General features: G+C 30.5%; 5 protein-coding genes across 7 annotated transcripts; 2 read left to right on the forward strand and 3 right to left on the reverse strand.

The window, feature by feature from the left end:
- Positions 1–4996: 4996 nt before the first annotated feature.
- On the reverse strand, positions 4997–6544 carry LOC110613011 (probable BOI-related E3 ubiquitin-protein ligase 2). The gene is made up of 2 exons (XM_021753912.2): positions 5922–6544; positions 4997–5832 (listed from the first exon to the last, which is right to left on the reverse strand). The coding sequence occupies exons 1-2, from the start codon at positions 6231–6233 to the stop codon at positions 5251–5253; spliced, it is 894 nt and encodes a 297-aa protein (XP_021609604.1). The 5' UTR covers positions 6234–6544; the 3' UTR covers positions 4997–5250.
- Positions 6545–18972: 12428 nt separating this feature from the next.
- LOC110614166 (heavy metal-associated isoprenylated plant protein 26) lies at positions 18973–20707 on the forward strand. The gene is made up of 2 exons (XM_021755654.2): positions 18973–19276; positions 20140–20707. The coding sequence occupies exons 1-2, from the start codon at positions 19196–19198 to the stop codon at positions 20521–20523; spliced, it is 465 nt and encodes a 154-aa protein (XP_021611346.1). The 5' UTR covers positions 18973–19195; the 3' UTR covers positions 20524–20707.
- A 10598-nt stretch (positions 20708–31305) lies between these two features.
- Positions 31306–38085, forward strand: LOC110612930 (WD-40 repeat-containing protein MSI2). The gene is made up of 6 exons (XM_021753791.2): positions 31306–31818; positions 34140–34463; positions 34560–34703; positions 35531–35655; positions 36261–36356; positions 37680–38085. Exons 1-6 carry the CDS (start codon positions 31495–31497, stop codon positions 37897–37899), a joined length of 1233 nt encoding a protein of 410 aa, XP_021609483.1. The 5' UTR covers positions 31306–31494; the 3' UTR covers positions 37900–38085.
- An 11994-nt stretch (positions 38086–50079) lies between these two features.
- On the reverse strand, positions 50080–54786 carry LOC110613545 (basic leucine zipper 19). Of its 2 annotated transcripts, XR_002487641.2 has the most exons (4): positions 54653–54786; positions 53290–54190; positions 50885–51002; positions 50080–50444 (listed from the first exon to the last, which is right to left on the reverse strand). XR_002487641.2 is itself a non-coding variant. In XM_021754735.2 (3 exons), the coding sequence occupies exons 2-3, from the start codon at positions 54077–54079 to the stop codon at positions 50974–50976; spliced, it is 819 nt and encodes a 272-aa protein (XP_021610427.1). In that variant the 5' UTR covers positions 54080–54190; positions 54653–54786; the 3' UTR covers positions 50080–50973. The 2 variants fall into 2 exon arrangements, 1 of the variants encoding a protein (XP_021610427.1); XM_021754735.2 differs by having other exon boundaries at positions 50080–51002.
- An 8943-nt stretch (positions 54787–63729) lies between these two features.
- Positions 63730–68068, reverse strand: LOC110608144 (proline-rich receptor-like protein kinase PERK9). 2 transcript variants are annotated; one of them, XM_021747352.2, is made up of 11 exons: positions 67558–68068; positions 66951–67258; positions 66798–66871; positions 66592–66710; positions 66387–66502; positions 65606–66139; positions 65250–65498; positions 65007–65170; positions 64693–64920; positions 64469–64618; positions 63730–64359 (listed from the first exon to the last, which is right to left on the reverse strand). In XM_021747352.2, the coding sequence occupies exons 2-11, from the start codon at positions 67105–67107 to the stop codon at positions 64102–64104; spliced, it is 2049 nt and encodes a 682-aa protein (XP_021603044.1). In that variant the 5' UTR covers positions 67108–67258; positions 67558–68068; the 3' UTR covers positions 63730–64101. The 2 variants fall into 2 exon arrangements, with proteins under 2 accessions (XP_021603044.1, XP_021603045.1); XM_021747353.2 differs by lacking the exon at positions 67558–68068 and adding an exon at positions 67379–67454.
- Between the last annotated feature and the right edge of the window lie 4021 nt (positions 68069–72089).

Genomic DNA, 72089 nt, shown 5'->3' on the forward strand with positions numbered 1-72089 from the left:
CCAGCACTGCCCTTAGCATCTACCTCATGGATGACAGCCCGCCTACTGCCCGAAACCCTAGCTGCAAGCTTTGTACAACCCTTTATAAAATCCCAACCAACTGCTTCTTCCTCACAGCCTCTCTCTTCTTCTTCCTTAACTTGTATTTTCTCCTTTTTCTGCTAAGTTTTCTTGCTTCTTGCCGCTTATATCTGTTTTAGTATGTTAACGTTTTAGTCCAAGTCCATTACATACTACGTTTCCTTTTCTACGTACATCTACTTCTGTCCTAAGTGAGTCATAGGATAATGACATTTTCTTTCTTCTTCTTCTTCTTTTCCGGGGTTCACAAAGTAAAAGGGGAAAACTCCAACTGGGTCTAATTTTCTCAAATCAGATTAAGCATGTATATGTTGCCATAAAATAATTGGATGAATCTTTTATAAAAGGTGATGATCGATCTGTGCAAAAAACTTCCATCCGCATGTGACTCAATGGTGGACATGGCGGCCATATTTTGCACATATTGAGTAGAAAGAAGTGTATAAATTATATGTACTTCTGCAGTTTCTAAAAAGGTTATGTGGTTTTTAATTTCATCAACCTATTTAGATTTGCATACACATTCTTTGACCCAAATGGTCTTTTCTCCCATTTTAATGATGTTTTGCTTAATTTTATGAAAATTTTGCCACTTATAGGCTATAATTTACTCCTAAAATAATGCTGTTTTTTCTATTTTTGTAAGATCTTAGCTGTGAGTTGCTTCAACTTTACAGAAATGGGATGCTTTTTCAGGATATTATTAGGAACATGGAAACAAAAGGGGGTGGAGAGTACCTGAAATGGCACATGTAGTGGACCTTTCTTGACAGAAAATTAATTTGGGAACAGTTGTTCCTGCCTACACTATCACCGTATTATTTTCTGCAAAGTCATTCCCATTTAATAACTTAACTAGATCGAAATAAGTAAGTTAATCATTTTTCACTGAGAAAAAAATCTTTTAACTTTCTGAGAAATAAAAAAGAAATACCAACCACACAAAAAAATTAGGATTATGAAGCAAGCAATACAAGAACACAAGCCATGGGACTTAAAAACAGCAACCTTTGGAATCAAATTACCTTGAAGGAAGTTAAAGTATACGAGACAAATTTTAAGTTTGGGAAGCAAAAAGATAAGAAGGATAGTGGTTCGTGACATTACTCAAAAAAGTAAATAGTGTATAGCACGACTGTGATGGATTTACACAAAGTCTTTTCGTAGTTTTAATTATAATATAATCTATTGTTTGAAAGAATGAGTTTTACAGAGAAACGGTAGAAATTATGAACTAAGTCACACAACCTGGTTTCACCCATGTTTTCCTCTTTTAGCCTATGTTTCATCACAATTTTGCAAGTTCTAGGTTTTTTATAATGCATAGATCAACTTTTATTTTAAAGGTCTATCGGCTCAAAAAATATCTAAACTTTATGAGTTTTCACATTCTAAATTTTAATTTTGAATAAAAAGTTTTAATTTTTAAATTTATTATAATTATAATAATTTTTTAAATTAATTTTGATTATTTTTAAATTAACTTACATAGCATATCATATGTCATCATTTTTACCATATAAATAATTTGATTAATTCAAACTAAATTTTAGTTAAAATCTCAAACTTCTAATTATCTAAAATTCTCAATTAAAATTTTTATTTAAGTATGAGAAAAATTAAGTATTTCAATTATATAATTTAGGAATTTCATATAATTAAAGGTTTAGAATTTTAATTAAGATTTAATTTCAGTTAATGAAGTTATTTATGTGATAAAAATATTGTACAAGTTAATTTAAATCTAATTAAAATTAATTTAAAAAATTGTTATAATTACAATAAATTTAAAAGTTGGAATGCAAAATTAAAAATTTATATTATAAATATGAAAACTTCTAAAATTTAAATTTTTTAAACTAATAGGTCTATTTTAAAACTCAAATACTATAAAACAAAGGCCCATATAGAAATTTTAAGATATTCCATGTCATAATAGAATTAGTATTAAGAGTTATTCGTATTCTAATAGGATTAGTTAGAATTTTTTTTATTTTTAATTAGTAAAATTATATTAAAATAATACAACTCTCACATGTTTAATCTGGTGGTAGGTGTATCTGAATAAATCTAATAGATCTCAGATTTTATTTCTCCAATTCCCAATTTTCATTTAAAAAAAATTACATATATTCTAGTAAGATTATGTTATTGAAATAGTTTGTATTTTATTATTTTTAATTAATTATATATTTAGAGATATAAGAAGAAAGGAAGAGAGTCGCAAAAATAGGACCAGAAAGATTCACTATGTATTTGAAAATAATGATGTAAATCCAACAAAATCCTAATGAAATAAGTGTTTCTTATATGGAATTAATATTTAACTAAAATTTATTTTCTGTAATTAGGAATATTACAAAATTGATAAAATTAAAAGAAAAAATCTATCACAGCAAAGTCCACAATTGATTGAATTAAATTGAATTGATAAATAAAACTAAATTTCTTAAAATCTAATTTGATCTGATTGTCGTAAATAAACTAAACTATACTGAATAGATTTGGTGGTTTAATTTTAAGAAGAAAAAATGTGATAGAGAGAGGCGTTTGAATTTAGTTTCATATGCTTTCAAGAATTTTTCTATAATAAAATTAATCAATTTGATCCTTAAATCAAAACCAGAAGTTTATATAAAAGCAAAATTAAATATATATATATATATATTGCAATAGAATTTTAAACAACAAAAATTACATAAAGGAACTATTAGTTAACATATTAAAGGGAGCAGAGACTACTAGAAAGGAAAATTATTAAAAATTGTAAATTTTGGTTGACTATGTTTACATGTCTAACAGTGTAGTTTTTGCAGTTTTTATCATATGTTTGTGCTATTTCTTAACCTGTGCTTTTTTTTATGGTTTATTAAATTCAAATTCGTCTTTTTATATATAATTCGTTACGAGCAATTATAACTTTCATTTTAATTTATTTTATCTCAATTTGAAAAATTCTAAATTTTACTAAGTGTATGAATGAAGTCAATTATATGCTCGCGTAATTCATTTAGATTTTTAGAATGATTTTTACTTGTATATTTTTTATTTTTGTATATAATTAGACATCTTATTACTTTAGAGTTGCTATTTTATAATTTTATTTGAAAATAACTTACATCGATTGTACACGATAATATTGTCACTTCAAATATTTTATAACTACTTTATAATTTTTATAAATAAAAATAATTTACATTATATATGAATATAATAAATATATTAAATATTTTGAATTGTATAAATATTTAGCTAACAAAAATTAATATTGAGCTTGTCATTTGAAACAAATGTAACTAATTTAAATAATAGCAAGATTGAAAGATGATATGTTATATTAATTGAATTTTTTTGATGCAATTACAAAAAGATATATATTTTTTATTTTCAATTTGTGAATGTATTACTGTCACAAAAATTTTAAAATACAATCGCAATTGAAGTTTTAGTAATCATTATAATATGCTTTTTTTGAAAAATAATTGCAATCGATCATTTTTTTCGTAAAATTTTTAACGGTAAAATTTATTGCAACGATATAAAATAAATATTTTTTATCGCTATTTAATTTTAATAACGAGAAGCTAACTTTCAGCCACGAGATTTTTCTTCGCTAATTAGTTCACATTTCACTCAATTATGTTAATGTGCACCTAATTAACATAAATTGTAGCCTTTACGTGGATGAGATGAAAAATTAAGTAGATTATAAGGGGCTAAAGCCCACATTGACTCTCCAAATACATGTCAATCTTCGAAATAGGCCTACTATCTAATGAATAATGTGTGTAATCTGTTCATGAATGAATATAAATTCCATATCGACTCATGCCAAGAGACGGAGATCAACCTGCTTCCCTTGTTTTGATGGTGGAATCGACTCAACTTCTTTCTTTGCCTCTCTCAGCCGTGTTGCTCTAACTCTTATCTCATCGGCGGCCTTTTAATCGGTGGGGTTTTTGCTATTTCAGGGCCTTGGACCTGGATCTCTTTTGAGCTGATTTATGGGAGGCTCTTAAGCTTTTTTAGTTGGGCTAGCTGTTGGGTTGCTGTAGATATTTTTTATTCAGTTATTTTTCTAAACCTCTCAATCATATGTAAAACAAACAGGCTTGATTGAGCTTTTCTTTTTAGATGAATCTATTTAATTTAGCTATTAATGTTGGGTACAATAGTTGACTAAAAAGGATAAAATTCTCTGAACAATTTCTAGCCGTTACGAAGAAACGCAACCATTCAAAAAGCAAACATATTTGCTGGGCTGTTCTTTATAATTTTCTCATGGTTTGAAATTCGATGGCACGCTATCACTATCAAGCGGTCAACACCAACTTCTCCCAAGATTCTTCGGTTTTTCAGTAGGGGATGGGATATGAATCTGAGTTTTATATGTTTTTGGGGAAAATTATTATATAATTTTTATTGTATAAAAAAAATTATTACCTAATGAAGCACACAAACAGAGGATGTGCGTCTAAAAGAGGCAAAAGAAGGCTTCTAGACCAGAGCATCATACAATCAAGATTGGCTTGTCTCAATCCTAGCTGTGTGCAAAGTTGTTCTGAACAAACTTTGATTTTCATTTCCTTTTCAGACTTGAATACCCAAATGTGGTCAGTAACATACACTGCCATAAGATCAAAACAATCAGCTGTCGACCTCTAGTCTGTAATATAATAACAGCCTTTAATTTTTTTTCTTTATTCTCATTATTAATTTATGTGGGGGAGTGTGAACAGAAACTGGTTAGTGAATCAGACATTGCTTTCAATCTCTCCTGTCACTCTTAAATTATAGAGCGCAGTGCCAAAAAGCCAAACAATTGGCAACAAATCTGATGTGAATAATCAAAATAAAATCTCCACAGCAGACAAAACTAATCTGAAAAACCAAAAAAGGAAAAAGATGCTGTAGCTAATTATTAATTTCCTTGTCCTGTAATTTTCTTCTTCAATGTTTTGATTGATTTCTTGCTGGTTATCAAGTACAATTTAATGCCTTTCTTTTTACAGAAGGATCCCTAGAAAAGAGCAGCAAAAAAAAAAACAAACCTAAAATAAAATCACCAACTTGCCAATGCAAATTGATTTGGGTTTCTGATTTTTTCCTTTTTTTTTTTGTATTTTCCTTTCACCTTTCCCGGAAAATTTTTTCTGGGTTCTTGAAAATCTAACTTATTAGTGCCTCAATGCTAGCCTTCTTGGGCGTTTGACACACAGGGCAAGTATCAAGAAAAGACTCACAAGCTTTGCATGCACAAAGATGCCTGCAGGGAAGAAACAAAATACACAGATTCCTAGAGTTGCAGCCTTTGCATACCATCATCGTCTTCCTCTTTTTTCTTGCTCTTTCTTCTTCTGTAACGTTACCACCGACAATTCTTCTCTTTTTCTGCTCTGTTTCCTCTGCTTCTTCTTCTTCTTCTTCCTCTGTTCTGTTCACATCACAGCACGATTCTGCATCCTCTGCTGCGTTTGCAAAGCAACAGGAAGCTTTTTCTCTCAGCTGTTCTATTGTGTTGTCTAGAGAAATAGCCATGGCTTCGTTTTCTTGTGCTACCCTTTGCCATACTTGGTTCTCCATTTCTAATCTCTTCATGAAATCTTCAAGCTCTGCTGTTCTTTTAGTTGCTCTTGCTATTTCTTCATCCTTTTGTGTCAATAAAACCAGTGCTTTTGATTCTATTTTCTTGATCAATGAAGCTAGCTGTTGCTTTGTTTGCTCTTGCAGTAACAATCTCAATCTCTCATTCTGCATTGAGAAACAACAAGAAAACTTCAATAAAACAAAAAATTGAATCCAAATTAAAGAAAACAATAACAGATGATTTGAGAATTAACCTGTAATCTGATATAACGATCAAGCTCTTGTCTTTGATTTTCTTCATAGGCAACGATACCTTGAGAATAAGCCATTGAAGGGTGAAGATTGGTGATTTTCATAGCAGAAGAACCAAGAAGAGTATTATCAAAGCAAAGATTTTGATTCTTCTGCAGTTGATTCTGAACCATCTGGATATTACATTGTTGCTGCTGCAGCTGCTGTTGTTCTTGTTGAAGATAAGAATAACAAAACTGATTAAGCCCAACTCCACAACCATTGTCAATCCAATCCTGTGAGCCACACAAAGGAAACTGTGCTTGTACAGCCATATTTTTTTAGAACCCAAAACACAATCCCACAAAAAGCAAATCAAAATCAAAATAAAACCCTTTTTCTCAACCCAATCTCTCTCTTTATCTTCTCTAGTGGTTGTATGATCTGTGCTGGTTTCTGGGTATATTGTCCGCTCAGAGATGCTATAATAATGAGAAACATATAAAAAACAAGAGGATGTGCATATGAGTATATATATACATATATAAAGAAACAAACAAACACAGAGAAAATAGAGGAGTGAGAGCCGAGAATTTTCCGGTTAATAATAGAGAATGGGATTAAAGTAACTGCAAGACTTGAAAAGGAAAAAGGTTGGGGAGACCAGAGAGCTTAGGATACTATTTTATTTTATTTTATTTTATTATTAAAAAGAAAAAAAAGAAAAAGAAATAGCGTATGGTGTTTGTGTTTTTGAAAGTAAGCATTATTAATGAAAGTGATTAAAAAAAGGTGATGCACACATGCAGATTTTGTGAATAAAACTATCGGGTCAGAGATTTCAGAGGCGTTTGTTTGGTTTTGGTTTTGAATATCAACAACCACAACATCACCCTTAATTAAATTAAATTAAATTAAATAGGAAATTCAATTCCAACTCGGTTTTGAGATAGAGACACAGAATATAAAAGATTTGTCAGTTTAGTCATTTGAAAAGCCTGAAGAATAGGATTTTGTTTATTGTCTAGATAAGTTGTTATTTTTTAAAAAATAAATTATGATTTTATGCTAAGTTAATTTTTCATAATGGGGTTATAATAATTTTTAAAATAATGGAAAAAAAAAGTTATATTAATAAAATAGGAAAGATAAAGATAGCTAAAGAGTGGGAAGTAGAATAATCAAATTGATGTCGTCAATTTCCAATGCATGAACTTTGAAGATTGTACTTTGTACGTGAATGAAGGCAACGTGTCAACTCCCATTACTGTCCATATCTCTTAATTTACGAAGGATTAATTTAGAATAAATAAAAATTTTATCATATAAAAATTGATTTTTTTTAATAAATGAATTATATTTATTGAATTAATGGGTTTTGAGAATGTTCAATGAATTTGTATAAGAAAAGGATTGGAAAAGTCAATTAAAGGGATGGAATTTTGAAACAATATTTTGGGAGTTTGAGAGTTATGATAAGGACAAAAATGATAAAGATGAACACATGGCTGGACTATCCAAAAACTTCCCTTTCTTCTCTTTATCACTTTGGCATCTTCAATTCCATTAATTCCTACATGCAAACCCTTCGTTAATCTTTTATTATTTTATTTATAAAAAAAATATATATTAGATATTTTTAAATATTTGATGCAGTTAAAAAATAATTAGTGAAAAATATTTTTTATAAAAAAAATTAAGTGATTTTTTTAAAAAATAACATTTTTAAAATAGAATATTATTTTTTAGATTTAAGGATTTTATTGACCACTAAAAAATTTTTATACATAAATTTAATAAATTCCTAAAAATATTTGTAGAATATTATTTCTATTATTTTAATTATATATATTATTTAATTTCTATTATATTAAATATTTATACTATTAATCTATCTAATTAAATTTAAAATATTTTAATTATATATATTACTTAATTTCTTTTCAAATAATATTTATTTTTTAATATATCAAAACTCTTAGTATCCATTCGATAATACTAGTAATTATTTTAATAATAAAAATATTCAGATAATAATTAATTAAATTTTAATAAAAAGTAATTTTTTTTATAATCAACTCATATTACTATTAAATAATAATATTTTAATTGAATCAAAATACTAAATATTAATTTGAAAGTTATTATCGAACAGTTTACCTATCACAAAAATTATAACCCTCGTTACTTTTAATTTTCATTAATTATGGAAATATCTTACCTTGTTGAATAATCATTGGTGTTCTTGATTTTATTTTGTTAAAATTAACAATATTCTATTTTTATTAAATCTTTTAAATAATGACATACTTTCAATAATTTAGGATTCATGATCTGAAATAAAGATAGGCTACAATTGGCGAATCTGCAATAAAGAGAAAGTAAGGTGATTGACACTTACGGCAGTCATTTCAACGCTCAAATTAATAATTTAAAGAAAATGGTAGATGTAAGGATAATTTAGAATTTAAGAATAGTTCGGTAAGAATGCTTATCTTGATTTCTACGATTATTAAATTTTATACTGTAAAAAGAAAAAGTTAATTATAATATTTCTTGATGATTTGGAATTCCGTGATTGCAAATTTATGTGAATATTCGACTTATTCAGAAGGAATGAGTCTTGATAGAGAACTGTATGCTACAATGTCTGATCTTTCTTTCTATGAATAGAACCGCTAAGCACCTTATTAAACCCATGCCACGTGGTCCTATCTTGTGGTGAAAACTCGTGACTTACTTTGACCCATTATTGTGTTACATCAGAGGTCATCCGCTAGTTTTCGATTATTCATATTTGAAGGTAACAGTTGTTTTAGACATGTGGCATATTTACATTGGCTTTCTACACTTGCATCTTCTGTCATAAATGATGATTGCCTTATGGTTATGAAATAAATAACTTGAAAATAATAAACTAAACTTAACATTTGGTCTACTTAAGGATTTTATTAATCAGAATTGATACCTGGTCACTCGCTTGGCAACTATCCACCTCGTAACGCTTTTTGGCAGAAATTTGCTTTTTGTCTTTTAGGACTAACACCCAAAAACTCCCTTAGCGTTTATTCGCCTCGTGACGCTTTTTAGTAGAAATTTACCTTTTGTCTTTTGGGACTTGTCTGACGATTAGGCACCTAACTAACACCCCAAGACTCGCCTAGCGATTACCTATCTTGTGGCGATTTTTGGTGGAAACTCGCCTTTTGTCTTTTGGAACTAATACCCGAAGACTCACTTAGCAATTACCCACTTTGTGATGCTTTTTGGCATAAAATTACCTCCGTTTTTTTAGGCTAACACCCAAAAATTTGCCTGACGGATACCCGTCTTGTGGCGATTTTTAATAGAAACTCGCCTTTTATCTTTTGGAACTAATACCTGAACACTTGTCTGGTGGATATCCATCTCGTAGCACTTTTTGATAAAAATTACCTTCTGTCTTTTGGGACTAACACCCAGATATTCGCCTGACAGATATCTATTTTGTGGCGTTTTTTGGCATAAATTTACTTTTGTCTTTTAAAACTAGCACCCTAAAACTTGTCTAGCAAATATTCACATTGTGATTTGAATATGAAATACCTTTAAAAAAATTTGTGAGACAGGACTAACGCCCAAATTATAATCTTGTGGTCTTGATATAATATAGTATTTTTACTGAAAATCTGAAATAAAAAAATTTGAGATAGATAAAATATGTAATCAAACATTCTAATGGAAACTTCGAATTGAATTCTTATGGCCTTCGTATAATATAGTATTTTTATTGAAATTTTAAAATAAAAATTTGAGATAGACAAAGCATATATTCAAACATCTCAACAAAAATTTTGAATTGAATGCTTATAGTCTTAGTATAATATAGTATTTTTATTGAAAATCTGAAATAAAAATTTGAGATGGATAAAATATGCATTCAAACATCCGCACGAAAATTTCGAATTGAATTCTATTTTAAGTATATTTTTATAAACTAAGAGATTAAAATAAAATTAAATATGGAGTTCTTATTCTATCAAAATTCTTATACAATTTTCAAAAGATTGAATTTTTAATAGTTACTGTGTTCTCTTAGTCCTGCGTTGCATGTTATTTTCATCTGTTATACTTATAATTTAATCAAAATATATTATAATATATTCATTTTTAAAATTAATAAAAATTAATTATTTATTATTATAATAAATTATTATTAATTATTTTTTAACAAAAATATCTTGTAATATCAAGAGGAGTAACAAAATATTAATAACAATCAAGTTAAATTGATTCAGAGTTTTATAAATTTATAAATACAAATAGCATTATAATCATAAGATTATTATTTTTTAAATTAAAAATTGTAATAAAAAATTTGGTGTAAATTACAATCACTGCTAAAATAATATTTAAAAATTAATTATTATATTAATTAAATATTAAATTTTATTATTTTTGTGTAAAAAATAATCTATTGTTTGCTAATTTTTAAATATAATTATATTATTTCAACTAATTTGTTTTAATGTTAATGTTAATAATATTATTCAATTAAATTTTAATATTTAAATATATTTATCTAAATTATCTAATATTTTAATACTATCTATTGATTAAATTTAAATATATTGCGAAATTTTTAATATTTAAGTTAACAATAAATTTTAATATTTCAACTTTTATAAGTTATTTTATATTTTAATATCATTTATTAATATTTATCTTCAAATATTTACTTTTAGTATTTATATTTATCTTAAATTTTAAATTTTTTATTATTTTAAATAATAAAATTATTATCTACAATAAAAATATTTAAATAAATTAAATAATGGAAAATATTTTTTATAAAATAAATATAATTTAAATTATGAAATAAAAAAATATATTTTTATTTAAAAAAAAATAAGAAGAAAAGAAAAAGAAAAGTCCATAGTTCCCTATGAGCCTGCTTCTCTCCTTCCTATTTTATAAATCATAATGATGATTTTCGTTTGGGAAAAGAAATAGTTTTCGTCTGCCGCTTTAAAAAAGTTAGGAAGGAAGGAAGGAAGGAAGGAAACATAAAGACGGGGAAACAAACAAAGCGTGGGAAGGGGAGCGTAGGACCCATGTGGTGCATATTTACTTGGGTGGTGCCACCAGCGGTGCAAACCATGTGATGACTCTGATAACCATCAAATACCAACGCCTCATCGCTTCTTTCACTGCCAATTTCTACATGTTTCTTTATCGAAGACTGTTGCCTTGTCTTGCCTTGCCTTGTGCCTTGGGGTTGTATGGATGAAGATGCTATCAAATCCAATGCCCATTTCTCGTTTTGGAGCACGCGTCTTCGCTGCAACTACTCATTTATTTTTTTTAGAACAATTGATTCAAAAAGTTTAATATTTGTGATTTAGTTGACGTGATTTTTATATTTTAATATAATTTTAATTAATTGTTAAATTTAATAATTTTGTGATAATTTAATAGTTTAATTATAATATTATATGTATTATTTTTATTTTTTTATATAAATTAATAATTAAATAATTAAAAAAAGTTTAATATTTATATTATTTTATATTTTATATATATTTTGATGGTGGTAGGCTTTGGAAAAATTACATACATGGGAAATGGTAATCATATGCATACATGCAAATTCTTGGGTGGGTCCTACTTCCCTTAATTAGGGGGGGAGGATTAGGGGGCCCTACACGTCGCTCTTGGCAATCTCGTATGCGTGAAAACGATAATAAGATGGTAGCAGGCACAATCTTGCAAAATTTCTCTTATACAAATTTAAATATGTTTAATATTTATAATATTTAATTCCATTTTAAATTTAATTAAATTTTATTTTAATTACCAATCATTTTAAATTTAATTATTATTGTTATTATTTAAAAATATCTAAACCTTTTTAATTTTATAAATTTTAATTTAGTAATTTACATAAAATATAATTGAAAACATTAGTTTATATTTCAAAATTTTAGTAATTAAATAAGTTATTAAATTTTATTTAATATAGAATATATGTAAAAAATTATAAATATTATTATAAAATATATCTAATTAGGATTTCGTAATAATCATCATTAGGATTAATTTATTGATTTTATAGCTAAAATTTGCTTTGTATTTCATAATTTAGAGTAGGATAAATATTAAATAATTTCTTTAACGTGAAGGGATTAAGTTGAAGTAGTTGGCTGAGGGGATTTTAACATGGGTGTGAATGAAATAAGGAGAAGGGGACAGAAAGGATAATACTTATGCTTCTTTTGAAAATTAGAGGAAGATGAGTGGAGCATGTATTTTTTCCTCGTAATTAATGAAGAATTTTTCAACTTAATCATAATCACACATCCTAAACTAGATCTAGAATTTGTTGACTATTACACCTTTGTAGTGGAAGATTTCAAATAGCAAAACTTCACTTTTATATTTATACCGGTTAAAGCATAAAAAACAAAAGTCTAGAAGAAATAATATAATTTAGTATAATATAATTTAGTATAATGAAAAATGAAGTCTAATGTTTTGAGATTAAAAAAAAAGGGTTTTATAATGTTGTGTAAGATTCGACGGAAAGAAAGATGATTTTCTTTTTTTATTTATTTATTTTTTACTAGTGACATTCAACCACCTCTTTATTATAGTGCAACCTTCTTCTGTCACTTACTCAGATTCGTATATACGATTGTGTCATAGTCTTTTTTTCACGTTAGGCGGCCATTTAATTTTCTTGGCGTGCATGCAAATAAGGCTGCGAAGTGACTGGACCAGCTACTATTTTTCACGTCATATCACTGGACTAGATTACTTTCTGTTGGAGTTGAATTCGCGATCGATCCGATCTGTCCCGCGTGTTTGAATCAAGACTTAAAATACTAGACCGGTCAGCTAAAAAGAGGTTTTATGGGTTTTGAACCTATATTATTCTCTTGGGTCCGGTCTTGTCCAAAATAGAAGAAGTTCGGCGGTCATCAAAGTCCTATATTATTCTCTTGGGTCCGGTCTTGTCCAAAATAGAAGAAGTTCAGCGGTCATCAAAGTCAATTGGTGTTTTTTTTTATCTATAATTTTGTAATTTTCAAAAAAAATTAGGTTGATTTTTTTTTAAAAAAAAACATATGCATTATATTTTGTCTAATGGGATTTATATACGTTTTGAAATTTAATATGTTATTTAAAAAAAATGGTATATTTAAATCTTTAAACTTTTTAAATTAAATAATTTAACATTAACCCAAAAATTAAAAAGGTATAATAAATATATCCAATTGAGCTAGCAGTGTCACTTGTCACATTCATTATGCCTTCGTTTTCCAAAAAGGCAGCTTTACCTTACCAAGCCTTACCAATATGCGTAGACGCCTACTCTATGGCTTGTATTTATATTTATTTACCATTCTTAATGGACCCAAACGTACCATCACAAAACCGTGTGTATATATTTTTTTTCTCTTTGAACTTTCTTCAAACACCTTGAAAACCTAATTGAAATAGACTCTGCTTTCACCTGCCGACCAATATGTGTATTGAATCCTGTGAAGGAGTGAATTTTCCACGAACTGTCTAAGAAAGTAAAAGGAGTCCGAGACCCACCATTGAAGAAAAAGCAGTCTAAACCCTCATGATACGTGAAACTTTTGTGCCTAAATGTCTGACTAATTATGAAAGGGATCACTATCACGTACCCCAAAATTGGCCATGGCCATGCCCGGTGCTCGTAGGACCACCGAAATTATCTATGCATCTCTCCCCTCCCCCATGGGCAGCATGGGCCACTGGGGTTAACCCAGTTCTGTCCATGTTATAGACTTGACTTTGGATAAGATTATTTTCATTATTATTATTATTCTTAAAAATATGGTAATGATATTAAATAGAGTTCCATAAATTAGATAATAATTAGTAAAATTACACAATAATAAAATAGAAAAAAGTAAAGTTATGAATAATTAATTTAGATTATTTTATTTTTATATTTAAAAGGTGATTGTTAAAAAGGTGGTATGGTGTGGTGTGGTCATATAAATAGATAATGATCATAAATTCATCATCACAACAACTTTAACTTTGTTTTGTTCTATTATTTGTCTCTTTTTGGGCAGCAGCCATATGCACAATTCTCATACCCATCTCAAATACCATTATTATTATTATTTTATTTCATAGAAAAAAGCAATATCACAACTGTTTACACTTTCAACCATGCAATGGGCCAGAGCTTGCTGCTTGCAGATCAATGATTCTGTTGTTGCACCTTCAATACATGGAAGACACTTCACAAACACTTCACATTTTAAAACTTTAAAATCGAAGGCTATATTTTTTAATTAAGTAAACTAAGACGGCAAAGATTTGTAAGCTTTTAATTTGGACCATATCACTCGTATTGAAGGGGCAGAAGATAGAAACAAATAGCTTTCAATTTTTTTTCTATGCATGGTGGTGTGGTGTATCTCTCTCCACTTTCCACGAAACAGAAAGCAAAGAAAATAAAAGAAAGAAAAAGAGAGCAACGTGACCACCGATGTCAGTAGATGGATCAAGATCAAGATTCAGATTGTTACAGATTTCAAGAATGGAGACCGACACAAGAATTGTCTTTGGAGAAAGAAAGAAAGAGAGCCATGCCACCATCATATGCCTTTCTTTAGTTTTTATATTATTTTCTCTTTTTCAATGCTTCGAAGAAAAAGAAAGAAAATGATTTCAGTGCAAATTTGACCCATTCCCATTATTTTTATTCTTATGAGAACGTGTATGACTCTTAACTGAACAGCAACATCTCTCTTTCCTTGTCTCTTCTCTTCTCTTCTCTTTTTCTTTCTTTAAAAAACCCTAGTTTTATATTATTGTAGTTTTACTTATTTGAATTGGTTTCTTGTTTCCAAGAAGCTCATTTCCAATACGCACGCTGTCACTGATGATCACTGCTGACACTTCCCAATTTGTTTTTATACATGCATAATTGCTCTTGTTTAATATTTTTACTAGTTAAATTTGATGTTTATGCAAAATTTAATTTATTTAAGACTGTATTTTTTTATATATATTTAATCAAATTTAAAAAGATAAATTAAGGGCCTTGAATTAATATTTGAAATTATTTTTTAATAAAACAAACTGACTAAATTAATCAGCCTAAGGTGGTGAGGCATGTTACAGTGACAAGTCAGGCTGGCCCGTCAGCAACGGTGCTGTATTATTTTGTTTTTGAATCTGTTTTCAAGCTTAGGAATTTGAATGTTGAATGAATAATAAAATAATAACGAAGCGGTGGTGGAGACCTCAACTATAGATTTGAAAGGCCCTTCGCCACGTGCTATATGAGTTGGATTATTGGACTGGGATTCATACGACAAGTGGCGAGCCACGTTGGGAGAGGTGGGCTTTGGGAATTCATCTTTTAAAAGATTTATTTTGAAATAAAAAAATTAGCATGCTTTAACTTTTAATTTTATAATATTTTAATATATATTTTCATTTTTATTTAATGAATCTTTTAAATTATTTAATAATTCTTAACCATTCAAACTATTTAATAATTTAATATTTTATAAATTATTAAAATAAAATTTATCAAATTAATATCATATTAATTATAAAATATAATGAAAAATTATTCATTTAAATTTTAATATTACATTTATTAAAATAACAAAAACACAATCGAAAGATATAAATTAAAAATTATCATAAAAATTAAATAAATTAATTAAATTTAGATATTACATTTTAAAAAATATCTAATTATTTTTATAAATTATATATTACTAAATTAAAAATTAATTTTTCATTTTTTACTTTTTCACTAATTTTAATTTTACAGAAATTAAAAAAAAATAAATTTACATATTATTTAATTTTGTACAAGTTAAAAAATATGTTGAAATAAAAAGAGTACCCATAGCACTGATGTTGGGATGGATCACAGCAGTAGGTCCATAGCTTTGATGGACAAGTAACTAAAAGCCCAAAGAAATTAGATGGGCTTGGCCTTGGATTCCTGTTTTAAATATAAATATTAAAAAAATACTGTAAAATTAAATTAAAATTTTTTTATTTAAATTAAAAGCATTTAATTCTTTGTAATTTAAAAGAAATTAAAATTATGTTGAGTCTTTTATTTTGTAAATTAATTATTTTTCTTTCATTTAGAAGTGGAAGGAACCCATTTTTAATAATCTTGCATTTACCATTAATTTATGATATATGCTAACTAATTTCCACGTGTATTTAAATGTGAAATAAAAATTTATTTATTTAAACAAATTTTTTGAATAAATAATATTCTTATTAAAAGGTTACCATATTGTTATATTATTATCTATTTCTACTTATGCATTTTAAAAAAATTCTTTTTTAATTAAAAATAATAAATAATTTTAATATCTAAAAATTAAAAAAATAATAATATTTTATCAAGCCAAGATTTATATAGACTTAAGGTATAGTTCAAACTTTATTTAGCTATAAAGGTGAAATGAGTTTATATAGAATTTGATGAAAAATTTAGAGTATTTGGGATAATATTTTAGATGGGAAACTGGAAAAGTAGTTCTTAATTTTTCAAAATTTAATATTAGGTTGTTTTCCATAGTTTTTTTTTTAATAATAAAAGTTACGTTTTTCAAAAATAAAACAAAAATTTTTTGTATGAGTAAAATTATATTATAAATCCTTTTGTATAAGTAAAATTATATTATAAATCCTTAATATAATCCAATCATTGAAATTTGCGGATTTTTACGCTAAATTTCTTTATTTGTATATTTAGTACAAAAATAAAGAGACCTAATTCCTTAATGCTCTTAAGGAATTGATAAAAGGATGAAATTGTGTTTAAATTGAAATTTTAATTAATAAAAGGATGAAATTCAACATTAAGTCAATCTTTTTTATTTCTGCTATTATTTTATAATAATAGCACTAATAGAAAAAAAAAAAAGACAAGATATCTCTATATGAAAAAACATAGTGCAATTTTTACAATTTTTACAATTTTTCATTCTCGACCGTCTATCATATTTCTTGAAATATTAAAATTTTAATTTATATTAAATCAGTTTTATTGTTATATTTTTCACTCTTTTTTTTTTCATCAGATTTATCGTTTGGCTAATGTTAAAATATATTAATAAAATGGAGTAGTATTTTTTTTTTATTTTTTTCATAATTCTATTTTATTGTTTTAACTTAGTTTTGCTAGCAATTACAGTTTTATAATGTATTTTTACAGAAAAAAATATTTAAAAAAAAATAAAATAAATTAAATGTTACGAAAATTTTAATTTTAAACTGAAGAATAGTTTATTAGTGGATGGAAGAGACATCATGTTTGGAAACATTTAGAAACAAGAAATTTCATGATAAAAAAAAAGGGAAAAAAGATTGTTACTTTAGATTTGTACATTATGGAACCAACAAGGAAGAACGAAGGAATCTACCTATGGTCAATATCATAGATTAAAATAAAATAAAAGAAAATCTAGGATGGAGAATCACATTATTTTATTTTTAAAAAATAAGAATATAATAAATTAATGTTATGTAAATTGTCCTGATACACGTAACTTGTGCATGGAAATGGGTAAGGAATAGTACATTATTTTATTATAAACTTTAATTTTCTTACCGACTAACTACGGACCTGTCTCTTCACACGTCATCCCATATTACCATTTAATGCATATGAACATCTTTCAGCATTAAATAAAATTGCATATTTAAAAAATATTAAATATTAAAAAAATTTTGAAAAATTTATTAGAAATAAGATAAAATTAAATGAGATTATAATAATTAATTTATATACTAATATATATAGTGTAAAAAAAAGTCAACAATAAGTTCAGGATAATAAAAAAAATAAAAATTAAATAAAATAATAGTTTGAAATAAATATTCTTTACTTTTGTTTGAATAAATGCATAATAATAATAATAAAATTATTTGTTTACAAAAATATTGAAGATAAATAAAGTAAAAAATTATAATAAAATTACAGTTTTAAAAATAGAAAAAAAAATAAAAATTACATTATTATCATACTCTGTAATTTTGTATTTTAACAGGTCTATTTCACAACTAACTATTAACGGTGTGAGTAACGGTAAAATAGAAATAGATTATCAAATACAGTATAAAGTATATTTATTAAAAAAATATAATATATATCAAATTTGAACTTTTTTTTTTACTATTAACCAATAAAATTAATTCTTTTATTTGTTTTAATGTAATTTATTTTGATAATATCTACAATTACAGATAGAAATGGCATAAAGTTAGAACATATTCATAAATAGATAACTATTTTTATTTTTAATTTAATTTAATTTTTATTCATATAAATGTAAAGGAATTACATCTAGTCCTTTGTTTTGCATTTTATAAAATTATTAAGTAATTATTTTATATTTAGTCAATATATATATAATTATAAACCTGTTGTATTTGATAGATGATTATTTCTTTTTATATAGGTAATGTTATATTTATAAATAATATTTTATATTTATATTTATAAACTTAATTTGATAATAAATATATATAAATAAATTCAAAAAATTTCAAATTATATTCTTTTAATTTTCCACCTCATTTAAAAAAAATTCTTATATTATTTTATTAAAAAAAAATGGTACAGATGGTTAAAGTACTTTCGAAATTATTGAATTTTATTTTTAATAGATATGAAATATGATTATATTCATAAATTATTTTATTAATAATTGACTTGCAATTTAATATGACTTGTCTAAAGATCATCAGATGGTCCGATCTGTAATTCAGACAGAAAAGGACCAGGGACCATCCACTCAACCGCTTCCAGCCAACGTGTCGACCCCGAAAATAAAGCTTTGGGTCCCACCTCCCGCGGGAAAAAAGAAAAATCAAATGGCAGCACGTTAGGGGCGCGTGAGCTCACCTCTAATCTGGTGCTAAAATTACTGTGGGACCTACCTGGACGGTGCATAGATTCTCTAACCTGATTATAAAATACTTAATCTAACAGGGACACGTGGCGGAAGCCCAAGTGAATAACCCCTGTAACGTAAATGAATTGGACGACCCAGATTCGTAAACGAAGACCATTGGTCCATGACGAAGCTCCTTATATAATGGACGATTCACGCATTGGAGACTCATGCCCATCATCACTCACTCAACCACTTTCTTTCTTTTTCGCAGAGAAACCCAATAGAAAAACGTAAAAGCCTTTCTTAGAAATTATTGCTGCTCGTTCTTATCTCCTCTTTCCAGTAATTAAAACCATATCCTTTTTGGTGAATCGAAGAAAGTTGAAATAATGGGTGCTCTTGATCATTTTTCTCATCTTTTTGACTGCTCTCATGGCAGTTCCAAGCTCAAGAAACGCAAGCAATTGCAGGTATGTGATACTAGCTTGCTGCTACTCTTTATGTTTTGTTAAAATTCGAATCTCCTGAATGTTTGTTTAATAGTTGATCAAAACTTGCTGAGATGAGATCGATTATACCATGGTAGAGGCTTTTGTTTTGATTTTTGCCGCCTTCTCTCGAAATTTTTGATGCATTTCTTATGAAATTCCCGATCTTAATTTTTAATCAGATTTCCCTTACTCTGCACTTCTTCAGATTTCAATTTTGTTTGCGTATTATAATCATTTGGAATTTGAAAATTTTTAATGTAATACTGCACTTTTTTATTTGAATTTTGTGAGTTTCTTCACTTGTCTCGCTGTCTTACAGAGTGAAATTGCTTGTTTTATCTAACGATCTCCCTCATTTCTTAACTTTTCATGTAAATTTAGCAAATGAAAATTCAAATAACGTTTAATAATTTTGAAAAAAAAAATATAGACTTCCTTTGAAAAACAAAGATCACTTGCTAAAACTTCCTAATCTTAATTTTTGAAATTTAATATTGAAAAATTCAAATCTTCGTATTTGTTTTTTTTTTCTTTTTTAAGAAAAAAAAAATCATGCAAGGAATTACAGAAGGGAATGATCCTCATCGAACGAGAATGAAACCTAGAAAAGAAAGAAAAAGACAAAAACGCTTATACTGAATTGTGCTCTCAAAAGTGATCGTCGCACTACCCAATAATGCAAGGGCATTATGGTCATATAAATTTTCCAAAAACGACAATTCATTGAAATCTATTGTGTCTGTTCGTGTATATCTGTCTTCCAATTCCAGAAAAGTCCCATGTACACGCGCTGGATTCTGATTTACTGATTCTGTATCTTTTGTCATGATTAATATGATCAGACGGTGGAGATCAAGGTTCGAATAGATTGCGAAGGATGCGAGCGAAAGGTGAAGAGAGCAGTGGAGGGAATGAAAGGTGTAAAACAAGTGGATGTGGAACGTAAAGCAAATAAGCTGACAGTCGTTGGATATGTGGACCCATCAAAGGTTGTGGCCCGCGTGGCTCATCGGACGGGTAAGAAGGCAGAATTATGGCCGTACGTGCCCTATGACGTGGTGGCCCACCCATACGCACCAGGGGTCTACGACAAGAAGGCCCCAGCTGGGTACGTGAGAAGGGCTGAGGACCCACAAGTGTCCCAGTTGGCACGTGCCAGCTCCACTGAAGTTCGGTACACCACTGCTTTTAGCGATGAGAATCCACAAGCATGTTCTATCATGTGATTAATTGGATTGAGATAGAAATTATTGGTGGTGTTTATTAATTTTGAAATTTAGGGCTTGTAGATTTGGTAATTTGCTTTTTCGTGAGGGTGTTTGTGCAATTATTCAGTATGTTTTGTAAGCTTTATGTATCATTAGAACTTTTGTCATAAATGAAAAGAAAAAAAAAAAGTCCTTGTATGTACTGATTTGAATTTGAATTTATTAGAAACTTTGGGGCATGAGGTTTAGTTGGCCGTTTTGACACTGCTATAGTTGAGATTATAGGCAGTCAAGATGCACTCAGTTGGACAAAGGGAACAGGCTGGTCAAAAGTTGCTTTGGAATCTGACAACCTTGTAGTAATTTCGGCTCTTCTGAATCCAGGAAGCTGTTTTTTTTTTTTCAAAGGTAGATCTATATAAATTCAATACAAAAGAGTATCTAAAATTTGAAAAAAAATTAACACAATAAATTGAGGGGATCGTAGAGATCTAATTCAAATTCGACTTGATTAGAAATTTAATGCAAAAGATTAAGATTTATATCATTCCTCTTTATAAAAGTCGTTTGCACCAATAAAACATTTATAGTTAAGTAGTTAATCTCCTCTTACAATAGAGTAAAAAGTTATTGTAATACTCATTGAAACTCCAAATATACATGTAGTAATACTATACCTACTAAAAGAATAATTCGAGTTCAATTCTATAAACACATGCAATCACAAATCTGTACCGAAAAAGTTGAAGGTGAACAAGCACCGAGAAAGACTTGCCATTTTAGATTTGCAACAGCCATCAACACCTAAATCATAAAGATCTCACTAAATAAGACGATATCCACACCAACACTTAAATCATAAAGATCTCACTAAATAAGATGATATCCACGAAGATTGCTGTAGTGTGTTCTTTGATTGAAACTAATTACATCTTTTTAGGTTAGCGCCATACATTACTATCAACCACCCTTTACGAATTAGAAAACCACACAGAGAGTAAGATTTAGGGATTTCAATTTTGAAAATAAAAAAAATAAGTAAAAAATATAAACAAATTGAAAATGATAAAAATAACATAATACAATCGTGCAAACATTCATTTATTAAATTTAGTAGCATTCAATCACTAAAAAAATTATTTGTATTTAACCTGGTAATGAGTAAAGATGCCCACGCTTACTTAAAAAGACCTACGACTAAATCAAGAAAAATGTCATTCTTATTTAGAAAAATAAAGATAAAACTACAAAAGTGGTAGGAAAATGTCGGGAGCATAACAGGAAAGTAAAAAAAATATAGGAAAAAAAAACTCTTTTTAAATAATTAGAGGGAGATGATGTTACTTCTTATTTTAATGTTATTGTAAATAAGCATTTAATGTTTGTTGTTGTGTTTAGTCATCTTAGGAGGTCTATGAATTGTGTAGCTCACTTGTTAGTGTAAGCAATTCATTGTGTATGAGACTAGAGGGAGTGGTTGGATCAACCACCTCTTTTTATTGTTGTTTCTTCGTTAGAAATAACCAGCATTGATATCAATCTTTTTCTAAGGAAAAAAATTATGAAATTATGAGTTGAAATCATACTCAAAGGTTACCACTTGTAGGAAACTAATGTGTGATATGTCAGTAATCAGGCCAAACTTCAAGTGGATAAACAGTGAGTGGTTGGAGCTATTCAGTAATGTAATCAATTACATTAAATACTTTGAGGAAAAGAAGATGATGATGGAGTTTGCTGAAAAATCACTTAAGCATTTCATTGATGAAAAATGGTATCATCAAGTAATTGATAATTCCCCACCAAAACGTGTATATACATATCCCTGAAGTACCATTGTCCTTGGGAGCCATGGAAAGGAATTGTTCTAGCAAAAAATGCCTTTAAAGAGAGAAAATAGGAAATTTTTGTTTTATTTAAAATTTAGATTTCGTTTATTTACGAAAAATATTATGTATATTGTTTTACGTTTGAAATATTTAAAATGTTTAGTCAATATAAAAATATTTTTTTAGTTATAATTTCTTTATTTTAAAATATAAAATTATTTTCTACATTTTAAAAGTATTATCAATAATAAGTCATACAAAATTTTCTCTCCAAGTCATACAAAATATTTGATCAACCCCTACCACCATTAATTTATAATTTTGCCTTTTATTTTCATGTCATTCTATTAATAATTATAATTTAATTTGTTTAAAAAAATAATTTATATTTAAAAATATTTTATATGAAAAATAATTTATGTGAAAAATATTTTTAAAGAAAATAATTTATTTTTATTTTTTGTGATATTAAAAAATAAAAATATTAATAAATATATAAAGAGATTTTAATAAAATTTTAAAAATTTTAAAAAATGATTTTTTAAAAAAAAAAGACTTAATTTTATTTTTGATCTCATGGAATGGGATTAACACTCGGTCATGGGTTGGCGAATAATCCTTCATGACCTTGGCATAAAATGGTTTAGAAATTTTATTAAATGGGACTAACACCCGTCATGGATCTGACAAATATTTACCTTGTAGCTTTAGCATAAAATATTTTAGAAATCTTATTAATTGGGACTAATACCTGTTCATGGCTAGCGGATAATCGTCTCGTGGTCTTGGTATAAAATGTCTTATAAAAACTGTTAAACGGGACTAACACCAACACCTGATAATTAGTTTGGCGTTAACAGTCTTGTGACATTTTTTGGGGAGATTGTCTTAATCATTGTCTTTTAGGACTAACATCCGAGGATTTGCCTGGCAGTTACCCGCCTTGTAGCTCGCGGTTATCCGCCTTATGGCTTGCCTAGCGGTTACCAACCTTGTGAAGTTTTTTCTTTTCCCAACGCTTTCAACAATTCATCGTTTTTAATAATTATGATTTAAACACCAAAAGAATTGAAAAATATATCATAATTTTATTTGATAATATTTTCATGAATTACACAGTACTCCAAGAGTGTTGAATAACTTGGCCATCTAACTTGACCAGTTTATAAACGCCCTAACGTTTGGAGGCCTTATATGATCCCTTCCAATTCTCATCAAACTCACCAGACTCAGCATCCCCCTTATTACTATTCTCTATGTTACGGACTTGGGATTTGACTCAGAAGCTGAATATCTGTGATAATTTATTTTGTAGGCTCTTATTGACATTTGGCTCTCCTGCAATTATGTGAATAATCCATAAGAGTTCATTTTCATCAAGATTGACTGGTTCTCTCTTACCTCATATTTTGACCTTTTTTCTTTTCTATCTTCCATAGCAAACATCTTCGGAGTTCCACCTCTAATGAGTCTTTCAATTTTGCCCTTTAGTTTTTTGTTCCGTAGTATGCCCATGATCCTCATAAAATCGATAATACTTTGTTCTATCTCGCATATCCGATTTGTCCGGGCTAAGCTTGGCAAGCCATTTGATCTTTTTGCTATTTTTCCTGATCCATATAAGTATGTGTGTTTGTGAGTCATTTAGAGAAATATAGTTTTTAAACTTATCTCGGCCACTCCTACTCCGTGATATTGGATAACCCTTTCAGTTTCATAGCTTTGCTTATTTGAATTATGGGTCTTACTCTGGCCCAACTTCTTGTCCTCTCTCAACATTTGAACTTCATCATTCAATCTCTGAGCCTTATCTATTAACTGTTGATAGGTGGCGATTGGATTCTTAATAAAAAAAATCCATGAATTTTATATTATGAGTTCCCTTCTTCAATGCCTTGCACACTATTTCATGATTCAATTCTTCAATCTGTGTAGCTTCAACATTGAAACATTTATATAAAACTCTGATGGGTGTCGAAGCCACCAAAAATAACCTATCAAAAATCAAGAATTATGAATTATATATAGGGAGAATAGGATTGAATCCATAGGGAATTGATACTAAGAATTTCCAAACAATGACTAGGAAAAATAAACAATAAAAGTAAAAAAGGGGTTTTAATGACGAGTTACAATAAAAATCAAATTAATTAAAGAAAGCGATAATTAAAAGAGAAGTAAATCAATGTAAACAAGTTCTAGTTGAAGTGTAGTATCCATTTCAGTTTGGAAGTTGATCTTCGATACGAAAATACTTTTATTCACTTCAATAAATTAATTATAGTTATGAAAGACGCTCCACATAACCAATATCTCTTTATATGTTAAATTAATTAGGAAACATTCGCTAATTAACTCCTAGCTAACAAATCGCCGAAAGAACGTCTTTGGAATTTTAATTTATCAACTGTTTTAAGTATTAGATAGACCTAATTCTAATTGACCAACCACGTGGTGAGTTTGAGTTAGATTATGTAACTTCTTAGTTGTTACACTAATTGTTACTTGTGTTTGAATAACTCAAACAATTACGGACTTCAAGCATTCAAACTAGCAATACATTACTTTGAAATAAAGAACAATGGGCCCTATTGATCCAATAACAAAGCAATAATAATATGAAATGGGCCCTATTGATCCAATAACAAAGCAATAATAATATGAAAAATAAAAGATGAACAATTGAGTTTAGATCTCCCAATTCATGTAAAAACTGAAATTTCACCCTAACTTCAACTAGAAATAAAGTATTTAGCCACTCATAACTTTCAAAGGAAATACAAAGCAGAAGAGAAGTGAAGAAATATATTCGGTGTTGGAGAGATGAGATGAGATATGCGACTGTCCTCAATGATGGGCTTATATAAGTGCTTAACCCTAGTAAAGTCCTATTAGGAATAGGAATTCTTCTTTGCTTTGAATTGGAAATCCTTATTTGTTTTGAATTACGAATCCTTCTGTTAACATGTTTCTTGCAGTGATAGAACTCTTTGATTTGAGGAAGACATGGTGCCGCACTGATGGAGGAGAAATCACATGGGTCTCGCAACTTTTAATAAGAAGACTGGTCTTCTTATTTTCATATCTGAATTTTTTTTTTCGCTTACTATTTAATTCTGTGCAATCTGTTGATTTACCCCATTGGTTTGGGCAAATCGCCTGGTCAAATCCACTGTTTGAAAATGGATAACTCAGCCTGCGGGTCTGGGCAATTCTTGGCTTTTGTGCAGTATAATCATCCGAAAGGTTTGCTCAAATCGTTTGGTCAAATCTTCAGTGCTTTTAAATCACTTTTTATCAAATCTTCTTCTCTTTTTGGTTTTTTGCAAAATATGACCAAAAATGCAAAATTAGCCAGAAAATATTCAATTTAATGCTAAGAAGAGTATGAAAAATGTTTTGAAATTACGTTCGATCAAGCTCTTTAAAGACTCGCCCTCTCCTTGTTGGAGTTTTCGCAAGTCTGAGGAGAGCTTTTTATGAGGTGTGTAGGTAATAAATTTAGATTTAAACAACATACCAAACTGTGTAAAATTGTGAATAAAACCTGGGTTTAGATGTTGATACTCTTTTTTAGCCAAACTTGTAAGCAAGGAAGGAAACACTCGACATAGCACGAAATTATTAATGTCCTGGAGTTGTATCATGGTTCTAAAGATCACTAAGTGGATCCTTGGGTCTGCTATTCCTTCATATTTATCCAAACTTGACAACTTATATTTAATAGGGAAAGTTTCTACAAGGATTTCCTCCGACAAAGGCGAGGCATCGTCAAGGTCATAGTCCTCCTCCTGCTCGTTTTGGTACCTTTGCATAGTATGGACCAACTTCCAGTTGACATCTTTTAGAGCCTCATCCGACGAATCCTCATCCTCCAGCTTGGTCTTCCCTTTGGATTGCGTTTGGATCGCTTTCGTCCGAGTCCTTGGGTCTCGATGGAACCTTCCTCCTTTATTTTGTGAGCCATGAATGAGGTCTCCTCTCTAGCCTTATACTGCTTAAGAGTTGCCTGTAATTTTTCAATGTACTGGAGCATCTGCTCATTATTCAAGTTGTTAAGCTCCGCCTCATTGACCATAGATGGTGTGTTCTATCCACTGTCAAGATGGAAGAGATGATGGCCCCTTTGTTAGCAGTAGATTTAATAACAGCTCATAAATGTTCAGCCATTTGGGAGAAAAGAAGGAAAAGTGAACAGGAAACCAGATTTAATCCAAATGAACAGGAAAAATTCAATGGATTTCCCCACAACGGAATCAAATGATGTGGCTGGAATGGAGCTGAGTTGTGATTTGTCAATTTGCAAAAATGAAGATGTGAGGTGATTGGTGCCTATAGACAGCCACTCTGATACTCAAGTCAAAAAACTGCAAGAATGAACAAATGTAATGAATTGATTAGAATTCAAAATGATTGTATAAGAATGCATATCTTGATTTCTGTGCATATTAGTTTTTATATTGTAAGAAAATGGAGTTGCTTATTAAATTTTTTAAAAATCCGACTGGTACCGGCTAGTAGATAGAGGATACTGAGATTTTAGGTATAATAAAATCTGTTGGATTATATTCGTTATCAGTAATTTTCCATGAATACTCAATCTGCTTGGGAGAGAGCGAGTCTTAGTGATGCATTAAGTGTTACGGTGTTTTGATTTTCCTTTCTATAAGTGAAACCTCTGCGACAGAGTGTCAACTTATAAACCCTTATTACGTGATTCTATTTTATTTTATAATAACAGTTCATGACTTATTTTGTATGATTATTATATCGTATTATTTACATTCACACCTTCTCATATCTCCGACAAAAATAGCATAAGAATAGAACCCACATCCCCAAAACACTGTAAAAAATGGAGCAACCAATACTACCTAGAGATAAGCTGCTCTCATGACAGAAAATGCAACATAGAACTGCTGTCATGCTAAGCTAGTCGGCACCACCGCTCACCTCGTTTCCACAAAACGAAAGGCTAGCACTCCATAAAAGACACTAAAAATGAGAAAACACTATATAAAACAACTATACACCAAATAAATTGAAGGGGGAGGTCACTAAACTGTTGGTTGGACCTTCCAATGAAGAAATTATATAAAAAAAAATTATTATTTAATTTTTACAGTATATAAAAATTTATTAATTAATTTTTTAATTTTAAAGTTTATAGTATATAAAAAATATTAATTAATTTTTTAATTTTAATTTAAAATACCTTGATATTTTAAAAAATTTATTAATTTTTAACCATTAAATATTATAAAAAGTATTGTTTTTAATATAAAAAATTAATTAATAGATATTTTTATAAAATTAAGAGATTAAAAAATAAATTTTACTAAAAAAATTAAATAATTAAATGTTTAGTATACATTTCTTATAAAAAATTAAATTTTATTAGTAAAATTTAATTTATTTTTATTTATAAAAAAATATTTGTTTGAAATCAATTTAATAGAATTCAATTGGAATTTTTTATATTAAATAAATTAATAGTAATTCAAATTTATTTAATTAGTTTATCATTATTATTTTTAAACTAAATAAAATATTTATTAAATAATAATCGTTTTTATCAAATTGATTAAAAATTATTATTATTATTTTTGTAATATTTAAAATTTAAACTTTACATTTTTTACCGTTAAAAATATAAATTTAGATTTTTTAAATTAGAAAAATAATATAATAATATTAATAATCAATATTGAGTTAAATTAATTTAATTTTTTAAAGAGCTATTATTAATTAAAAATAAATATTAAAATTAAAATAAATAAAAAATAAAAAAATAAAAAAAGAATTTTAAAAATTAATTAAGTAATTTTAATATAAATAGTTTTAAATAAAATCATTTTTTTAAAATTTTACTAATTTTGATAATATTTATTTCTTATTTACAATTAAATATTATAAGAATTTAAGAGAATTAGATTTAATTCTTATAAAAATTAAATATTTACACTGTAAATTTTTTGAATATAGAAATTTGAAAAAAAATATTTTTTTAAAATTTTTCAAAATTAATTATTTCAAACAAAAAAAATAATTAAAATTAATGAAAGATTAAACAGCAAATTTTAAAAATTTAAAAAATATTTTAATATATTTTTTAAAATTAAAAGATAAAATAAATAATTAATAATTTTTTTATGCGGTAAGTACTAAATAATAAATTTTAAAAAAAATCGAATTAGAGAGAATTCGAAAGAAAAGATCTAAAGAAAAGTATTAGTTAAAAGAAGAAAAAAAACAAGACTATTATTTGAAGAAATAAAAAATGGCAGTTTAGGAGGGGAAATATAAATCGGTTACGTAACTATAAAAGGGACAAAAGTCTCAATGTCAAAACATGGATGTAGGGCCCACATGCTGTAGAGATGAGGACTGACGAGTGAGGACGGTGTTGCTTCAACTTCAAGTTTCAACTTTCAAGTCTCCAGCCGCCCAACTCATCCTAAATCTAACCAACTTCGGAATTTGAAGTTTTGCCAACCTCACAATTGGGATTGAATTTCGTCGTTATTGTTCGTTGTTGAAGGGATAATTCCGAGACCCTCAGTGCGATAACAAAATATATAACAATCCATTTCAAAATCTTTAATTCATTATTTACTCTCCATAATTTATTTTAAAGCTTCTTCTAATTGATGCAAGAATTCTCAAACTAATAATAATAATGTTAAATATAATAAAGTTAAAATTTTTAATTTATTATAATTATAGCTAAAAGACTAATTAAATTTATAAAGTTTATCATATGATTACTTAATCATTGTAATTTTAAAATAAATAATTTAATTTTTTTAATATTGCTAAAATTAAATTGATTATGTGGCAAAAATAGAGTTGTGTAAGTCACACTGATTGTCATGAATACGGTCTTTAGTTTAGTCTGTCGAACTAAGTTAGCTTTTGAGTGCACACTGTCCTTACTTCCTTTTCACTCGCCCTTCCGACCAACCTGGCCCAAGATTTCGTCCGATACTTGGCTAAAACTGATCCGAGCGATATAATACCATCTCAGCGAGTTTTCAGGCTTTCTTTTGTCCCAATGGCCCTGGTAATCTTCTGGGCACTTTTCAGCCCTACTAAGCTTCGGGACAGTCTCTAGCCCTAACTATCTTTCGATCATTTTCTTACTCTCTCGAGTTTTCGAGCATTTTCTAGTACTGACTAGTTTTCAAGCATTTTCTTGCCCTGATCAGTCCTGACAAAATTCCAATAATTTTTTAGCCTAGCGAGCTTCTGGGCATTCTCTAGCCTTGACTATCTTCTGGACATTTTCTAGCTGTTGCGAGCTCCACTTGTTCACTTAGGTGTCTGTCTTCGCCAATCATCAAAAAGTTTCGTCTGCCTATAATGGGCCTTCTTCTCTCACAAAATGTTTGGATTTTTAGAAGTGATTGTAAGAGCAGTGTCAAATGCTTTGGAGACTTCTTGTGAAGCGGGACTATCACCCGATTGGTCGGCCTAGAGTGCACCTACCTTGTGACCTAGCATAAAATACCTTATAAACTTTTTGTGAAGCGAGACTATCATTCGATTGGTCGCCTTGTCATGTACCCAGCTTATGACCTTACATAAAATGGCTTAGAAACTCTTTCATGAAGTAGGATTAACACCCGGTTGATCGGCCTAGCGTATACTCGTCTTGTGACCTGGTATAAATGCCTTAGAGACTTTTTTTGTGAAGCGGGACTATCACTCGATTGGTCGGCTTAATGTATATCCACCTTGTGGCCTAGCATCAAATACCTTAGAAACTTTTTTGTAAAGAGGGACTATCAACCAGTTGGTCGGCCTAGCATATATCTGCCATGTGGCATGGCATAAAATGTCTTAGAAAGTTTTTGTGAAATGGGGCTATCACTCGATTGGTCGGCCTAGCGTGTACCCATCTTGTGGCTTGACATAAAATGCTTTAGAAACTTTTTTGTGAAGTGGGACTATTACCCGGTTGGTCTGCCTGGTGTATACCCGTCTTGTAGCCTGACATCAAATGCCTTAGAAACTTTTTTATGAAGCGGAACTATCACTCGATTGATTGTCCTGACTTATACCTGCTTTGTGGCCTGATATCAAATGTCTTAGAAACTTTTTATGAGACATGACTATCATTTGCTTTTTTTGCCTGATAAATTTTCGACTTATGACTTTATTTTAATGGGTCCAACGCCTGGTCTTTTGGCAGGCTCCCGCTTTGAATACTTTTGTTTAATGAGTCCAACGCTTAGTCTTCTGCCGGATTTCAGCCTTAAATATTTTTGTTTAGTGAGTTTAATATCCAATTTTATGGCATGATGGATTTTCGATTTATGACCTAAAAATTTTTGTGTATATGAGTCTAACAATAGTCTTATGACATGATAGATTCTTGATTTATGGTCTAAAAACTTTTATTTATATGAGTCCGACGTTGGATCTTTTAGTCTAAGATGACTTGTGACCTAAAAGCTTTTGCGTAAAGTAATTATTTCCTATTTTCTATTTCAAATTTCTTTATTTATTAATTATTTTATAATTTACCAATTACATTTAATTTTTATATCTTTCAAATAAATAATAATATTTTTTTATTATTAACTAGGGAAAGAAGCAATATCGAGCAAATCATTCAATAGAGAGGGAACAATTGCACGAAGGACGTGCTCTCTAATTAATATAGTCTCCAATCTCCATGCCTGTACCACATGTAATTTTAGCCAGATTACACTTTTTATGAGTAAACTAAATGGACAGCAACAAATTAATACCAACTCTATCACATTGGGTCTCTTATTATTTATCATTCAATAAATAAATTTACAAAAACATGATTGAAAATTTAATGACTAAATAGCTAACTTTCAAAAAGTACAGTGGCCAATTTAAAATTTTCCTTAAAATAAGGGACTAAATTAACCACTAGAGTTGAGGTCTGCGAGCCATTGGGCTTAGGTCTCAGCATCATATTGCTCCAATTTGCTTGAGGATTTGAGCTCAATGTTCGTAGCCCAACACAGCTTTACCTCCTTTCCCTCCACCATTTTGGCGGGAAACAAAACCGCTCATAACGCCAAATCCGATAACCCAATACCACAAATCGTCCATTTTTTATTCCGCTTGTATTTTCATTTCTTCTCTTCTTCAAACAAAGTGCTGTTGAAGTCCCCAAACAATGGCAGCAGAAGAAGAGCAAGAGCTAACTCCTGAACAATTGGATGAGGAATTCTCTGTTTGGAAGAAGAACACGCCATTTCTCTACGATCTTGTCATCTCTCACCCTCTCGAGTGGCCTTCTCTCACTGTCCAATGGGTTCCCCTCCCCGACCCACTGTCTCACCCCACCGATCCTTCTTCTTTCTCTGTACACAAGCTGGTCCTCGGAACACATACATCCGATGATTTCCCCAACTTCCTCATGGTTGCTGACGCCGTCCTGCCTATCCGCACTGCTGAAGCGAAGTTTGATTCCCAATCTGAAAGTTCTTTGATTCCTCAGGTAATTAGTTGGTGGGGTTTTCTCTGTAATTTTTTAGTTTGTTTTGTGCGTATTAAGTGTTCGATAATATTACTAGCTGATGATTTTATGAAATATAGGGGTTGTTGACGTTGTTTAGATTTTTTTAAAAAAAAGTTAATTCGGTAAAATTTACTACTGCAAAAAATTTTCCTTCTCCTACGATAACAAAAAAAGAAATGACTCTCCCATCATAGGAAGTCAATAAAAAATTAGCTACCAAACCCGTGTGATATAGAAATTTAAGTTAGGAGCCAATTTTATTTTTTTCCAGTAAAATCTTAAATTTTATTCATATTTTCAAAAAAAATTATTTATATAAATATTAAAAATAACATGATTAAGTTAAGCAACAATAAAAAATTAACATTCATAAAATTTTATAAGTTAAATTATTTTACAAGTAAATTTTTTTTAAAATTTGAATAATTTAATTTGTTACCCATATAAACACAATTTCATTTTATATATATTTAATATTTTTTAAAAAATAAATAATTTGAATTATAACCTATTAAATTTATTTTCTATAGATTTTTTTTCTAAATCTAAATTATTCATAAAAGCTATTAAATAATTTAAATATTACTCATAGAACTCTTTTTTTTTTCTAAAAATTTAAAATTTATTTTCATAATTTTAATAGTCTAACATATAATTTTAATAGTATAAATAGAGTTAAATAAAAAATAACCACTTTTTATAATAAAAAATGATTTTATAAAAATAAATTAAATAATAAGTAAATAACTTACCTTATAAATATTTTGAAAAGAAAAAAATAATTAAGATACTTGAAGTTGAAAATTTGAAAAATAAAAGCAAATTTTCTGTATTGGACAATAATAGAGAAGTAGTAGATATTGTAAAAATAATATTTGGAGTTGTGGTTTTATATATAAGAGAAACTTATTAAGTTCCTGAATTTTTAGAAAATTTACTAGTTTGTTTTTATATTAAAATCACTTTAGTAAATTTTTTTTATATTTTATAAATTTAAATTGTTTAGTAATTTGTCAAAAAATTATTAGTCAATTTGATTTAGCTTTAGTCACAGAGACTAACTAGTATGTATATTTAAATTGATAGATGCTAAATAATATGTGTGGTTAAAATTATATAGATTAAATAATGTGAATATTTAAGATAGATTAATAGATTTTTTGACAACAAGGTTAAAGAATTTGATTTTATAAAATATAAAGAGATATTTTAATTGTATAATTTTCAAACATGAATGAACTAATAAATTTTTTAAAAATTTAGAGACCTAATAATAAATTTTTTTCTTATTTATTTAGAATTAAGGTAAATTTACAAAATAGTCCTAGAAAATTTTAAGAATTTCAGGGGGGCCCGTGGTCCCCTTGTCCCCAATGTGGCTCTGCCACTGAAACAAACAAATAAATTTTTGGTAGTTCTAAGGAACTTAAGTTCTTTACTTGAGTTACTCCAACTAAACAAGACCTTACTATTTTAAAATATTTGCCTCAAGTATCATTTTGCATCCTTGAAAAGTATTTTTTGTGCACCTTCTAGATTTCTGGCTGACAATTGCTTATTTGTTGGTGAATGTAATTCAGAAACTATGTGCTTACTGCCTTTGTGTTGGAGTTTTACCTGACAACTAATATTTTTGGGCCTGCTTTATTGGTTTGTTGAAAGTATATGATAGAATCTGGATTCTAGAAATTCTATTATTCCAATAAAAGGGATTTGGCGATTGTGTTTTGTGGGTATTAGTATTTGATGAAATTACTAATGGATTATCTTGGCTTCTGTCTTGTTTCAAGGCCACATTCTGTTATCATTTAGTTAAATTGCTAGCTATAAAGAAAATTTAATAATTTGTTTTCAAATAGTACTTTGTGTATGTCAACTTCTTGGTGAGAATCACTCGCTGTATTAGTGGCTACAGATGTTACTTACTTTTGCTGTTACTTGAGAATGAGCTTTTGTGGCTTGAATGTCTTTCTCACTTATAAATGATGTGCTACCTTAGCTCACATTTGTTACATGTTGTGGAATTGTGTAGTTTCTTATGCATTACTAGACTGTTTATTTATTCCCTGATAGAGTGACAGTTGATACTTGATATTGTTCTATCTGTGGTCTTGTATATTTGTATCAACTCATTGGTGTAACCACTAACTAAAATGCCACTTGCTTTTTGTTTCCCAAAATTATTTTCATGATTTTAAGTTTCATTAATTTTAGTCAGTATGTTCCTCAAATATCATTTTCAAGGAGTAGATGCCTACTTTTCAAAAGTTGCTAGCTTGAAAATGTTTGCATATTGGCAGGTGCAAATAACTCAGAAAATACATGTTGATGGAGAGGTTAATCGAGCACGATGTATGCCTCAGAACCCAGCTATTATTGCTGCAAAGACAAGTGGTTGTGAGGCTTATGTGTTTGATTCATCCAAACAGGCTGAGAAGCAACAGCAGGATAGTTGTGATCCTGATTTCAGGTTGAGGGGTCATGATAAAGAAGGATATGGGTTGTCTTGGAGTCCCTTTAAGCAGGGGTATCTTATCAGTGGTTCACATGATCATAAAATATGCTTGTGGGATTTGTCTGCCACTTCTCTAGATAAAGTGCTTGATCCTATGCATGTTTATGAGGTGCCACTGTGACCTTTTTCTCTCAGTACATTATGTTAAAATTTTTTTGATTGTGGTTATTAGATGTTTGATTGTGGTTTGGGTATTTTTCTTTAGTCTCATGAGAGTGTTGTTGAAGACGTCTCGTGGCACTTGAAGAATGAGAATTTATTTGGTTCTGTGGGTGATGATGGTCAATTAATGATCTGGGACTTGCGCACAAATCAAACACAACATTCTGTTAAGGCTCATGAAAAGGAGGTAAACTTATCTAGAAACAGTTTAATGAGTATTGTCATTTTCTTTTGTAATATTTTTATAAAATATTCCTGTCTATTTGTGCATGTAGTCATTTGAAAACCTATTGATTGTTGCTGCTGACTTCCAATTTGATTTTGCATTTTTTAATTACACAGCTAGTCTATCGCTTGTTTACTTGAACTTCCCATTGAATTTGTTTCTACAAAAAATTGGTTCTATTGATGAGATGAATGCATGTTAGCTAGCTTGTGCCTTAATTAACTTTATAAGTCCAGTGTATTTGTTTTAATTTATTATCTATGAGCTATACATATTTCATCGTCTCCATATTTGTAGATGCTTTATGCACAATTTAAACAACAATCACCAGAATGTGAAAAAATCTTTAATTAATGTTGACCTATGAAAAGGTGAACCAAATATTGAATGAAAACTTTTGGGAAGAAACTAAGATTGAGAAAAAAAAAAAAAAAAAAAAAAAACAAGGTGAACCAAATATTAATGAAAACTTTTGGGAAGAAACTAATATTGGGAAAAAAAAAACAAGTCTTCTTAGTCTATTTAAGTAAGAAACAGTGCAACTCATTGCTTGAACTAAGAAACTAAGATCTGCTTCTCATTTTGTGTGTAAATCTACACTAGTAATATCATTATTCTAGCTTTGCTTGTGACATCATCTTTTTCTGTGGCTTTATTTTTGTACTGAAAAGAACCTGCTTCTCATTTTGTGCATAAATCTGTACATAACCATTTGACCAGCTTTGTTTGTGACATCATCTTTGTAAACTCTTTTTTTTTTCTGACATACAATTTTTTTTTTATCCCAGGTTAATTATCTTTCTTTCAATGCTTATAATGAATGGATTCTTGCTACGGCATCCTCGGACACTACTGTTGGTCTGTTTGATATGCGGAAGCTGACTGTGCCTTTGCATGTTTTAAGCGGTCACACGTATGATATTTACCTCATGAAATTTTAGAATTTAATTCCATGATTTGCTTCTGCCATTCTGTAATCTGCAAGGGGATTTTTCCTCATTATCTTTACAGCTTGCTTTTAGGTTTGAAATTATGATTATGATCGTATCATAATTTAGCTGTCATGGGTAAAGTATAACGGTTGCTGCTGGTGTCCATCAGCTTTTTCAAAAAGATCAGCTTGCAAATAAATGGGGGTATATATATGGTTTAACAGCTACAGTGTCAAAAATTAAAAGTCCACAAAGTGTAATGTCCATAACTTTTTGTTCGCAAAAGGATTCCCAAGTAATTGCCATGAAATGAACCACGCCAATTGCTTTGAAATGAACCATTCCATACTGTGATAGTAGGCCAAAACCTATTATGTAATTGCTGTAATTTTCCCATGAGCCTTTAAAAGCATTCTTACCTGTGTTGGGTATTCTTTTTTTGGGATATATGTTGAAATGGTTTTGCTTATATCTACCAAATAGGAAAACAGAAAGAAAATTAAGTAATGTGTGTTTAGTATTGCAAATGAGCAACCAAATCAGTAGAATGTCTTCATTGTGGATTTGTGTTATTTTCTTTTTCCAGAGAAGAGGTATTCCAGGTGGAATGGGATCCTAATCATGAAACAGTACTAGCATCTACTGCTGATGACAGAAGGCTAAATGTTTGGGATCTGAACAGGTATTTTAGTTCAAATATTGGTAGATAGATTCATAAATTAGTACTTCTCTTTTTTTCTTTTATGCTTTATGATTTTCTTTCTCTTTGGTTTATTCTCACTTATTGTCAATGCAGACAGAATAGCCTACAATTTAGTGGGTTTTTTTTTTTTGGCAACAGTAGTAGTTTAGAATTTGTTTGATATCATTTCTGTGTTCTGTTTCTTTGTGGTTGTTGTCCAAAACTGAAAATTGCATTTTGAACAACAGGTTGATAGAACTGGAAAAAAAACACTTTCTTCTTTGTGGTTTTCATTTCTTCTTAGTAGCTTATTTTTCTCTATAATAAAAAAATTTATAACAAAATTTTGTTTGGCAATTGGATAACAAAACCAAGAAAAAAGAAATCCTTACAAACAGGAACCTGAATTTTTTTTTTCCCTTTTTTTTATCAATTGGTATAATTACTATGCACTCCCAGTCGCCAGGTCTAGTAGGCTTCAGCTTAGTGGCAAGGCATAGAGCTTGGACAGGTTTTAGTTCGAATCCAACTGCTTTGCATCGCTGTAACATCCAGTCTTGTCTTTTTCCTCTGTCCTTTTAGTAGAAGATAAAAATTCAATTATCCAAAGAACTAAGTTTACTGTAGTATCTTGCTATTTTAGTAGAAGATAAAAATTCAATTATCCAAAGAACTAAGTTTACTGTAGTATCTTGCTACTAGTAATTTCCTTTTGAGTATATTATACTTACAAAAGGGTTGACAATATTATGCCTTAAACGCGGCTTCTATATCATATAAATACATACCTAATCTATCACCTTTTTCAAATTGGGAGTAGGTTGTTTGCAACCTTCAGTATTTATCCCTATTTTCTTCTTTTAAGGCATTTTCCTCTCATCTCAGAAGTTTTTAAATAGAAAAAAAGGGAAGTCTCGTTAGCTTATGAAAGTGGAATTTCTAGAGGCACATTGTTGTTTTGTGAAAGATATCCATGATGTGCCCTCTGATTAGGCCTCAAAATGAATTTTTAGACAGGGACACCCCATTAGAGAAAAAGGTCTGACTCAATTGCCATTCTGACCTATGTATCCAGTGGAACTATTTCACTAGACCTGGAAGTAGTACTTGCTTGTTCCTGCCCTGTCTTCTTCACCAAGGTTATGCATTGATTGGAATTTTCCAACGTTGGTTCACTGAACCGTTTATTTTCTTTACCCTTCTTGACATTCTAACTTGCAATTTGCTTCGAGGACATGAAAATTTGGCAGAAAATTTTGGCTCGTGCTATTGCTAACTACTAGTGAGTTTTGCCTCATCTGACTTAGGTTATTATGTATTCAGGATTGGAGAGGAGCAATTAGAGTTAGATGCTGATGATGGCCCTCCTGAACTTCTTTTCTCTCATGGAGGTCACAAGGCAAAGATCTCAGATTTTTCATGGAACAAAAATGAGCCCTGGGTCATTTCAAGTGTGGCTGATGACAACACTCTGCAAGTCTGGCAAATGGATGAGGGTATTTATCGTGATGATGATGATGTGATAGTTGCCGATGAAAGATAAACTTCAAGCTGATGTTTCCTTTGTAGCTTCACTGTCTAACTAAACCCATGAAACATGATGTTTGTGTCAAAAATGATCAGAAATTGTAATTTAATGCACCGAGGAATCTCTATACAACTTTGATCATTTCGAAAAAATTCAAAAGTTTAGAATGTACTCTAATCTCACCTTTTATTTTGCCGATTATATTCTAAATTTAGGGTTTGTTTGGTGAAATTATGTTTGCTTCTATTTATCACCACTAATGTATAATGATGGTTAATATATATTTTTTTTTTTGAAATTAAATGATGGTTAATATTTACTTTCTCCATTTTATAATTTTTATTTATCTTTTATTTTTTAAATTATTTTAAAATTATTATTTATATTTTTTATACTATAATAAAGTTTATCTCAATCAATTTTTCTTAAAAAAAATTCAGTTCGAATCTTATAATTTTAATACTTTAATTTTGATTATTTCGATTTAAACCACTCCATCACATTCTAACTATAACCAATCAATTAATTTTGATTTAAGTAGTCACAATTAATATTTTGTTGCTTTTTTTAAAGTAAAGCTAGAAGCTTAAATATCTTAAAATAAAAAATTAATACTGATTTTACTTAGTATAATAAAAATATTTATTCTTCTCTTCCGTTATTTTTTTAAAAATATATTCATGAAATTTATTTATAATTAAATAAATATTTTATTACTAATTTTTTTTTAATAAAATTCATTAAATAAAGAGGGACAGTTCTAGAGTTTAACAAAAATTTACAATAAATTCGAATTAAACCCCTGTATAAGATAATTTGGTAAATATGCTCCTCAAGTACCTGTCTAAACCCCTGCATAAGATAATTTGACAAATACATTTCTCCTTCTTTCTCATTTATCGAGTATAAATAATTAAAGTCTCCCGAATAAAACCACAGAAGAGAGCTTATACGAGATAAAGCTCGAATAAGGTTCCAAAACTGATGTCTGTCGTTGCGATTCTGAAAACTCATAATAACTAGTAAACCTTCATTGAACATTACCTTTCGAAACAACCGAATCGATAAAATTTGAATAAAAGTCAATCACAGAAACAGATACATGACTCTTCCACATTAACGAAAGGCCTCCTCCCAATCATTGTCTATTGACTGAGAAGCAACCATCAAAATGTAAAAAATTACTAAAAAATTACGAAAAAATTCCATACGAGAACTAAGAGTTTTTGTTTCCATCAAAAATAAAATGTCCGACTTATAACTAATAACCAAATCCTTCAATGCATTAACTGTTCGAGGATTGGCGAGTCCTCGACAGTTCCAACACAGGACGATCATTGCTTTCGGCTATCTCGACCTTTGATGGGATAAGCTGCTTCATTGTTGCTTGTCAAATTAACATTTGCAAGGGTGTTGTTAGAGGCATTCTGTTGAGAGGAAGAAAAACCTATAACAACGTTATGTTTAGTGTTTCTTGACCTTTTTATAGCATCATCATTTGTTCAGGCTGCAGTCTCCTCATCAAGCTTATCAGAACTGTCTTGGCCCACAGAATTCTTGTCCATGTCCATAATATGGTCCTCAGTCTCCTTATTTACAATGGGTTGACTTTTGCCAAATAAGTAGAATTGCCTATTATGTGCTGTCAAATTAGTGTTTTCAAAATTATTAGTTGATGCCAATCCTGCCACAAATCCCATCGAAGCAGAATTGTTGGAATCACGCAGCCAGAAACTTGTCGGTCTCTGGTTCCGACGAACAGGTGCTCTGAGAAAATCACCCCAACCAAACTTGATATCTTTTTTCTTCAACCTCAGCCGCAAGTCACAGAAAACCTCCACATGACCAAGTCTCTCATATAGATAGCAAAAAATAGTCAACTTTTCGTATTGAAACTTCACGGTAAACACAGTACCATCATCTCCAACAAACTTCTTCCGCCGTTTCAAAGGTTATCGAATGTCCAATCAAACTTTAACTCTCATAGTGTCCACGACATAACTGAAGCATTTTTCATATCATACTCTTTATAATTGCCAACAAAATTTCCGATCAATTTAGCCAATGTCTCGTTATAATAATCAGAAGGGAGGTCTTTAATCAGAACCCAAAAATCAAAATGAGTTAAAAGGATATGGAGAGGATTTTCATTACCTTGTATCTCATTCCAAACATGCAGGAATCGATTATACAACCAAGGGCCTTCATTTCCTATATTTTCAAAATCAGCATTATTAAAAAACCGAAACAGATATCTTTTTACCTCTAATTTCATAATAGATACTCCTCTAAAGAATGCCATAAATCTGTCAAAGAGGTCTGCATATTCTGAAAATTGATTGGATTGTATGTGATAAATATCACCACCATACATAAATCATAAGTGACGATCGTAATATTTCTGGAACTCTTAATAGGGACAACAACATCTTCTTCTTCATCGATAGTCAATTGATGCAGATCGTCTTCCATAGGAAAGAGGAAAGAAGAAGTTAGGTTTAAGAAAAAAGGAAAAGGCGAGAGTATTGAGTCACAAAGGGACTATAGAGGGAAACTTGCGTCGAAAGTAAATAATAAGTAGTTTTATCACTAAAAATTTAAAATTCATGTAAAATCACTAATAAATAACAATAATCATAATTTCTAATAAAATATGTGGGCAATATTGAATGACGATGAGTGGCAATACTGAATCACCTGTCTCTCTATCGCCTTCCACTACCGTCCAACTTCTCTCTTTCTTCCTCTTCCTCAATCCATCATCCAATCTCTCTCCTCATCCCTTCACCCAACATCACAAGAAAGTCGTTATTATTATTATATTATTAAGAAATTTTAAAAATTTATTTACCTTTCATGAGTAAGTTGCATAGGTACATTTAGTAAAAATAACGAGTGAAAAGAGAAAAAATTTGTGTCTTCACTGTACTAATTAAAATAAAAATGAATGTTAAGTTTTTACTTTTATGAAGTAATAAAACATTAATTTTAATTTATTTATATATAATTAATTGTATATTATTGAAAGAAATCTTTAAATTTAGCTTATAAATGACAAATAAAAAAATTATTATAATCTAAATAATGTTTTTTTTATGCAAATAATTTATTGCAAACCAAATCACAAAACAGGATACAACCAAACGGGAGCTACAAACCACAAAATAATATACAACCAAATATGAGCTATAGCTTCAAGACAACTATAAACAGAACAAAAGCCCAGAAGAGAAACTCAGCTCAACAGCTCCTCTATGCCAATCTATATAAGTATAAACATCATCTAATCTCAATTTGACAGTAAATTTTTTTTTGTATCATTCTATTTATATGAGGGATTGTTACTCAAAAATGCCAGTATTTCACTCTATTCTACTAAAATAAATTTATGCATTAAAGTCTTCTCCTATAAATAACTAACTTACCTCCCTTCTCCATCTCATAATAGGATGCCTTAGAAAATGTACAAGCAAAGAAAATATATTCTACCAATTATTTAGAACTAGAGCAAAATTGACAAATTGACTTATCAATAACTCTCCATCTCAAAAAACTTGTTTTGATAGCTAATTTATTCATTAAAGCTAGCTACACAGTAAAACTATGCATGGACAAAAAACTTGCCCCATATTAACTAACACCAATTCACCTTATTAGTAGGCTTTAATTTCCTTCCAAGCATGAATAGAAAACTTGCCTAAAGAGGTTAGCTTTTATAAAATAAGATCATCTTGGTTATCAATAACTCTATAATTTCTCACCTCCTCCCATACAACAACAGTAACAGTGTCACTAGGATCAGGTAGTCTCCACTCTTCTAGCTTCCATATGTAACGACCCGGAAACCGGACCGCTACCGGCGCTAGGATCCAGATCGGCTTAAGGCCGCTGGACCCGTAGCAAGCCAACATTCTTCCTGTACACCTGTTTAATCCCATACATGATCAACAATTACATAAAAATTTGAACCTTTCTTTCATTTATACACCAAACTCAACCTGTGCATGCACTATACATAGACATAAACATTAACCCCACCTTGGAGTCCTCATCAATGCTCCAATGGGGTACCATAACATGTATTGAGTTTGGTTAAACATAATCATCAATAAATATTTAAGATCATGTATTAAAAAGGGATTACATCATACTATGGTCAAGCACAACTCTAAACATCCATAACCATCAATACATTATATTATATTCATGTCCACATCTAGCTATTACATCAAATATGACTCTACTCCTGCTGACCTCCTTGTCTACCCTGTACCTGCAAACCTGGGGGTTAAGGGAGAGGGGTGAGCTATAAAGCCCAGTGAGCAGAATGATAAAATATTATATTTAAAACATATGATAACATGAAATGCAACACATCACAGCTAATCACATCAAGGATGAATTTGTCACCAATAGTCCTCTACATGGTCCAACTGTGTCGGGGGCGTAGAATGGGCCTCACTAGTCTTTCTCTTACATAACATAACATAACATAACAGTCCAACTGTGCCAGGGGCGTAGAATGAGCCTCACTGGTCTTTCTCTTACATGGTGCCAGGAGCGTAGAATGAGCCTCACTGGTCTTCCGTACCGTATCATCATCATATCGTATCATACGAAGACTAAAGGATCATCCAACATTCATCCATATCATCAACATATTATACAATGCAACATATTCATGAATTCTAATACAACAACCTAGAATATCACATGGCATTCATGATGTGTGATTCATGCTAAAACTGACTTATTTACTTTAAAACATAGAGAGTTATTCCACTCATCTCTGGCTGGATCTGACAAGACGCTGAAGCAGCTGACTCAGTGCTGGGGTCCTCGATTTCTCGGGTCCGAACCTACACAGGTGGACTCAAATGAGGGACCTAACATACATAAACATGACTCTAAAATACTCTCCAAAAACCCCCTAAAACACCTTAAAACAATCACATAACTCATGCAAAAAGGAGGGCTGAACAGGGCACTTTCGGCGGCAGGTTCGGCGGCCGAAAGGCCCTCCAGAGCCAAAAGTCATGCACCTTCGGCGGCCGAAAGTCCCTTCCAGAGCCGAAAGTCCACTTTCGGGGGCAGGGTTCAGCAGCCGATTCATGCTACCACAGGCAGGTTCGGCGGCCGAAAGAGCCTTCGGCTGCCGAACCTGAGTTCTTCCCAAAGGGCAGAAACTCAGCTCAACATGCATAAATGCCTCCCAACTCATTCAATCATGCATTTTTCTATTCTACAACATGCATACTCAAGCATACAAGCTCCTAGGGGCTTCAAACTATCCTAAGCACCAACTACAACACTTCAAACAACCCACATTGCTCATAAACATAACATAAACCCAAAAACTCAACATAACCTACACATGCATTTCTACCCCCAGAAACTTCATAAAACTTGCTCAAAACATTTAAGGGACTATGGATCTACTCTTACCTCTTTAAGAACGAGAGAAAAGACGATCCAACTTAGAGATAGGAGAGATCTCAACTCTTTGGTCTCCAAGCTTCCAAAACTTGTTTTTTGCTCAAAAATCTTCAAATCAACATAAAGCTTGTTAAAACATGAAATATCGAAGGAAAAACATCAAAAACGAACCATGGGAGAGCAAGAACTCACCGTGGCGGAAAATGGGGAGAAAACTCGCCCGTTTCGGCCATGGAGCTCTTATATAGGGGCTGGCAGACCATCTTTTGGTAGCCTAAAGTGCCTCCAAAACTCATGCAAGTTCGACGGCCGAACATGAGGTTCGGCGGCCAAACCTTTGAAACTTTCGGAAGCCTAACTTGCCCCCCTAAACCATCCCACGTTCGGCGGCCGAACCTAGAAATGTCTCCTTGGTCTTTTTCATTTAAAACTCAATTTCCTTTTTGCTTAAAACCGTAAAATACATTAAAACATTTTATAAAAACATGCTTTTACCCTTCTAGAGGTTTTCGACATCCGAGATTCCACCGGGCGGTAGGAATTCCGATACCGGAGTCTAACCGGGTATTACACCATAAGTCATTTACTTTCATATGTTTAGACACATTTGCATTTTCAAAATTCGGTTAAAAAAAATTATCGGTAATACTAATACTATGCAATCAAGGATCATAACAGAAGGATACATCACCACTATCCAGTTTATAAACAAAAAATTACCTAAACACACTTCTAATTTTCATTATATATCTCTAAGGTCAACTAGTATATAAAGGTTTAGTAATATCTCAAAAGCTCAATTGTTTAAATTTGTTCCTACTAATCCACACATCTCACAGAGAACTCTTGGAAATGATGAACTCCCAAATCAGCTTCCTCACAATAGCCTTATTCCACATTTCAAGCTCTTTCACTCCCAACCCACCTTCATTTTTAGGTTTACAAACTCTCTCCCAAACAAACATCCCTCCTTTCTTACCCTTATCTATTTCAGACCACAAAAAATGTGTGCCACCTCTTATTAATTTTCTTTATAACCAACTTAGGCAAAATTAAAATACTATACTAGTAAACAAATATATTTCTCAGCACAACATTAACTAGTTGAACCCTTCTTGCATAAGATATATGTCTTGTAGTCCAACACTAAATCTTTACAATTATTCTATCCACCAACTTTTGATAGTGCACTTTTTAATAGCAGTAGACAGAAGAGGCAGGCTTAAGTACTTTACATGCAAACTATCTTCCCTGAAACTCAGAACCTGTAAATTTATTCTTTAACTCCATCATTAACATTAACAAAAATACAAAGCTTTTATTCTCATTAACTTGCAACCTTGACACACTTTGAAAATATTGTAATACATCAATAAAAAAAATCATAAGGTCCATATTGCCAAAACTAAATAAGAATAAATCATCCACAAAACATAAATGATTAAATTCACACACCCAACTGTTATGAAACTTAAAAGAATAAGGGCAATTCACAACCAAATACCTAGAAAGATACTCCATAATAATCACAACAGAAGTGTTGACATAGGGTCCTCATGTCTCGAACCCTTCTTTATAGGGAGGAAATCCTTAATACTATCATTTACCAATACAAAGTACCATGGAGTTCTAATATATTCCATAACCTATTCAATAAAGCTATCAAGAAAACTTAAACCTAGTAAAACTTCCTTAATAAAATCCCTGCACACAGATCAAAAGCTTTTCTTAGATCTATCTTTAATGTACATTTAGGAGGACCCTTCTTCCTATGATAATTCTTGACCAATTTATGAGCAATCAACACATTATCCATAGTTCTTCTTCCTAAAATAAAAGTAGACTGGTTTAAATTAATAAATCCTATCCAAAACCTTCCCTAGCCTTCCAACAAGCACTTTACTAATAACCTTATAAATGACTGTATAATAAACAATAGATATATAATCCCCAAGACTACTAGGATTCTCAATCTTAGGGATCATAGTTAAAGTAATCATATTAAATTGCTTCAACATCTTAGCAGTGTGAAAAAAAACTCCATTACCATATTCACAATATCCCTCCTAATAATCTCTTATGCCTTCTTGAAAAAATTAACTATTGTGCCCATCTATATCGAGAGCCTTATCATTCTTAATAAATCAAGGATCCATCTTGATTTTCTCATCCAACATTTCCTTGCACAAATCTAAAGCCTCGTTCTTTTGAACCATAGGACCTATATTAATGATCCTTACATCTACATGCATCCTATTAAGCACCTCATTACCTATCAAACCTTGATAATAACCCATCATTGCTCGCTTAATAACCCATCATTGCTCGCTTAATAGCCCTTCAGTCTACAATAACATCTCTATGTCCAATCATCAAACTGAGAATAGCATTTCTGACCTATCTAATGTTCATTAAATTATGAAAGAAATTAGTGTTGAGATCACCTAGCTTGATCTAAAGGAGTATTGATTTTGCTTGTAAAAATCCTTGTCCTACATTAAGAGCTTCTTGAAATAACTTATCACATCTCTCTTCACATCCAAGAGCACAAAATTCATTGGAATATTCAGTAAGCTTTTTTGAAACTGCTCCAACACCTGCCTACAGCTATCAACTCTGCTTGATATATCAATAAACTTTCTTCTATTCAGTTTTTTCAACTCTCTTTTGAACTCCTTTAATTTACTCTAAAGTTTAAACATTGTAGTTCTCCTCTGCTTATGCCATATCCTACCCACAATCTTATCAAAGTCAAGATGCGAAACCCACATATTAAAAATCTAATGGGCATATTCCTCATATTATCTACTCTTAAAAATATGATAATTAAATACGAGTAATCCAAAATACCGGTAAGCATAACTTCAAATTCAACTATGCCCATCTCATCCAGCTAGGTGATATTATCCATACATTTGTCAAGCCTTTGCTAAACTCTATTCTCCCTAGCTGGATTGTTTGTTTATGTGAAGAAACATCCTCTTAAATGCAACTATACTAACCCCATTCTCTCACTCTCTCACTAACAAAAAATCCTTATTTGAATTTTATAATTCTTGCCCTCCCACTCTCTTACTAACGAATAAAGAAGTATTGAAATCACCTTGCATTAACCATGCCCCTTTCATACCTCTCGCTAAATGCTCAATCTTCCCCCACAACCTTTTCCTCTTCATATTAGAGTTGCTAGCATATACAACTGACTAAAAGAAACTTTTACTCTTAATCTCTAACTGGGTGCGAACAAGATGATCAATAATCATAATTTTCCACAACTTTATACAATGCGAATCAAAGCAAATCCAAATCTGCCCCTATTCTACATTTTGATAATTATAGCAAAAATTTGACTCGAGAAGATTCAACCACTTTTGTACATAATTTTTATTATATTCCCTAACTCTTGCCACCACCTCTACACCACTATTATTTGCAATTGTAACCCCCACTTTACTTTTCCCTTTATTTTTTCCACTTTAATCCATTTCTTCTATTCACTTATCTCAATAATACCATCGACCTCAATAATACCATCTACTACCCTTTCTCTCATACATCCCATTAGAAGCCATTTTTTTCTCTCCATATTTTCATCTTTTTCTTACCCTTCTACACCTTTCCCTTGAACTCCCTGCCTTTCCTGTGACCTGCAATTGGTTGCCTCATGCCCAAAACCCATACAATTCACACAATTAATTAGTTTCTACTCATAAATAACATTTTCACACAATTTTATACCATACTTTTCTAAAAAAAATTTTATTTGAGAATCCACCATTAATTTTCATCTCAATCAAAACTCTAGCATAATCCAATTTCAATTTCTCAATAGTGTAAGAATTTGAAAATAAAGGCTAGCTAAGGAGCTTCCAATTTTGCTTAGCATCTTAATTAATCAAAATTCCCAAGGAGAAAAGGTCGGCCCTTCCTTTATAACGGTTTCTTTCCCTTGTTCACCATTAAATACATAACGTAAAAATATTTGATCTCACCATGTGTACAGTCTGCAATCCATGCTTCCTCCACCTACTCAAAGCATACTTTTCAATCCATTGAAATCTAGGAGCAGCCTAACACTTCCTATAAGAGCATTTCTCCATTCATCCTCCTCTGATTCCAGCTTAGCACTATGAAATTTTACTACTCTCTTTTTATTTGAGACTGATGGTGGGACATACATTACAAGAAAAATATTCATTAACAAGATAAAAATTCATCGTTGAATATTAAAAATTGATCATTCAAAATCATTAATGATCACTTTATTCGGTTGTTACGTCATTTTTAGAAGTTTTATCATTAAAAGTTTTAAATGAGGATGTTGTATACTAGTCGTCAATATTAATTACAATGATACTATAATTAATTGTTAAAATTATAACAATAACAATAAATTTATCTTTGGTTAACGATAATTGATATAATTATTAAAATTTAAGTTAAAAATGATTATTTTACAATATAATAATTTTAAAATAGAGGTAATAATTGAAAATAATTAAGTATTAATAATAATTGAGTACATAATATTTCCGATAAAAAAGATAAAAATTCAATTTGTACTCGCTGCGAATTTACATGACGCATATTGCTTATTAATTTATGGTGACTTTTTTTGTAACTAATTTATAGTGTCTTTAATTAATAGCTCATTCCTTTCCTATTTAATATGAGATTTTAAAAAAAAAGATATACTTAAATTTTAACGACCAATACTCTCATTTTTATAGGTTACGTGGTAAAGGAAGGAGATGAAACAACAATATTTTGTAAGATGAAAAAAAAGGGGTGGAATTTCTTTTAGGTACATTTGCAAAATGCTCTCTCACAATTTTTAGCTCTCCCAAAATCCCCTCCCTTGAAAAATAAAAAAAATTGCTTATTAGAGCTACAAAACCTTAAATTTAAAGGCTAAATTAAAAAAAGAAAAAAAAGGGCTAAAATTAATTTGTACGAATTTGTTTTCATTACTTTTTTTAACAAACTTTAATATGATGAATAGAAATTAAAGGTGTTAAAATTAAAGGTTGGGATTTAAGAATAATATTTTTTTTTATAGAGAAAATTAAAATAAAGTTATAATTAATACATATATAATTAATTGATAGTACAAATTATGTATAATGTCATTATATGATATTGATTATAGGTTAATTACACATATACAATTGATTGATTGATAGTATAAATTATATATAATGTCACTATAGGATATCAATTATAAGTTAATTACACATATAATTGATTGATAGTACAAATTATATATAATGTCACTATAGGATGTTAATGGTAGATTAATTATACATATATAATTGATTGATAGTACAAACTATAAGGTCAATATATGACGTAGATCATGGTTAATTACACATATATTATACGTATACAATTGATTGATAGTGTATATAATGTCATTATAGAATCTCAATCGTGGGTTAATTATATGTATACAAATTTATTAAAAAAAAATTTATGTATATAATTATTTATAGTACAAATTATGTATAATGTCGCTATAGGATATCAATCATAAATTAATTACATGTATATAATTAATTGATTGATAGTGCAAATTATATATAATGTCACTATAGAATATTGATCGTAAATTAATTATACATATATAATTGATTGATAGTACATATCATATATAATGTCATTATAAGATATCGATAATATGTTAATTACGTATATATAATTGATTGAAAGTAGATGTCGATTATAGGTTAATTACACGTATACAATTAATTGATAATATAAATTATATCTAATGTCACTATAGAATGTTGATCGTAACTTATACATATACAATTGATTGATAGTATATTATATGTAAGATTACTATAGAATGTCGATTATAGACTAATTACCCATATACAATTGCTCTATGTACCCTACTTGGCTTTAATGAATTTATCTACTCTTGATCCCAAAATAATTTACCATACAATAGCATTATTATTTTGAGAAATACTAACAATAATAATTTTCTCGGTCATCGTTTAATATTCTCTATTTATTAATAAAAAATATTATTATATTCTTTTCTTTTTATAATTATTCTATTTTTTAATTAATAAAATAGATAATGTTAGGTGGCTACTTCAAAAAAGTGACTTTGCTGCTAGTATTCCTTTATTTATTTATTTATTTTTTTTTTAAAAGAGGAGGGGCCAAAGCCCTCTGACACCTCACATCTAGGTTCAATTGTCTTTGAAAAAGCAGTTAAGCCCTGTCAAATTCTATAATCCCTATAGATTAAGAACGCTCCCGAAAGATTTCGTGTCCATACCATCAAAGGAAAAGGAAAAGGAAAAGATTTGCAAAGTGATATTGAAAGAGTTACGTGGAACACAAACACAAAAGCTGTGCAGCACCTTAGCATCTCGAGGTCGCCACTCATCCCTTTCCAATCTGTTTATATAAAGAATCAACCCTAATTTCCAATCTGTTTATAATGATCACACTAGTTAGCATATAAAGATGCTTGCAAGACCTTCGCATTTGATCTACAATACAACATCACACCCCATAATACCCCCAACATGAATCTTTAAGGTATTAAATTTGTTTGAGAACAGTCTTTTTCTTTCTAAGTTTCAAAACCTCAAAATAATCTCACTTTTTAATCTGCCAATTGGCAAGTTTAAAGATGTTCTAATACCTTATCTCCCATTATCTTCCCTTACCTTATTTTACTTTTAGGAAGTCTGCATTCACTTCATCCGAACACACTGTAAACTGAACTGCTATAAAGAATAGAAGGAATAATTTGGTCATTGTAAAACATGTTAAACTTCAACTTGAAAATTTGTTCTCACAAAAAACACAAGTATCCCACATCTCTTCTATTGGCCAAAATAACAAATATAATAATTTGCTATCCGTTTTGACATTTTGAACTGATTAGTAAGTTTTTGACAGAACGAATTTTGGGAAACAATGACCACAGAGCAGAGAAAAAACATCCCACAAAAACAATCTCTTCATCCCTCGCTGTTTCTGGCTCATTCATGGCTGTTGGCAAGGTCCCAGGAGCACAAATTTCAAAGGGCATTTGCCTCGCAAACAATTATCTGCCTGCTTCATTAGTGAGACATCAAAGATGGCCCCTTCCATAAATTCTGTAATTCAGCAATGAAGAATTCAGATTGCTTAGTAGGGGAGATCTTCACAAAGAACCCATCCAAACTTGTAGAATGACACTGGAAAAAAAAATGCAGAAACTACTAGCTGAAAGCCAGCCAAACCCAGAGGAGCATCAGCAAAGCTTACGCCAAACAGTAGCTCTTATTAATTATGATCATGTGCAACTGATGAGGATAGAGAGCGAAAATTAACACTTTACAAGGTTGACAGCTTCTTAGAATTTCATAAATTCTACTAGCTACAGATCCATTAAGTTCCTCCTTTACAAAGCATGTTTCGGACTACAGAACATGAACTAACCAACCCACTGGCTAAAGCTTATCTTAGCAGGGATCACCCCAGAGTCTCTAAGCATGGGATACCTAAGTTAAGGGGAAAAAAAGTGAAAACAAAAAGAGTGGGAAAATAAACTAACCAAACCCAACAAAGCAAGGAAGTAGATTCAGCAGCTCAACAGAAGCACTTATTGTACACTCATGGAATGAACACAATATGAACAGCTTTTCAACCTCCTGTTGCTCCACGAGTCCCGCCTAACAGATAAAAACACGAGAATTGGTCATTAAAGACATAGCAGTAAGCAGCACAAACACTAAAAAGAAACATGACCAGCAAAAAAGAGGACATATATTAGCTTTAATCTTTTGACAAAAAAAAATATTAGCTCTAATCCAAATATCTTTTTCTTCTTCCTCTTTCTGTCTCTTTTTTTCTTCTTTTTTCATGACAAAAGCACACTCTAGTTTGGTAAAGACCATTTTAAAGGCTTCTAATGTAAAGGACAATTATTTGCCCACAGATAGCATGTATCTATTTTACTGCATAGGTTACCATAGTATTGACTTTCACCAGATAATTGTCATTCAGGCATTATCAAGCATCAACCCTTAAGATGTGAGACAGAAAACAAGTAGAGAGAAGTTTAATTAGTCTGAGAATATGAACAACTTGATGGTCACCAGGCTCATCTTCAGGTCAACTATCCTGTGATAGAGCAAGCAAAGTGCATTCCATATGGACTAACATTGTGCCAAAAGTCATAGGTATTTGGCAATGACTTTGAAAAACAAAAAATGAAGACGACTGAACAATTCCAAAAGTGTGAATCAGACAATGAAATGCAGAAATAGGTTAGCAGATAAAATGTAACAACAATAAGAACAACTAAGCCTAAGAACAACTAAGCCTTAGAACCAAACTAGTTGAGGTCAGCTAGGCTATATGGATCCTTTGTCACCACCAATCTTCATTAATATTCAAGACTTGAAAATCCTCTTATAATAATACAAAAAATATCAATCAATACATTTAAAAGGTTGCACAAATTGAGAATGGCCTGAATTGGAGAAAAAAAAGAACATAAGCAAGATAGACATAATCATGGGCCAGGCCTGAAAGGCTCACCCAGGCGCAGCCTACCTTAATATTAATTAAAAAAGTTAAATTAAAAAATATTTTTAACACAATAAATTTAGTATTTTGGGCCAGGCCTGGGCTGCCCATCCCTTGACCAGGCCCAGGCCTGTGAACAGGTTTAACTGCAAGAGCTCCATAGTTTAGATTCCACAGAAACAATTCATAGAAAACCAGTTTACAGATTCCATTTCAAATGCCAAGTTTCTTAATCTTCTGAGTGCTGACGATGCTGCAGGATCCGGTTTGCAAATTTAGATTGTTTATCACCAGTTGCTACCATGCCTTTCATTTATCTTACAAGCAACATGCCACAAAGAAAGACCTTCTAATACAGAGACAGAGCACATAAACTCCAAAAACTATGACAAACCATCATTTATGAAAGCTATACATTGGAATGAGTCGGGAAATTACTTCTTTAACCTTAGTATCAAGCTTTCCCCAGCAGTTACACTTGATATTAGCAACAGAAACAAATAATGCGCTCCAAACAACTTCAAAATGTGACAGAGACAAATCACACTGCAAAGATTACAATAAGGCCTGTACTACAAATTTCAGACGCATACTTCCTCGTTAAAAGGAAAAAAATGCAATATTCAGTAATCCCAAAGAATAATAAGACACAAAGTGGTGTTATTTATGATACTATCAACCAGGTTTAGAAATAAACTGAATGATACTAAAATTAATAATCTGTGTACACCCACATAAATTGTTCCACTATGAGAATTCAAATTTTCAATGTATTCCCAATAAATACTTTAATTCAAGTGCTATTAAAACATGAACCGCCTGTGGCAAGCTCTCTTAACCAATGCTCAGTGGGTGCCACAAGGCAGCACTTTTACAAAATAGCCTCCTATGAACAGAAATAATAATTTTCAAGAAGAAAACAAAGAGAAAATAATTAAAATAGAAGGATAAAACTAAAAAGGGAGCAATATTATCCTACAACGAGAAGAACTTTGGAAACAGCCTTCTTGGAAAAGGATAAAAAGGCATTCAACTTTTCCATCCCTATCATTTTCATTTATTCATTCAAAATTATTATTATTTTTTGCCATGTAGGAAGAATGATTTGGAGAAGAGCATTGCCATGTGGTATTTACAAGTCATTAGTTATTAGAAATTCCTCTAGTATTTACATCATTTCAATTGCCTACATGCATGAATAAAAAAATGATTTACAGTCATGAGTTTTTGAATTTACAATGTTCATGTTAATACATATAAAGGAGCATTAAAAACAATAAAAACTAACAGGTGACAGCGTATATAGGATTAGAAGGTAAAAAAATGGTCAAACAAACCATATAACTAGCAGCTTATTTAATCAATTCAAGTATATGACATTCATCATCACAAGAATAAGGAGAAATGATAAGTTCTCTTATGTTTTACCTTTCCTCTTATTTGTGCTAGAAGAATTGCCATTGGCATTTGTTACTAGGTTCCCAATTCCACAGCCAGCAAGCTCCTTCATTCCTGAGTTTTGATTTGCCAGACACTGAAGATTATCAAACTCACAACCAGTAAGCCCTTGGCCATTTAAGGCAATACCATCCCCGCTCTTGCCATCTGCCCCTGGATGCAAGCAGTAAGCCTGACTATTACACTGCACATTACATGGATTCATCACATAAGCACTAGCCAAATTTGGATTAGCAAAGTTCAGTTCATTAGCTGATTTCTGATATGGAAAAGATCCAATCTCCCCTTCAATCCTTCCCCGTATATCCACAAGCAAACATTTCAGCCTTGCAACCTCAGCCTCCAATGCAGCTTGTCCCTGAAGCCTCTTCAGCAACTGCTGATTCAAAGCCCTCAGTTTCACAACTTCATCCTCCAAAGATGCGGCCCTTGCCTTCTTCTTCTCCCTATACTTGCGGACAGCCTCTCTATTGCCTAATGGGCGTTTCTTTGACTTTTTTTCAGTGGACTCAGCAGTGTCATCAGTCCCAGTCTTATCATCAGAGGGTGCAGATACAATTTTGGTATGCACATGAAAGCAGGTATGTGTATGGGAATAATCAGGACCAGGAGGGTTGCAAGTGTGTGTGTGAGTACACGCATGGGTATCCTTGAGTAGTTCATCGAAGAAACTATCCATTGAAGAATTGCTTGGAATCTCACCCATGTTCGCACCCGAAAATACTTCTTTGTTCAACACATCTAGCTCCCCATCGTCCATTTAAGCTCAAACGGAGAATGTAAACTTGGGGACTTTTATGTGATAATTACCTGGGCAAAGTTCCAGGTTTCTAACCCAACTATACTGAAGTGTACGTACAGTGCTTACAAGCTGACAAAAAGGGGATTTTGAATAAGTGAAAATAACTCAATGAAAACCTTAAACGCACTGATAGAACACCATAAAATTTCTAACAATTCAACCACAACCCAGATGTGAATTCAAAGAAATAAAAACAAAGCAACTGATTAAACCCACAAAAACTAAACACTAACTAATTATCAGCATCGACAAAGAAACTCACCCTGAAAAACAGTGAATTAAAAATCTAGGAATTACGAGAATAGCTCAATGAAATTAAAGTTATGGAGGAAGCAGAAAGAGAGAACAGAATCGAGAAATATACCATAAAAGATAATCAACATAGACTTAAAAATCGAAACCCTAGAAAAAAAATTAGCTGATGTGCTCAGAAGAAGAGGCAAAAAAATAAAAAAACCACAAATAATTTGAAAGGATCCCAGAATGAAGACTAATTGAAACAAACAGAAAAGCAAGTGAAAATGAGCGTACCAAAGATGAGAAGAAGATGGATGATTCCTGTTAAGAGACAAATTCCTCGAAAAAGAGAACTTTTCTCCACTAGTCAATTAAGATATCATCAACCATCACAAGTTTCAGAGCCTGCATTTTCAATTTATACTTACTTGGGGGACTCGGATGTAAATTTAAATAGTGTGTGAGGGAAGTTATTATATGGTAAATCTGGTATCACTTATGTTACACCTAGACCGTTCATCTTGGCCGTACATCATTCGATCAAACGGATTGTCAATTGTCAGTCAAGGGACAAGCGGGAGTCGACGAGAGTTCATTATAGTGATATTATGAGTTCATTATATACTTTCATAACTCATATAGTTCCACCATAATCTTATAAATTATATTATCAAAATTATATAATTTTATTTAAAAAAAATTAAATCTATAAAATTTTACGCAACATACTGTAGAAAATTATAAATAAGTAAAAATTTAAATAAATAAGTTATTTGCGAGCTATTTCAAACTTTATAATTTAGTTTATTGTAAGTGTGTATATATAGGGGTGAGTAGAATCCGGTTCAAACCGAAAAAATTGATCGAATCGAATCGATTTGAAAATTTAGTTTGATTTTTTATATATTTCGGTTCGGTTCAGTTTTAAATTTTAGAAATTTCGGTTATTTCGGTTCGATTCGATTTTGATAAAAAAACCGAAAAAATCAAACCGAACCGATTAGGGATAATAATATGTTTTTTTAATAATATAGAGAAATTAAATTATATTAAAATTAAAATATTTTAATTAAATTTTAAAATATTGAAAATAAAGTGTAAAAAATTAAAAAAATATTAAAAATTGAAACCGATCAAATCGAACTGAATCGAACCGAATCAGACCGGTTCGGTTCGATTCAGTTTTTGACTAAAATCGGTTCGGTTTGGTTTTCATAAAAACTAAAATTTCGGTTTTCAGTTTATTCGGTTCGGTTCGATTTTGAACCGAACCAACCGAATGCTCATATATATATATATTCTCTCTTTAATTTTTTTTATATTTAATTATTTTTATAAATTAAAATATTTATAAATTTAAATATAAATCTCTATGTTAACTATTAAATAATTATTAATAATATTATAAATAATCATACAATCTAATTAGTTAAATTATAATTTCTTCATATTAATAAAACTATATTAATATAATTTAAATTAATATATATTATATCTATATTTGTATTTATTATTTCAATTAGAAGTGAATTAATAATTTTATAATTTTTAATTATATCACATATTAATAATATAATATATATTTATACATTAATTACACAGGTACCTTTTAGTTAAAATTATATAATTAATAGCCATATTAATATTATAAAGAATTGTATGTAATATATATAAATATTATTATAATTTTTAAATTTTAGTGTTATTTTTTTTATTATTTTAGTGTTAGTAATATTTGCTATTTTAAAATAAAGGTAAGAATATTATAATTTTGTATGTAACAATGAAGGTTTAAACTGAAATTAAAAGTAGAATTAAAGTTAAAAAAAATTAAAATAAAAACTGAAAATAAAGTTGAAATTAACCAAAATTATTTAAAATTATACTCAAATTTAATTTCAAGTATGATTCTTAAAATTTAAAGATTTAGTTCCGATTCTAGTTTTTAATTAGAACAATACTAGAACTGAAACTGAATAATCCTATTTGAAAATAAAATATGAAATTTTTTCAAATTTATTATTATTCTTAATTTTTTTAATATTAAATTTTAATTAATTTTAAATATTTAAATCATTATATTTTTATATATTAAAACACAATGATATACATATTATAAATACAATTTTCAAATATCCTAGTTTATATTAAACTATTTTCAAACTTTTCTAAAATAGTTTTTAAATAATTTTTTAATCTATTAATTACGCTGAAATTTAAAAATTAAAGTACAATTTATTATTTTTTTATATACTTTTTATTTAAAAGTTAAATATTTAGAAAGATTAATTTATTTAAAAAATAATTTTTAAAAACAAAATTTTTTTTAAAATTTTTATATATTAATTTTTATTGACGTTTATTCATTATGATTAAAAAATATAAAAAATAGTTATTTTTTGAAAATATTTGTATTTATAAATTATTTTTCTGAATCTAGATAAATAAATTATTTATTTATTTATTTAAAATACAAATCAATGGCAAAAGATGTTAATTAATAAATGCTTTTTGCTAGTTGTCTTTTATATTTTCATGAATGAAGAGAGAAAGGCGAGGGTGATTTTTAGGAAGTTTCTCATTGGTAGGCCAAGAAAAGCAAGAAAAAGAGAAGAGAGACTGTAACACCCCGGAAACCGGTACCTTTCTGTAACGGCCCAAAGTGCTCGGCACTAGGATCCAGATCGGCTTAAGGCCGCCGGGACCCGTAGTAAGCCTAACCTGAACTCCAAACATCCCATACATGATCCAACAACTGGAAAACTTTTCTGAAAGACTACCAGACTTAACTTAAAAACCACTCAAATATACTAATCTGAAATAGCCCTTAGGGCTATCTGTAATACACCAGTGACACGTTACCAAGTAACCTCCATGCACTATGCGCTGTGTCATAGAACCCACTCTGTAAGGGTCAGCATATCATAAGTTAACTTGGCTACCATAGAGTCACAGGAATCAAACCTGGTCTTCTCTATTGGCCTCTCTATGGATCACAGGAATCAAACCTGGTCTTTCCTCCGCACTGGTCTTAGGTCAAAGGAAGAAATCCATGTCTTCCCTCACAGTTATAATTCACTGGGTTTTCGAAACACAACATTTATTAAGCCTGGTTTGACTCATTTCTCATCAAGAAACTGAAAACAGGATACATGCATATACAAGGGATAAAACATACTATAGGCAAAGCACATACTAATCCAGAAGCACCTTAACTGATCATCTATACATCTGTCATAAATATCTCTTTAATTTACATTATGTCCACACTAATCTATTACACAAGCATACTGGCGCCAACACTTTGATGCTTCTGACTTCCCAGCTAACCCTGTACCTACAAAACTGGGATTAAGGGAAAGGGATGAGCTATAAAGCCCAGTGAGTAGAAACACTGAAAAACAGTTCATTAAATACACTCGGTCATGAAATGCATCACAACACAACTAGTCCATATCTTGGATTAGACATGACCTCAAAACTCCCTCGACGGGCTATTGATGTCGCCTTGGTCCAATCCGCATAAACAATGATCATGCAATGCACCATCTTCGTGATTCTAATGCAATCACCCTAATACATATCATGGCATCCATGATGCATGAACTATGCTCAAACATTCTGTTATTTTATTATAAAATATTATGTTTAGTTCTACTCACCTCTGCTCCTCTGGCAGAAACTGTACTGACTCTGCAACTGCTAATCCTGACGACCTCCCTGAACTGTCGGGTCCACTCCTACACAAATGGACTCGAATGAGGTGTCAAACAATGCTAACATAACTCTAACACAACTCCCTACACACCTTCCCAAAAACCCCCTAAAAGATCCTAGAACAATCATGCAAAGCATGCAAAAGAAGGCTGGGCAGGACACGTTCGGCGGCAGGTTCGGCGGCCGAATGTCCTCTCCAGAGACGAAACTCGCCTACTTTCGGCGGCCGAGTCTCCTCTTTCGGCGGCCGAAGCCTTCGGGGGTAAGGTTCGGGGGCCAAACCACACTCCAGAGACGAAAGTCTCAACCTTCGGCGGCACCTTCGGCGGCCGAACCTCCCCTCCAGAGACGAAAGTCCAATCCTTCGGGGGCAGGTTGAGGCAGCCGAAACCACCTCCTCAACACGTTCGGCGGCCGAACCTTCTTTCGGCGGCCGAAGCTGGGTTCTCCAGTTAGGCAGAACCTAGCTCACCTCATGCACAACTTCCCCCAAACCTCACTCAACATGCATCCCAACACACATAGCACGCATATACTCAAATATATGCACAAAGGGGTCCCAAAACTGCCTAAAAACCCCAACAAACAACACCCATAACACATAAACATACTCATGCATAAAAACCCTCAAAAACATCCTTGTACACCTCACCATGCAACTCTTCCCTTTCCCTCCATAAAACTTGCTGAAAACACTATAAAACATAAGGATCAACACTTACCTCTTGGCTGGTGTGATCCTAGCTTCAAAACATGGAGAAACCAAGCTCCTCAAGCTTCAAGCTCCACAACTTCCTCTTTTTACTCAAAACCTTCAAAACCAAGTGAAAACTCATAAAAACCTTGAAAGCTTTGAGACAACATCATAAAAACTTCCAAGGAGAACCTAAACCCCACCTTGACCACAAAGAGAGCTTCCAGCACCCTCCATGGCCAGTCAACGGGGCTTAAATAGGTGGCCAACCGCCCTTCCTTCGGCTGCCGAAACTGCATGCAAAACCATGCAACGTTCGGCGGCCTAACGTGAAGTTTCGGAAGCCAAACCTAGAGCACTTTCGGCGGCCGAACATTACCTTCGGCGGCCGAACCTGCATTCTGCCTCCTTGGTCTTTTCTCTTCAAAATTCATTCCCTTGCCTTTCAAAACCGGAAATCACTTAAAACATAACCTTGCTAAAACCTTGTAAAACCGTCAGTGTCCCGTGCAATGCCCCGCAAAACGAATCCGACATCCGAGATTCCACCTGACGGTAGGAATTCCGATGCCTGAACGAGCCGGGTATTACAGAGACAGCCTGATCCTGCATCTAAGAGGAGGCATACTGCGTTATTTGTGTAAATTGTAAGCAATTGAAACACAATAAAAGGATATGCCAATATGCTGCAGTAGGGATGAGAAATTATTCTTATACATCATATAAATATGTGCATAACTAATTATTTATTTGATTTTTTTTCATATTAATTCATTTATTTGCATGTAGTCAAAATTAAGAGCTAGTGTCAGAAGACAATATGAGTCTCAATCCTCAGTTCAGCAGTCACAGTCCACCAGTTAGGGGATATAAAGCCAGTAGCAGTCTCAATATTTTATAGTAGTAGTCTTAATCCATTATTGGATAAACCCTTCAGCTATGGGTGGTGGAGATAACATTTTTGTTTGATACTTTTTGTTGATGTGCGGGAGATATAAATCTTACTTGATATGCAGAAGATATATATGACTATATTTTATTGATGTATTATTGAGGATGTAAATGTTGGAGTGATATACATGGAGGATGTAAATTTGGGCTTATTATGATTGAGGCTGTTGATTGAATATAATTTCAACACATATTTTATACTATTCTCAGTGTTGTATTGAGTATTTTTTTAACTAATTTTATATTTTTTTATAATATTTCACAGAAAAGTAAAAGAGAAGTGAATTTGATAAAAAAGATGTTAAAAAATGTTGAAATTGACTTAACCAACAATTTGGATAAACCTACCAGATGATCGTGTTTCACAAAACCAAGAATTGCCCAGATTCTTAAGCTGAGTTGACCATATTCCAGTTGATAAATTGGAGCAATAGTTTGTCCAAACTATTGAGCAAATCAACAGTTAGTAGTAGAAGCAGACCTGAGAGTGAGTGAGAAAACAATTCAATTTTGAAATAAAAGCTCAGATCTCCTCATTCAAAACCATAGGATCTTACATGCTTTTCCCCTTAAGCGCGACATAACATTCTCCTTAAATTAAGGAATCATCTCCTGAATGAAAACATATTAAAGTAGGATTCCTAAATTGAAGCAATAAAAAATTCATATTCCCAAAAGGATTCCAATAGGGTTTAGCACCTATTTAAGCCTATCTTTTTGGACAGCCACAACATCTTTGATCATCTTCGATCACTTTCTCTTTCGGCCGATTCTCTCTTCTCTTTTTTATTTTCTTTGAAAGTCATAAGTGGCTAAACTCTTTATTTCTAATTGAAGTTAGGTTGAAATTTCAGTTTATACATAGATTATAAGATCTAAACATAATTGTTCATTTTTTATTCTTCCAATATTTATGCAATTTCAGTTCTTAATATTATTATTACTTCGTTATTTGATTAATAGGACCTATTGTTCATATTTTCAAAGTGATATATTGTTAGTTTGAATGCTTGAAATCTATAATTGTTTAAGTTATTCAAATAACAAGCAATAATTAGTGTAACCCACTAAAAAATTATATGATCTAACTTGAACTCACTACGTGGTTTGGTTTGTTGGTTAAAATTAAAATCTCAAAAATATTTTTTGGGCGCTTTGTTGACTAGGGTTAATTAGCGAAAGTTTTCTAAATAATTTACACTTAAGGAGAGATTGATTATAAGAAGTATCTTTTATAACTAGAACTAATTTATTAGAACGAATAAAAATATTTTTGTTTCTATGATCAATTTTCAAAACCGAAATAGACCCTAAACTTCAACTAGAATTGGTTTACATTAATTTATTTCTTCTTTAATTATCGCTTCTTTCAATTGCTTTGATTTTTATTTTTAACTCATCATCAAAACCCCATTTTTACTTTATTGTTTATTTTTCTAGTTTATTGTTTAGAAATTTTTAATATCAATTCCCTGTGGATTCGATCATATTTCCTCTACAAAATTCACATTTGTTGATTTTTAATAGGTTTTTTTATGAATTTGACACCCGGCTGTAAATTTGGAAAGACAATGTATTAGTTTTGATTCTTTTTGTAGAGTGATATACAAGGAGCTAAATGTATGGTTCTTTTTTGTTCAAATATTGTACTTCTTTTATCATTTAATGGAATTAATACTACTTTCTTTTGCATTCAATTTCAATATATTGTATTTATAGATATGAGTTATATTTATTTGATTGTTTGAACCAAATTTTAGATAAAAGTTATAAGCAATTATTTAGTTCTTATCGTTCAATATTATTAAACTGTTTAGTCCCTATATTACATCAAACTGAGAACTGGATGGTCTCCATTTTACAAAAATAGAAAACTGATTAGTTCTTATAATTTGAAAATGAGCAAATTATCTCTAATTAAAATAGCAAAATGCATGAAACTATTTGATTTCCAAATCTCATATATATATATATATATATATTGCTCATCATTTAATCTTATTAACTAAACTAAGAACTTGATGGTCTCTGCAATTTGAAACTTAGCTAGCAAATTATCTTTCAGACTATATGATACTAATATAAAATACAGAAATGTATAAAATAATATAAATAGAAGTCTGATTTCCAAATTCCAGATATATAAGCAAGTATTTAGTCCTTATTATTATTATTTTTTTGGCAGAGCTCATTGTTTAATCTTATTAAACTGTTTCATCCCTACATTAGACAAACATTAAACTAAATAGTCCCTATATTACATCTCTGGAAAGCTATTTCCTTCTTGCAATTGGAAAATGAGACACGTAAAATTATCTTAAAATCTTCACTCCATAACAATATCAACGGCCAAAAAAATAAACAAATCAACATATAAAAATACATAAAACAGAGGATCGAAGTTCTATTTTCCACATTCCAAATTATACTTTCAATACATTTCATTTATATTTTACTTGTTCATACTCACAAAAACCAAAGATACAATCAAAATAGCTACAAGAATCTTCAAATGCCCTAATAATGCTTCAGCTGTTTCCAATTTCAGATGCTTTAACTTTTGCTCCTCTTTTATTTTCAATATCCCTTCCCTAATTTCATCGAACACCCTGTGATGCAATACTGTAATTTCTTCATTGCACAAGCTATGGCTTTGTGCTGTTGAACTTGGAACACCTTGTGATGCAATACTGTAATTTCTTCATTGCACAAGCTATGGCTTTGTGCTGTTGAACTTGGAGAGAAATTGGAATGCACCAACTACGCCAACTCCCACACACATTGTCACAACAGTAATAATATGGCCTATTTGGATTATCAATTGATTTTGAGATTCTAATCCCAGCTCTTTTTCCACACCTACAACTCACATTTAACAACCTAACATCCTATTCACCTATATTTCCACTAGAATCAGATGACATTTTCACTCCAAATAAGAGAAAGCAAACAAGATTTAAGAAAAGAAGAAGAAATTCTTGACTTTTTCCTAAACTCACGATATAGAAGATGAAAAACTATATATTTTCTTGGCTACCATGTAAAATAACGAGAGGAGAAGAGAGATATGACAATTAGGGATTTGAATTTGGTTTAGGGCTTTTAAACATTACAAGAAGGTTATTTTCGAACTATAAATTTTATGTCTTCTCCTTTCTCATCAAAACTAACAACATTAGACATAAAACCTAACAGCAAGGACTAATTGGTTGATTATTAAAATATGAGGGATGTTTTAATGTGTTTTTAAAAATTTAAGAACTAAATAGTAAGTTTTTCTATTCCAGGACTAAATAATATTTTTTTAAGTTATTAATAAAATTATGTAACTATTTGAGTTTTATGGATATATGTATTTGTACTTGTAATCCATGTTAGGTTGAGATACGAGATCTAATAATATATTATGCACTGTATACCATACCATCATTGCAGACTAATTTATTTATTTATATATATGTATTTTTTTTAGGCATAGATATAAGCAATAGATATAAGCAAATTGATGAATTAAATTCGTATATTATTTATTTTTCGTCCTTATTTTTTGACTGTGTAATTGTTTGATTTTTAACATGTTATTTTGTACTAAAATTATAAAGTTATCTTAATTATACTTTTGAATGATTAAGTTTGTTATAATATAATTTTAAAGTTTATAGTGTGACAAGATTTTTTTGAATAAAGTATAAAATGTAAATATATATTTCACTTTTTTTTAAATATAAAATAATTAGTTAATTTTGATAATATACAAGAATTTAATAATAATTTACCCTATCATTTTTGCTCAGTGGCTACCATGAGACATAGGTATTTAAATGACTGTTGCATGATGAGACTGCTGCTGCCTCAATTAAACTTTTGTTATAAAGAAAAGTTCTCTCTCGTTAGACATTTTATTTGAAATTAAGAATTTTAAAAGAATTTAATTGAATTAATTTTTTTTTGTTTTATGAATTTTTTTTTGAAATAAAAGAATTCATCATTCACGCTAAACAAGGAGCGAGCTTTTTAATTTATTTCCACGATAGGATATGTTGAAAAAACAAAAAAGAGTTCCTAAAGGCGAAGGATCTTGATCCATTCATTATCACATAGAACATGACTTGTTACGATTCTTAAATCGTGTAAATTGCATTATACCTCAACTCATGGCGTGTAACAGCAAGGTAACAACTTTAACTTGCACATGAAATCCCCATAATTTTTAATGATCATGGGTTTTTGTGTTATAAATTAAAGTTGAGATATTTTACCGTTACACACCCTGAAATTGGTTTTGCTCCTTCTACTGAACAGGTACAGTTCCACAAGCTTATGGAAAATTTGGCTGTGAAACAAGCAGTAAAAGAGTAATCAAGAGAGTATTGAAACAAAATTAGTTGAATCTTGGTGATTGATTCCACCTTTCTTTCAAGTATTCCTCCACACAAAGATTATTCCCTTGCTCCAAACTACTTGATGATATAGAATCATCATCCAAATCAAGCAATGCAAGATTCAAATGTAACTCTGCACTAGAATTTGGATAAACTTCATCATCATTTTCCTCTTGGTTTTCGTTATCCTCTAGATCCTTATTTCGAAGATTCGCCCATGTCACTGCATCTTTATCCCCTCTTAGGAGATTCAAAACCTGAGGAAAGAAAGGGAAAATATTACCACTCTATTAGTGCTGCAAAGGAACATGAGTTTGCAAAGGAATATGAGTTTTTCTTATCAGAATTTAGACTGAAATGTTGTGCCTCAATCATTTTAGGACGAAGCCTAGCTGAACGTGTAATGCAGAGTTTGGCTGCAAGAATCATTCTTTGCAGTTGATCCTCATCAAAGTATTCGTCTAAATTTGGATCTAATATATCTCTTGCATTTCCACAATCGACTTTCGGTTTTGCCTAAATCAACAGAACTCAATGTTAGCAATTAAACTAACAGAAGCAAATATTCTAATAATGCAGAAGACTCTTACCCACATCACCAAGCTCTCCTGATTCTTAGAAGTCTCATGACCAATAGGTCTTCTTCCTGATAATAACTCAAGTAGAATTACACCAAAAGCATACACATCAATCTTGTCACTGACTTTCCCATACATAAAATATTCAGGAGCAAGATATCCAAATGTTCCAACTACGTCGCATTGAGTCATACAAGATGAAGTTGTTGGTCCCCATATAGCTAGCCCAAAATCAGATAACTATCTCATAGAACAATAACAAATTCATGTTATAATTCTGCAACAGTCATAAGAGCTTGGAGAACATATTTGGTCTGGTGGAATACCTGAGGTTCCAACTCATCTGAAAGAAGAATGTTGGAAGATTTGACATCTCTATGAATAACAGGAGGTGAGTATTCACTGTGCAAGTAAGTTAAGGCTTCAGCAATTTTGATAGCAATTTTAGACTTCATTTCCCATGATACTGCAGATTTATCTTTGCTATCACCTATACAATTGATATGAATTTTCACCTCAGAATTGTTTCTATCAAGTTTCATCAAATGGAGAAAAAATTGAAGCTTTACCTTGTAGATTTTCCTCTAAGTTTCCATTAGAGAACAAATCATATACAGAGATGAGATCAGTATCTCTGATGCAAACCCCCACAAGACTTACAATGTTCTTGTGGTTCAGTGAGGAGATTATTTCAACTTCTTGAGCAAAATCTTTCCTTGCTTCTGGGGAAGACTTTCGAATCTTTACTGCCACTTGCTTGCCATCTGGAAGAATTCCTTTGTAAACCCGATTACATTCTCCTTTTCCAATCAAGTTCCCTATAATAAGATCAGGAATTTTTAATGAGAATATGCTTCAGGAGGCAAAAAAAAGAATACTCCATTAGTGCATATCTTGTGAATCACGATAGATTTATGGTAAAAACCTGGGGAAAATTTTGAAGTTGCAGTTTTCAAAACCTCATAATTGAACCATTTGCAACCAGAAAAATTAGTTTTCAGCAGAATCTCCAAGCTATAATGCAATTCCCCTGATCCATAAGCACCAATCTCATTGCTCTCTTCCAAGCTGTCACTACTCTCCCGTTCAGATGATCTCTCTGTGCTTGAACCTAGAGGACTTTTATGTGGCCAACGGACAGGTAAGCTCATTGCCCATTGCACCACAGACAATTCCCTCGCCTGCAGGGTCTTCAGACTAGCTGAAGTTGCTCTCCTAAGCAGTGGCCAACCAGGTCTCTGATCCAAAATATCTCCTGTAAAATAAGCAGTTGATCTCTTCTGAAGTTCATGTGGAAGGGTTGGGATTTCGTCTTTAGAGTTTTGGCTCTCACATCTTGTCAAAACTTCAATGCTAGATTTTACAGTATCTAACTCAGAACCTCCAAACTCAGACTGGACATCATCAGGCAAGGGACTTTTGAGTAGATTTAGACTTGGTCTTGGATCTCCACTGAGGCCTGACATAATTGAAAATAGTATATATTTTCCCCGTTTGGAATCAAGAATTTCATAAGCTTTTCTAACAACTCTCTTGTTTGGAATGAAAGAATTCAATTTTTTTTAACTAAAAAATTTGAAAGAAGTTGAAATCTTGTATGATTCTACAAGAATTCATTTAAATCATTTTCCTGCAAAATGAATCATGCCATTATGTCTTTGTAGGATCAACCCAAATGTGCTTCTTTAAGGACACAAATACTAAACCTGAGAGTTGATAACTGATGCACCTTCCAAACAAGATTTTGCCGTTGCGGATAGCCAAAACATCAGTGGTTGGAGGCAGTCGCTTAGTACAATATCCAGCAGTGGAAGTCCAACCCCTACAAATGGTATCTGCTTAGACTAATCAGAGAAAAAATGTAAATCAAATAAATGCAAATGCAGAACTTAAGTTTCTAGCTTTCCCTACCCTAGAGCACTTTGATTGCTGATCCCCACAACTAGAGCCACAGCATTATGGATCTTTGCCTCTCTAACCAAAGTCCTTTGAACAGAAATTCCTGTGCAGACCTGACCGATAAGATCAACCTGAAACCCGAGCACGAAAAATCATGTCAAGTTGTCATTGTTGTATTATCCAGGAGATAGGTATTAGTAAAGTTTGTAATCAGCAACCTTCTTTAGGGAACATAAGCCATCATATACTTCTAAGTAACTATCCAACAAGGGCTTTTCTTTCAAAGCACCTCCTGCATTTAAGAGAATATCAATTTGATGTATTCTATATATTATACAGAAAATCAATATATGAGAAACAGGGAGCATTACTGGAACTTCGACAAACATGAACTGCAATAACAGAGTCTCCAGGTTCAGCAACTTTCACAAGTGCCCAGTTCAGCAGTTCTCTGCCATGGTTATCAAATCTTAACCCAACTAATACATTCCTTCTCCCAGTAGCTTGAGCTTCCTCCTCAGCTGGCATGTTTTGCTCCTGTAGTTCCGTCTTATACTTGACTGATTACGTCCCCAATATCAAAGCTTCTGTAGATTCCATTCTTCCTTGAATTTGCATACTTCTGCAAATTTACTCTCCACAAGAACTATTCCACTTCTTGATGTTATCATTTCAATATCTGCAAGAACAGGGTTAACATGGTTAGGATAGCAAGATTGCTAGAATAAGCAATGTAATATCAGACTCCACCACCATGTAGGCACAATTTATAGCTGCTAATTGTGATTAAAAAGGCTACCCATTATCAGATTCCACCTGAATGATCCAAATTCATGAATTTTAAACAAATCCCAATAGAATTCGCATACCCACCATAGAAAAACAACTAAGTTAGCCACAAGATCTTGAGAAAAAAAAAGGTATAAAAAATGGTGAATGATGCAAGATATATACAGGACAAACAAATAAAAAAAATACCTAAACTTTGTAGCCATTTGCCATTCAAGCTCACCAAGGAATGTAAAATGAGACTGCCACCAAATACTATTATCATCCTACCTAATGCAACTAATTTCAAGCTTCACATAAAAAAATCAGGACAAAAAATGAACTACTAATAAACTAAAGACGAGTGTTTTTCTGACGATTAAGATGAGTTAAGCAAGTGGGTTTATTTGAAAATAAAAATTAATTTGAATAAATGAATAAATCAAAGAGATGTTTATAAAATTTTGAGGAAGAAAGAGTAGCAAGGGAAATTGGTCAAAGTTTTTGTTTGCAAAGCAAGAAGTGCAGAGAACGCAGGAGTTTTCTTCGAAAGAATATAATTAAATTTACTTTTTGTTTAGAAAACCGGCAAATTTCGCGGGAAACCCCCGTTATCCGGTCATTTTCAGACTTCACAAAGGCTATTCTACCGGCTATTTTGGCTGAGGGGAATTTGTGGGGATGACGGAGGGGGCACCATGGGATTTTTTTAAGCTCTTGAAACTCGAAAGGCCTTTTTTTTTTTGGGCCAGTAAATTCGAAGGGGTTTAAAGATTATGTACTCCTACTATTCGTACAAAAATATTTTTTTATTGAAAACTATATTTTAAAACTCGGCAATCCTACAAGAATTTTTAAATTCTATTTTTTGAAGTATAATATTACAAAATTAAAGAGTAGAATATTACATTTAAAAAAATATATAATATTACGAAATTCATAAATAAAATTATTAAATTTATTAATAATTTTTGAGGCATCATAAAATTTAAAAATTTAAAAATTTATTGTGACATCCTTAATTTTGAAATCGTCTCACAATATTTCTAATATATATAAAATAAAATTAAAATGAATGTATAATAAGTGGTGAAGCCAGGAGCTTTCCTTTGGTAGGGCACCGGCTGCGCCGCTGCAGCATCTTCATCTCCTCCAAAGCATTTTCCGGTCGCCGGTACGGCACGTGCCCCCTTGCCGTATCTTTCCTCCGCCTGTGTATAATTATACTATAAATTAATACGCTGACGTATAAATAAAATTTACAATTTATTAATAATAATAATAATAGATAAATTGGAAAATAACCTTAAAGAATCAGTTGGAAATTATTTAGTGCTTATGTTTAATCTTTTCACCAAAGTGTTTTTTTTTTAAATAATGGAATTTAGCTATTACTGAAAAGAAAAAAAAATCCATAGTAAGGAAAAAAACCATTCAGTCCAAGAAATGGTTTTACTTTGCTTTGTTAAAAGGAAGAAAAAAAAAGAAATTTATTTCAACAATAATAAGATTTAAAATTAAAACTACAAAAAAAGTAATTATTAAAAATAACATTTTATTTGATTTATATCACTAAAATATAATTAAAAGTCACTTATAAAAATATAAACTATAAATTATTATTTATATATGTATTCAGATGGAGAGAAGATTGAGTAGTGATTTAATATAAAGTTCAGTGGGTGCATTAATTGAATTATCAAGTGTAAGGCATGGGTCTAGCACATTGAATTTGAAAGGCAAGACATGAGGAGAGGCAGACTTCATTGCTTTGAAGTCAAATATAATTAACTGATGAGTTATACAATGGGATATAATTTTTTTTAAAGGTAAATATTTTAAAATAAAAAAATTTAAATTTAAAAACTTATCTATTTTATATATATTTAAAAAAAAATTTATCTATTTTGTAATTATCTATATGTATGCATATGCATATATAATTAAAATTTTAAAGTCAAACAGATACATCATTGTTAAATATGCATTACACGGCTGTAAATACAATAAAATTTATAAAATTAAACTTAATTTTGAAAGATTAACTATAAGCCAAGCAGATAACAAAAAAAATTAAAATATTTTTAAGTATTCGATTTTATTATTGTTAAAATGAGTTTTGATTGCATAAGATCATTTTTAAGATGAATTTAAGTTTAAAAATTAATATACCTATGATAGATTTAAGTGGGATTTGAATTTTACATATTGTATGTTTATTTTCTGAATTATTTAAATAATTAATTAATTTAAAATATAATATATATTTTATAGTAATATGTGATATGTATACCGGAGCCATTAAAGGGCTAAAAGTCTGAACGAGTTTATTTACAACCCATTTTAAATTAAACAGATATTCAAGACTCATTTTAGACTAAAATCTCAAATGGTAGGATTTTTTGTTCTACTAGAATTCAATTATAGAATCAAAATGCTATCCAAATAAAACTATCGATAAATTATTTAAAAAGGCGATTTCTAAATATATGATCCGTCCGAATATATAAAATTTTCTCTAAATTCATCTTGAATCCCTTACTGACTCAAATATTGGAGGTTTTGCCCACCAAACTATCCAGTTTCTTATTTGTTTACAGATCTATTATACAAAACGATGTACCGAAGCAACATCATTGGCGCTATCTATGGAAATAGAAATAAAAATTTCATGATTGTTTACCTTCATTTCTTTCTTTAACTAATTTCTAATCTCTTCACCCCTAATCGCTGTCATAGAAATAAAAATTTCATGATTGTTTACCTTCATTTCTTTCTTTAGCTAATTTCTAATCTCTTCACCCCTAATCGCGACAATAGATAATAATGGTACCACTAAAGCAATCAACAATGGAATCTTACAAGTATGGAGTTATATTTTAAAGACGAGAACAACTTCTGGAGAAATTGAAGATGCTGACGGAACTATTAAAAGAACGAGAAGGGGATTCCATCCCCAAGGATCCCATGGCATCTGTATCAGGGAAAATAAAGACAATTCATAGGAGAGGATAGCGGAAAGTCATGAAACCATTGAAATAAAGTCTAAAAACTAAAAAGGTAGGCATTGGGACGCGAGACTGATGGATGTGGTAAGAAAATTTCAAAAAGAGTAGTTGGAGGACGACTTAGCAAAATCTTTTCTAGACAAATTTAAGCTGCCTTCTTTAGACAAGTATGATGGGAAGACCGACTCACGTAGCCATCTTGCAAACTCCGCACAAGCATGCTTCTCAAGAATGTTACAATGCTTCTCGAGAATGTTAATGACATGGTCCTTTACAAACTCTCCAGAACGTTAATGAGTCTGTCTATGGCCTATTTCAAACTAAACAAACTTTCAAGACCCATTCCAAATTAAAGTCCTAAACAGTAGGATTCTTTATCCTACTAAGACTCAATCACAAAATCAAAATCCTATCAAGATAAAACTACCAACAAGCTATTTAAAGAGACAATCTCCAAGTATGTGATCTATCTGAATATGTGACATTGTCTCTAAAATCATCTTAGATCCCTTACTGACATAATTAGCATAGATTTTGTCCACCAAAACACCCGGTATTTTTTGTTATTGCAAATCTATTATGCGAAGGAAGGATCAAAGTAGCGTCAATCTGAATAATTTTTTTTTATATATTTTAATTAAAAATTATAATTTAAATATTTGTTTAGAAATATTATTTTTTAAAATGAAAAAATTAGTTAAAAAATATTTTTATATAAATTATTATTTAAAAATATAAAATTAAACGAATTTTAGTATTATTTAAATAATAATAAATAGGTTTGGAACTAATTTAAATAATTTAAAATAAATTTTAATCCAGTATAAAACAATTAATAAAATGTGTTTCAGGTCGAATAGCTAATTAAAATACTTTATCAATATGATTAAATCTTTCAAATCAAGATAATAATTATTATTTTTATATGATTGTTTACCTTATATTTTCTTATACAAAATTTTATTAATTAAAGCTCTTATTATTATTATTATTATTTAAAATATAATAAATAAAATTAGTTCGTACTCTCAATCACTTGCTGTTGAATTATTGCAACCACCTTTCAATTTGTTTTTCCATTATTTTCTTTTATTTTGTTAGAGATGGATTAACTATCTTGATACGGTTGGCAAGCCACAAATTTAAATTAATCTTATATTAGCATGCGAGTGTCTCTAAAGATTGATGTTAGCATTACAAAATTTTGAAAATGACTGTTTATTAATTAAATGCAAAAAAAAAAAAACTTGACGAGAGAAATATTTAATTTTATTATTTTAAAAAATGAAATTAATTTGTAATTGGTATGCTTTGTGGTCCACATAATTATCATATTGATTAATGGACTTCAAAAATGACAAGAATAGCTTACTTGGGATTTTTTTTGTGTGTGTGATTAAATATATTGCTTTGTTTTGTTTAAAAAGAAAAATAAAGTTTGCTAGAGGTATGTGTCAGCTGAGGTTTAAAATAGAAAGAATTGCGTGTGAAAGCACACTTGCTCTAGATTAAAGCACATTGAGTATAGCTGACTAGTTTTGGAGTTTGAATTTGAAATTCTACGGCTTTAAAGACTATATATAAATTTAAAGTTCGAAAGTATTATTTGGCTGGTTTTTTTTTTTTACTTTTTGAAAAGTGAAAATTGTACGAAAATAATTTGCTTCTTGTTTTCGAATATATTTTTCTTAAGCTAAAATAATGATAAAGAATTCATTATTGAAAATAATATTA

The sequence above is a fragment of the Manihot esculenta genome, chromosome 4 (genome assembly GCF_001659605.2).
Source record: "Manihot esculenta cultivar AM560-2 chromosome 4, M.esculenta_v8, whole genome shotgun sequence".
Classification (NCBI taxonomy): Eukaryota; Viridiplantae; Streptophyta; class Magnoliopsida; order Malpighiales; family Euphorbiaceae; genus Manihot; species Manihot esculenta.

Coding starts and splice junctions, on each gene's coding strand:
- LOC110613011 (XM_021753912.2), bottom strand. CDS start 6,233: ATGGCTGTACAAGCACAGTTTCCTTTGTGTGGCTCACAGGATTGGATT. Junction 5,833..5,921: donor ATCGTTATATCAGATTACAG/GTTAATTCTCAA, acceptor TTCTCAATGCAG/AATGAGAGATTGAGATTGTT.
- LOC110614166 (XM_021755654.2), top strand. CDS start 19,196: ATGGGTGCTCTTGATCATTTTTCTCATCTTTTTGACTGCTCTCATGGC. Junction 19,277..20,139: donor AGAAACGCAAGCAATTGCAG/GTATGTGATACT, acceptor TAATATGATCAG/ACGGTGGAGATCAAGGTTCG.
- LOC110613545 (XM_021754735.2), bottom strand. CDS start 54,079: ATGGACGATGGGGAGCTAGATGTGTTGAACAAAGAAGTATTTTCGGGT. Junction 51,003..53,289: donor TAGCACAAATAAGAGGAAAG/GTAAAACATAAG, acceptor TTTATCTGTTAG/GCGGGACTCGTGGAGCAACA.
- LOC110612930 (XM_021753791.2), top strand. CDS start 31,495: ATGGCAGCAGAAGAAGAGCAAGAGCTAACTCCTGAACAATTGGATGAG. Junction 31,819..34,139: donor AAAGTTCTTTGATTCCTCAG/GTAATTAGTTGG, acceptor GCATATTGGCAG/GTGCAAATAACTCAGAAAAT. Junction 34,464..34,559: donor ATCCTATGCATGTTTATGAG/GTGCCACTGTGA, acceptor ATTTTTCTTTAG/TCTCATGAGAGTGTTGTTGA.
- LOC110608144 (XM_021747352.2), bottom strand. CDS start 67,107: ATGCCAGCTGAGGAGGAAGCTCAAGCTACTGGGAGAAGGAATGTATTA. Junction 64,921..65,006: donor CAGATGAGTTGGAACCTCAG/GTATTCCACCAG, acceptor TCTATGAGATAG/TTATCTGATTTTGGGCTAGC. Junction 64,619..64,692: donor AGGAGAGCTTGGTGATGTGG/GTAAGAGTCTTC, acceptor CTGTTGATTTAG/GCAAAACCGAAAGTCGATTG.